At 36.5% G+C, this 72,089-nt stretch overlaps 1 protein-coding gene and 2 long non-coding RNA genes across 3 annotated transcripts; 2 read left to right on the top strand and 1 right to left on the bottom strand.

The window, feature by feature from the left end:
- Positions 1 to 44,811: 44,811 nt before the first annotated feature.
- On the top strand, positions 44,812 to 45,895 carry LOC141670411 (uncharacterized). The gene is made up of 3 exons (XR_012554536.1): positions 44,812 to 45,308; positions 45,644 to 45,750; positions 45,833 to 45,895. It is a non-coding gene; the product is annotated as an uncharacterized LOC141670411 (long non-coding RNA).
- Positions 45,896 to 46,010: 115 nt separating this feature from the next.
- Positions 46,011 to 46,944, top strand: LOC141671759 (uncharacterized). Its single transcript, XR_012555238.1, has 3 exons — positions 46,011 to 46,112; positions 46,574 to 46,717; positions 46,858 to 46,944. It is a non-coding gene; the product is annotated as an uncharacterized LOC141671759 (long non-coding RNA).
- Positions 46,945 to 63,765: 16,821 nt separating this feature from the next.
- LOC141673412 (uncharacterized) lies at positions 63,766 to 65,786 on the bottom strand. The gene is made up of 3 exons (XM_074480157.1): positions 65,611 to 65,786; positions 64,088 to 64,673; positions 63,766 to 63,771 (listed from the first exon to the last, which is right to left on the bottom strand). Exons 1-3 carry the CDS (start codon positions 65,784 to 65,786, stop codon positions 63,766 to 63,768), a joined length of 768 nt encoding a protein of 255 aa, XP_074336258.1.
- Positions 65,787 to 72,089: the final 6,303 nt, after the last annotated feature.

The following is a 72,089-nucleotide window of genomic DNA, read 5'->3' as shown; positions in this document are numbered from 1 at the left end:
ATCAATAAAGAATCTACCCCTTCCAGTGAAGGAAGCGAATGTTCAAGGCTGATCCACTTATGCTAGTTCAGGAATCTCTGGCCAGAGTGAATGAAATTAGAAAGGAGTTTCTAAATTGCATAGAACTACGCATAGTAAATGGTAAGCAAGTGATTGAATTAGATAGGCTTGACACGAGATCCATGCCTTGTATTTAATCGGAACATTGTAGGGTAGGAGTTTATTGTACGGTAACTATTCACTGACAGGTTCTTGGTATTCTAAGCAGTGAATTCATATTATCCGGATAGTCGCGATATGTTGAGAAGCATCACTCACGATGTAGAATAAATGTGATTAATTAATTAATCATATTTAATAAATTAGAGAATTTATATAAATATTGATAAAATAGTTTTATTATTATTTATTTCTACTACCGGCTTAATATTGAACCTACAGGGTCACACCATAAAAGAGAATGATTTTATGGGGGAGGAATTAATTAATAATGACTAAATAATTATTTATTTGTGAAATAAATAATTAATTGGCAAATTTAATAATTGATTAAATGAGATTTAATTGATTATAAATTTATTAAGAAAAGTTCTTAATATTATTAATTAAAGGATTTAATTTTTGGAAATTAAATCAAGAGAGAGAATTATTTCTAAAGTGTTTAGAAAAAGGATTAATGATTAGAAGGTGTTTTAATTATTAATGAGAATAATAAATGGGATAATAATAATAATATTTATGGGAAAATTTCAGCTGCAAATTTTGCCTATAAATACACTATTATAGACCCTAATTTTATTCTAACCAACCTCGAAACACAAAACCCAAAAAGTTTGGAAAACCGAATTCTCTCCACCTCCTTCCTCCTCCTTAACATCGTTTTCTTGGTCGATACCGGTGGAGTGCTTCACACTTGAGGAGCAACTGCTAAGGATCTCTGATCGTTGTCTCCGAATTATTTTAAAGGTTAGATTCAATCCCTCGAATTTTTATTCACGATTTATATGCTTTTATTTAGATTTTGTGTGTGTAAAAGTGTTTTGCCATGCCCCGCTGCGTTTAAAAATCCAACAATGGTATCAGAGCATAGGTTGTATGCATATAGATCTGTGGTAAAAATTTCAGAATTTTATGTGCTTGTATGAATTAATTATGATTTTTACAAGTTATATTATGGATTAATTTTGTCTGATAAGAAATCGTTTCTCAGAATAATTTTGAATGTTGATCTGGTTTCTACAAGTGTTGTAGATCGTCTGGGTATTTTTTTCATAATTTTAGGATGTATAGATTTTTTATTATGAATTTTTGAAGTTCTTATAATTAAAATTCGTAATTAAATAAGTAAATATATGTATATATAGTATATATATATTTGTATATACATCTACTGCATCTGCTGATGCTGCTGGACGGACAAAGAAAAGGACAGAGTTGACAGCACAGTACGGCGGCATAGTTTCCGAGAAAGAAAAAGACGCGGCTGCTGCAGAAGAAGAAGAAGAAAAAAAAAATATAGGGGTATAACGCATTCCGGGAATGCGTTACACACCTGTGGCGCATTCACGGAATGCGTTACACCCTTTAATGGCTTAAAAGGGGTGTAACGCATCACCGGAATGCGTTACAGGGCTTGTAACGCGTTCCTGTAATGCGTTACAGTCTGTTAATTTTAAAATTGACTTTCTGGGAGTTTCGTAACTCCGTTTTGGGCGTGCAATATACCGTTGGATTCGTTTTTCCGAGACGGATCTAATGGAGTGATCAATTTTAGATTATATAAAAGTTTTGAACTGTTTATATGTTCATGAAGTGTTTTAAAGTTGTTTTTGACTGTTTTAATTGCTTTTAAATGCTTCACGTGATACATAGAGATGTATAATGCTTAGACTAATGTGCTAGATGATTTAACATGCCTACCTTGATGTTTATTCATGTTGATATATGTGATATATGCTTAGTTTATCATGCGATGATAGATTTAGGTGAACTTAAATGAACATAAGGCGCTTGTTAGACAACCTAGTATAGTGAAATAGTTTCATAACCTTAATAACAATATTATGAATACAATCATGAGATTCTTGTGTTTGTGAAACACGTAATTGAATATGAATTTTCGATATGAGAGAAAGGATGATTCTGTCAACAACAGATTTCTATCTGTAAGAAAGGGTTATTAAGTGACGCCTCTTGACAATGTTCCACCCGATCTGGGAATCATCTGATTATTGATTATTGATTTGAAATATTTAATTTGAAAGGAAGAATTTCTTTATAATGTGATTATGATTGTAACATAATATAATCCCTCTAAAATTAAATAATATCAAGTAGTAATTGGTCAATGATACAACGGGCTTGTGTCGGTCATAGCCTTCCAACATGATAGAAAAGTAGTTCTTATTTTTGAATCATTGTCGGTTCGTACTACAGCCGAGTGCTTTGATTTCGAAATAAGAAATACTTGTCTATTACATAGAGATGTGTACATTGAATAAGAATCTAAAGGTCGGTACGTGCTACAGCCATGGACCTTTGGGGACTGATTCAACTGTACGGAATGTTGGGTTAGACTTGATTTAGAATATTGAGTTTGTCGTGCTACAACCGAGACTCAATTATTCAAGAGGCTAAAGTTTGATTAGGGAATAACATGAGATGTAATTGACAAGAGTTGTCTGCCTATTGAACATTGCATGGCGGTTCGTGCTACAGCCGAGGTTGTGTAATGGAATGTAGGATCCCTATTCCCACTAGCATTATGAATGCTTAATTTTTCACGTAGGGGGTTGAATAAATTAGGAAAACTAGTGGGAGCCACTTATGAATAAAGACCCGATTCATATAGTGTTTTGAAATGAAATCGAATATTTGCTAAGTGTTGTTATGTGTTTATCATTTACAGATTTACTTTATACGTTATGTCTTCTGCACTATCACTCAGGAGCATACTAGATGCTCACAAATTGACTGGTCCTAATTATGCTGACTGGCTTCGAAACTTGAGAATTGTTCTCAGGATTGAGAAGCTGGAATACGTGATTGACTCACCTAAGCCTACTGAACCTGCTAGTGATGCACATAATGATGAACATGTTGTGTATCATAAGTGGATAGATGATGCAAATGTTGCTCAATGCATCATGCTAGCTTCCATGAACATTGAGCTACAGAAGCAACATGAGCATATGGATGCTCACACTATCCTAATGTATCTACAAGAGTTGTATGATGTAGCGGGGAGGATGGCTCGATATGAGATATTGAAGGAGCTGTTCGGTTGTAGGATGTCTGAGGGAACATCTGTGAATGACCATGTACTTAAGATGATCAATTTGATTGAACGTCTTGGATAACTTGGTTTTGCCATGGATGGGGAGCTGAGCTAAGACTTGGTCTTGCAATCACTTCCGAGTTCGTTCTCGCAGTTTGTTGTGAACTTTCACATGAATAAGTTGGATGTCAGCCTGCCTGAACTCCACAACATGTTGAAGACTGCGGAATCGAATTTTCCCCTAAGAAGAGTTCTGTTCTTCTAATTGGTGAAGGTTCCAATCCTAAGAAAAGGAAGAGGAACTCTTCCAAGAAGAAGAAAGTAGGTGAGAAAACGCCGGTTCCACCAAAAGCTGAAGACCCCGAGAGCAAAGTTGTTTGCTTTCACTGTAACAAGGCGGGGCACTGGAAGAGGAACTGCAAGGTTTACCTTGCAGAATTGAAGAAGAAGGGTAGTGAGACTACCGCTTCTGATTCAGGTATGTTCATGATAGAAGTGAATATGTCATTTCTACTTGGGTATTAAATACCGCCTGTGGTTCTCATATCTGTAATTTTTTACAGGGACCAAGGAGAACTAGGACTCTTGAGGAAGAGGAGGTGGTTCTACTGATGGGAAATGGAGCAAGAGTTGCTGCTGAAGATGTAGAATCATTTCATTTACATATGCCTACGGGCAAGACTATTGTTTGAAATAATTGTTATTTTGTTCCCTCGATTGTGAGGAATATTATTCCCATGTTAGACTTGGCTGGATTTTCATTTATTATTGAGAATAATGAATGTTCTATTCTTAGAGATAATATTCTTTATGGACGTGGTACTTTAAATAATGGTCTGTATATATGTGACATAATTTACTTCAGATTGAACAAACTAATAAAAGAAAAGGGATGATGAAAATCTCACTTTATAGTGGCACTGCAGTCTCCATTTAGTGGACATGGAGAGAGGGCTGCAGATTTGCTAGAAATGGTACACACAGATGTATGTGGACCAATGTCTACGCAAGCCATGGGTGGATTTTCATACTTCATTACTTTCATAGATGATAGATCTGGATTCGGATATGTGTTTGATGAAACACAAGTCTGAGGCCTTTGAAAGGTTCAAAGAATATAAGTATGAAGTGGAGAAACAAACCAAACATAATATTATAATTCTTTGATTAGATCGAGATGGTGAATACTTTAATGGAGTGATTCTAGATTATCTCAAAGTAAATGGTATAGTCTCCCAGTGGACTCCTCTAGATTGGTATCTGAAAGGAGAAATCGAACTTTGTTAGACATAGTTCGGTCCATGATGAGCTATGCAAATCTTCCAGTATTCCTATGGGGTTATGCATTGGAAACCTCAGCATATTTACTGAATAAGGTGCCTTCCAAATCTGTTCCTCAAACTTCATATGAGATATGGAAAGAAAGGAAACCGAGTCTTAAACACATTAAGATTTGGGGATGTCCAGCTTATGTCAAGAAAGTTGACCCAGATAAGATGGAATATTGATCTGTAAAATGTGGTTTTGTGGGATATCCTAAAGAGACTTTAGGTTATTACTTTTACACCGATCATCGGGTGTTTGTCTCCAGACATGCTACCTTCTTGGAAAAGGAGTTTATCCTCGAAGGAAACAGTGGGAGCAAAATTGAACTTGATGAAGTTCAAGAAGCACAAACTACTACGGATCAAGTGGAAACACCTGTTCTGACTGAACAACCTTTTGTGGAATAGCCCATTCATAGATCAGGGAGAGTGTCTCGCCAACCTGAGAGGTAATATGGCCTTGTCATTGAGAATGACAATGAGTTGTCGATCATTGAAGATGACGACCCTGTGACCTATAATGAGGCTATGAGTAGTGTTGACTCAGAGAAAAGGCATAGTGCCATGAAATCCAGAATGGAATCTATGTATACGGTATACAAAAGATAGATTATAGCAGATGGTCAGGTGGAGACCTTTAAGGCCAGGCTTTTGGGAAAAGGATTCAAACAAAGGCAATGAATTGACTTTGATGAAACCTTTTACCTGTAGCCCTATTAAAATCAGTTCGGATTTTGCTTGCGAATGCTGCTTACTACGACTATGAGATCTGGCAAATAACCAGATGGTTTTCTTTCCAAGGGAAATGAAAACCTAGTGTATAAGCTGCTGCGAACCATATGTGGTTTAAAGCAAGCTTCTCGAAAGATGGAACATTCGTTATGATGAGACAATCAAAGAGTTTGATTTTATCAAAAAAACGTAGATGAACCATGCGTCTACAAAAGGGTTAGTGGGAGGGCGGTAACATTTCTTGTATTGTATTGAATTAGAGTTGACACACATAACAACATAGCAGACCCACTCACAAAGCTACTTTATGAAAGTCACTTTGATCGTCATGAAGACAAGATGAGTATTAGATACCAGAGTGATTGACTTTAGTACAAGTGGGAGATTGAAAGGAATATGTCCTAAGTCCAATCATGTATGAGGATTTAGGAATAACTTTTATGTAATCTGTTTTGATTTCATTGATATTAATAAAAGACTTGTTTTGTTTTTATTACGGGCTTTATCTATTTAAGTGTTTAAATAAGATATACCATAGTTTAGAGTAAAGCTTTTTATGGATTATGATGAGATCATAATAGTGAGACCTAAAAAGATGATAACTCTAAACTTAAATAGTTCCTGGTCATAGGATTACTAACTGGTAATTAATAATCCGCAAAGATCGGTACATACTATGCTTGCTTCATTATGAAGGATGCCTGTTCTCATAGACATTTGTGTGGTGACACTATAGCTAGTATGTAGGTGCTTATTATAGAATAAGTTCACTGAACATGACTCGCACAGCTGAACAACTGATGGAGTTCACTCACGTGTCAGCAGTTGTTCACCTAGTGATAGTTGTACAAGTATCCTTAGACTTGAGGTCATCATAGTCATCTTGTGTACACTGAACTATGCTTTGGTTTAGTTCTTAGTCTCCAGGGACAATTATTAGGGCTCTTCTGGGTATAGGAATTTGTACACGAAGATAGTGTATGATCAATAAAGAATCTACCCCTTCCAGTGAAGGAAGCGAATGTTCAAGGCTGATCCACTTATGCTAGTTCAGGAATCTCTGGCCAGAGTGAATGAAATTAGAAAGGAGTTTCTAAATTGCATAGAACTACGCATAGTAAATGGTAAGCAAGTGATTGAATTAGATAGGCTTGACACGAGATCCATGCCTTGTATTTAATCGGAACATTGTAGGGTAGGAGTTTATTGTACGGTAACTATTCACTGACAGGTTCTTGGTATTCTAAGCAGTGAATTCATATTATCCGGATAGTCGCGATATGTTGAGAAGCATCACTCACGATGTAGAATAAATGTGATTAATCAATTAATCATATTTAATAAATTAGAGAATTTATATAAATATTGATAAAATAGTTTTATTATTATTTATTTCTACTACTGGCTTAATATTGAACCTACAGGGTCACACCATAAAAGAGAATGATTTTATGGGGGAGGAATTAATTAATAATGGCTAAATAATTATTTATTTGTGAAATAAATAATTAATTGGCAAATTTAATAATTGATTAAATGAGATTTAATTGATTATAAATTTATTAAGAAAAGTTCTTAATATTATTAATTAAAGGATTTAATTTTTGGAAATTAAATCAAGAGAGAGAATTATTTCTAAAGTGTTTAGAAAAAGGATTAATGATTAGAATGTGTTTTAATTATTAATGAGAATAATAAATGGGATAATAATAATAATATTTATGGGAAAATTTCAGCTGCAAATTTTGCCTATAAATACACTATTATAGACCCTAATTTTATTCTAACCAACCTCGAAACACAAAACCCAAAAAGTTTGGAAAACCGAATTCTCTCCACCTCCTTCCTCCTCCTTAACATCGTTTTCTTGGTCGATACCGGTGGAGTGCTTCACACTTAAGGATCAACTGCTAAGGATCTCTGATCGTTGTCTCCGAATTATTTTAAAGGTTAGATTCGATCCCTCGAATTTTTATTCACGATTTATATGCTTTTATTTGGATTTTGTGTGTATAAAAGTGTTTTGCCATGCCCCGCTGCGTTTAAAAATCCAACAATGGTATCAGAGCATAGGTTGTATGCATATAGATCTGTGGTAAAAATTTCAGAATTTTATGTGCTTGTATGAATTAATTATGATTTTTACAAGTTATATTATGGATTAATTTTGTCTGATGAGAAATCGTTTCTCAGAATAATTTTGAATGTTGATCTGGTTTCTACAAGTGTTGTAGATCGTCTGGGTATTTTTTTCATAATTTTAGGATGTATAGATTTTTTATTATCAATTTTTGAAGTTCTTATAATTAAAATTCATAATTAAATAAGTAAATATATGTATATATAGTATATATATATTTGTATATACATCTACTGCATCTGCTGATGCTGCTGCACGGACAAAGAAAAGGACAGAGTTGACAGCACAGTACGGCGACATAGTTTCCGAGAAAGAAAAAGACGCGGCTGCTGCAGAAGAAGAAGAAGAAGAAAAAAAATATAGGGGTGTAACGCATTCCGGGAATGCGTTACACACCTGTGGCGCATTCACGGAATGCGTTACACCCTTTAATGGCTTAAAAGGGGTGTAACGCATCACCGGAATGCGTTACAGGGCTTGTAACGCGTTCCTGTAATGCGTTACAGTCTGTTAATTTTAAAATTGACTTTCTGGGAGTTTCGTAACTCCGTTTTGGGCGTGCAATATACCGTTGGATTCGTTTTTCCGAGACGGATCTAATGGAGTGATCAATTTTAGATTATATAAAAGTTTTGAACTGTTTATATTTCCATGAAGTGTTTTAAAGTTGTTTTTGACTGTTTTAATTGCTTTTAAATGCTTCACGTGATACATAGAGATGTATAATGCTTAGACTAATGTGCTTGATGATTTAACATGCCTACCTTGATGTTTATTCATGTTGATATATGTGATATATGCTTAGTTTATCATGCGATGATAGATTTAGGTGAACTTAAATGAACATAAGGCGCTTGTTAGACAACCTAGTATAGTGAAATAGTTTCATAACCTTAATAACAATATTATGAATACAATCATGAGATTCTTGTGTTTGTGAAACACGTAATTGAATATGAATTTTCGATATGAGAGAAAGGATGATTCTGTCAACAACAGATTTCTATCTGTAAGAAAGGGTTATTAAGTGACGCCTCTTGACAATGTTCCACCCGATCTGGGAATCATCTGATTATTGATTATTGATTTGAAATATTTAATTTGAAAGGAAGAATTTCTTTATAATGTGATTATGATTGTAACATAATATAATCCCTCTAAAATTAAATAATATCAAGTAGTAATTGGCCAATGATATAACGGGCTTGTGTCGGTCATAGCCTTCCAACATGATAGAAAAGTAGTTCTTATTTTTGAATCATTGTCGGTTCGTACTACAGCCGAGTGCTTTGATTTCGAAATAAGAAATACTTGTCTATTACATAGAGATGTGTACATTGAATAAGAATCTAAAGGTCGGTACGTGCTACAGCCATGGACCTTTGGGGACTGATTCAACTGTACGGAATGTTGGGTTAGACTTGATTTAGAATATTGAGTTTGTCGTGCTACAACCGAGACTCAATTATTCAAGAGGCTAAAGTTTGATTAGGGAATAACATGAGATGTAATTGACAAGAGTTGTCTGCCTATTGAACATTGCATGGCAGTTCGTGCTACAGCCGGGGTTGTGTAATGGAATGTAGGATCCCTATTCCCACTAGCATTATGAATGCTTAATTTTTCACGTAGGGGGTTGAATAAATTAGGAAAACTAGTGGGAGCCACTTATGAATAAAGACCCGATTTATATAGTGTTTTGAAATGAAATCGAATATTTGCTAAGTGTTGTTATGTGTTTATCATTTACAGATTTACTTTATACGTTATGTCTTCTGCACTATCACTCGAGAGCATACTAGATGCTCACAAATTGACTGGTCCTAATTATGCTGACTGGCTTCGAAACTTGAGAATTGTTCTCAGGATTGAGAAGCTGGAATACGTGATTGACTCACCTAAGCCTACTGAACCTGCTAGTGATGCACATAATGATGAACATGTTGTGTATCGTAAGTGGATAGATGATGCAAATGTTGCTCAATGCATCATGCTAGCTTCCATGAACATTGAGCTACAGAAGCAACATGAGCATATGGATGCTCACACTATCCTAATGTATCTACAAGAGTTGTATGATGTAGCGGGGAGGATGGCTCGATATGAGATATTGAAGGAGCTGTTCGGTTGTAGGATGTCTGAGGGAACATCTGTGAATGACCATGTACTTAAGATGATCAATTTGATTGAACATCTTGGATAAATTGGTTTTGCCATGGATGGGGAGCTGAGCCAAGACTTGGTCTTGCAATCGCTTCCGAGTTCGTTCTCGCAGTTTGTTGTGAACTTTCACATGAATAAGTTGGATGTCAGCCTGCCTGAACTCCACAACATGTTGAAGACTGCGGAATCGAATTTTCCCCTAAGAAGAGTTCTGTTCTTCTAATTGGTGAAGGTTCGAATCCTAAGAAAAGGAATAGGAACTCTTCCAAGAAGAAGAAAGTAGGTGAGAAAACGCCGGTTCCACCAAAAGCTGAAGACCCCGAGAGCAAAGTTGTTTGCTTTCACTGTAACAAGGCGGGGCACTGGAAGAGGAACTGCAAGGTTTACCTTGCAGAATTGAAGAAGAAGGGTAGTGAGACTACCGCTTCTGATTCAGGTATGTTCATGATAGAAGTGAATATGTCATTTCTACTCGGGTATTAGATACCGCCTGTGGTTCTCATATCTGCAATTTGTTGCAGGGACCAAGGAGAACTAGGACTCTTGAGGAAGAGGAGGTGGTTCTACTGATGGGAAATGGAGCAAGAGTTGCTGCTGAAGATGTAGAATCATTTCATTTACATATGCCTACGGGCAAGACTATTGTTTGAAATAATTGTTATTTTATTTCCTCGATTGTGAGGAATATTATTCCCATGTTAGACTTGGCTGGATTTTCATTTATTATTGAGAATAATGAATGTTCTATTCTTAGAGATAATATTCTTCATGGACGTGGTACTTTAAATAATGGTCTGTATATATGTGACATAATTTACTTCAGATTAAACAAACTAATAAAAGAAAAGGGATGATGAAAATATCACTTTATAGTGGCACTGCAGTCTCCATTTAGTGGACATGGAGAGAGGGCTGCAGATTTGCTAGAAATGGTACACACAGATGTATGTGGACCAATGTCTACGCAAGCCATGGGTGGATTTTCATACTTCATTACTTTCATAGATGATAGATCTGGATTTGGATATGTGTTTGATGAAACACAAGTCTGAGGCCTTTGAAAGGTTCAAAGAATATAAGTATGAAGTGGAGAAACAAACCAAACATAGTATTATAATTCTTTGATTAGATCGAGATGGTGAATACTTTAATGGAGTGATTCAAGATTATCTCAAAGTAAATGGTATAGTCTCCCAGTGGACTCCTCTAGATTGGTATCTGAAAGGAGAAATCGAACTTTGTTAGACATAGTTCGGTCCATGATGAGCTATGCAAATCTTCCAGTATTCCTATGGGGTTATGCATTGGAAACCTCAGCATATTTACTGAATAAGGTGCCTTCCAAATCTGTTCCTCAAACTTCATATGAGATATGGAAAGAAAGGAAACCGAGTCTTAAACATGTTAAGATTTGGGGATGTCCAGCTTATGTCAAGAAAGTTGACCCAGATAAGATGGAATATTGATCTGTAAAATGTGGTTTTGTGGGATATCCTAAAGAGACTTTAGGGTATTACTTTTACACCGATCATCGGGTGTTTGTCTCCAGACATGCTACCTTCTTGGAAAAGGAGTTTATCCTCGAAGGAAACAATGGGAGCAAAATTGAACTTGATGAAGTTCAAGAAGCACAAACTACTACGGATCAAGTGGAAACACCTGTTCTGACTGAACAACCTTTTGTGGAATAGCCCATTCATAGATCAGGGAGAGTGTCTCGCCAACCTGAGAGGTAATATGGCCTTGTCATTGAGAATGACAATGAGTTGTCGATCATTGAAGATAACGACCCTATGACCTATAATGAGGCTATGAGTAGTGTTGACTCAGAGAAAAGGCATAGTGCCATGAAATCCAGAATGGAATCTATGTATACGGTATACAAAAGATAGATTATAGCAGATGGCCAGGTGGAGACCTTTAAGGCCAGGCTTTTGGGAAAAGGATTCAAACAAAGGCAATGAATTGACTTTGATGAAACCTTTTACCTGTAGCCCTGTTAAAATCAGTTCGAATTTTGCTTGCGAATGCTGCTTACTACGATTATGAGATCTGGCAAATAGCCAGATGGTTTTCTTTCCAAGGGAAATGAAAACCTAGTGTATAAGCTGCTGCGAACCATATGTGGTTTAAAGCAAGCTTCTCGAAAGATGGAACATTCGTTATGATGAGACAATCAAAGAGTTTGATTTTATCAAAAAAACGTAGATGAACCATGCGTCTACAAAAGGGTTAGTGGGAGCGCGGTAACATTTCTTGTATTGTATTGAATTAGAGTTGACACACATAACAAATAGCAGACCCACTCACAAAGCTACTTTATGAAAGTCACTTTGATCGTCATGAAGACAAGATGAGTATTAGATACCAGAGTGATTGGCTTTAGTACAAGTGGGAGATTGAAAGGAATATGTCCTAAGTCCAATCATGTATGAGGATTTAGGAATAACTTTTGTGTAATCTGTTTTGATTTCATTGATATTAATAAAAGACTTGTTTTGTTTTTATTACGGGCTTTATCTATTTAAGTGTTTAAATAAGATATACCATAGTTTAGAGTAAAGCTTTTTATGTATTATGATGAGATCATAATAGTGAGACCTAAAAAGATGATAACTCTAAACTTAAATAGTTCCTGGTCATAGGATTACTAACTGGTAATTAATAATCCGCAAAGATCGGTACATACTATGCTTGCTTCATTATGAAGGATGCCTGTTCTCATAGACATTTGTGTGGTGACACTATAGCTAGTATGTAGGTGCTTATTATAGAATAAGTTCACTGAACATGACTCGCACAGCTGAACAACTGATGGAGTTCACTCACGTGTCAGCAGTTGTTCACCTAGTGATAGTTGTACAAGTATCCTTAGACTTGAGGTCATCATAGTCATCTTGTGTACACTGAACTATGCTTTGGTTTAGTTCTTAGTCTCCAGGGACAATTATTAGGGCTCTTCTGGGTATAGGAATTTGTACACGAAGATAGTGTATGATCAATAAAGAATCTACCCCTTCCAGTGAAGGAAGCGAATGTTCAAGGCTGATCCACTTATGCTAGTTCAGGAATCTCTGGCCAGAGTGAATGAAATTAGAAAGGAGTTTCTAAATTGCATAGAACTACGCATAGTAAATGGTAAGCAAGTGATTGAATTAGATAGCTTGACACGAGATCCATGCCTTGTATTTAATCGGAACATTGTAGGGTAGGAGTTTATTGTACGGTAACTATTCACTGACAGGTTCTTGGTATTCTAAGCAGTGAATTCATATTATCCGGATAGTCGCGATATGTTGAGAAGCATCACTCACGATGTAGAATAAATGTGATTAATTAATTAATCATATTTAATAAATTAGAGAATTTATATAAATATTGATAAAATAGTTTTATTATTATTTATTTCTACTACCGGCTTAATATTGAACCTACAGGGTCACACCATAAAAGAGAATGATTTTATGGGGGAGGAATTAATTAACAATGGCTAAATAATTATTTATTTGTGAAATAAATAATTAATTGGCAAATTTAATAATTGATTAAATGAGATTTAATTGATTATAAATTTATTAAGAAAAGTTCTTAATATTATTAATTAAAGGATTTAATTTTTGGAAATTAAATCAAGAGAGAGAATTATTTCTAAAGTGTTTAGAAAAAGGATTAATGATTATAAGGTGTTTTAATTATTAATGAGAATAATAAATGGGATAATAATAATAATATTTATGGGAAAATTTCAGCTGCAAATTTTGCCTATAAATACACTATTATAGACCCTAATTTTATTCTAACCAACCTCGAAACACAAAACCCAAAAAGTTTGGAAAACCCAATTCTCTCCACCTCCTTCCTCCTCCTTAACATCGTTTTCTTGGTGGATACCGGTGGAGTGCTTCACACTTGAGGAGCAACTGCTAAGGATCTCTGATCGTTGTCTCCGAATTATTTTAAAGGTTAGATTCGATCCCTCGAATTTTTATTCACAATTTATATGCTTTTATTTGGATTTTGTATGTGTAAAAGTTTTTTGCAATGCCCCGCTGCGTTTAAAAATCCAACAGGTTTAAAGATGACTTTAGGGTCGATATTGCAAGTTTTGCCGTTTGTTTATCCATATAAGGATTTCTAGCATAAAGAGCTATATGTACTAATATAAAGTATGATTTGACTTCGAAAGGAGATAAGAATGTTTAAAAGACGATGGTCGAGTCTATAAAGGTGTAAAGGTTAAGAGTAAAATATATGACGTGTGATGCGCTATGTGCTTTTGTGTATAAGCTATACTCGTATATTCGAGTTCAGGGTATAATCGAGCTATCATATTGAGTGATCGTTCTGGGAATGAGAGTTGAGAAACTGATTAAGGTTTTGGTTTTATTGTAGATTCGGAGCGTGAGGGCATTCAGGCTAGGAAAGGAAAGGATATACTAGGTGGCAGTAGTTCAACCTTCTGGAAAGCAAATTCAGGCAAGTAACTCTGATTACTTGTGTAAAGGGTTATAAGGAAAATATTGTTCATACCATGTAGAGTATTGAACTGTTTAACTTGTGAAACCCTGATATTAATTTGAGACACCCTGCCTTTGATCTTGATAAACTGTTATTGATAAGTTTACTGATTCAACCCTTTTGATAATCTGTCCTTTCTGTTCAAGTTATTTATTAAGCCATGATTTGTATTGAACCCTATAATTATCCTTGTGAACCCTGTTTAAAGATACTTTCTTTCCTGATCACCCTATTGATCCCTAGACATATGTTGATCCTTTTAACTTAAATGCCTTGTTATCCTTGATACAGAATCCTTAAGAATTGTTCCTTGTTTATCCTTGGAATCATTCCCTGAACTTTGTTTTTCTTAAAATCTGACTTAATAATGAGTTTCAACTCGAAAGAGTCTGAATGATTTCATATTCTTGGTAATGATAAAATGGATTTTAGAATACCTATTTGTTTTTCCAACTCAAGATTTTCCAAACGAATTCCTGATGGATTGGATTGGGACGTAAGAGGCTAGTGGGACTAGTCCAGTCATGGTAAGAGGCTAGCGGGGCTAGTCCAACTTAAGGCTGAAATTATGTCGATTGGTACCTTAAAGACCGGAATGGAGGTCGGTACGGGCTGATCACCCGTATTATAATGAAATGGAAAGATAAAGTGATCCAATCAAGGGTTCTAAATGATTATTTAAAAGGGAACTGAAACTTCTTGTTCAGTAAATTGATTCTTGAAAATGAAAATGGTTTATATTGTTTTGAAAAGAGTTGATATGAAGCTTAAAGCTCGAGAACCCTAATTCTTAAATCTGTTGATTATATGATTGATTCCATATATTGAAATACTATTGCTTTCCTCTTTTTGAAAGATCTATTCTGATCCTTTAATGATTTGTGATGAATGTCGGCTTTCGACCTACGTTGAGCCTTGTTCCTTGAAAGCCCCATATTGTTCCTTCAAAACCTTTCCTTAACCCAAATGCCGGGAATCTGCCACCTAGAACAAATAAAGTAGAATACCCTGAGTTTGGTAAAGTATATTGTGATTTGATATCGTAGAACTGCTTTATAGTTACTTGCTGAGTTTTATACTCATATGTTTTGTTTTAATCTAACCATGGCAGTTAAGCAAGAAGATAGCCAGGCTTAGGCGCACTGCTCGTAAGAGCGTACCTGGTGCTCCCTACCGTGTTGAGGGCTTCGGGTTGCCAGAGCAGGTAGTGGTATTTTTGAGTGAGCACGCGCCTAGAAGGAAATGTTTAAAGATACAATGGGTTATCTGTCGGTTCCCAGCCAAAATTGATATTTTTTATTTAATAATATTTTTGGGATTGTAAGTTATATTTTTTGATTGGTAGTTGTAATCTTGTCTCATACTTTATCATGTTGATCCTGTTAGTAGTTAATCAGGGTTTATGCTTATTTAATTATTGGATTAAAGGTGTGTGAGTCCTCATTTCCTAACCCCGAGATTGAGGGCGTCACAGTTGGGCGTTGCTTTATTTTCCTCCTTCTGTGGTTGGTCTCCGCTGTCTCTTTCTCTCCATAACTCGTAAGTCTTCTTTCTTTTTATTTTCTTTCCTTTTTGATTTTTTCTTCTCGAACTTATTTTTCTTCAAGGTCTTGCATGCTTCGATTTTGTCTCTTTTTCCACAGTTTAGTGGTAGAGATCATGTTTTTTGGTTTGTTTTTGTGGTGGATACAATTATTTTGTGACTTGGTTCTTGTGTATGATTAAATCTGCAGATTTTGGACTACTTTTTGTTTGCTTTTGTTCCGATTTCTGGGTTTTTTGGGTTGTTTTTGATGTTCTTGGTGAAAATGTATGTAAGTATATGCAAGGAATATATGTTTTATTTTTTGATTCTTTGTAAAATTGTTTTGGGGTTAGGGTTTTGTTTCTGATCCGGGTTGGGGGTGCATAACCCGGATCTAGGTTAGCTCACATGGTTTAAAACTACATTTATGAAATTGAATATGTTTAGATCCAGGTTGTTCAGGTCCGAGTTATGCTCACAGACCCGGGTCTGGGCCCTTGGTTGCTTGATTGTGATCCGGGTTAGGATTGATTCTGGTGTTGCCTATTTGTTTGGGGACTTGTATTTGCTTGTTTGGTATAGATGATCTGAATCGTTGATGTTTGCCCGTGTTGGACTTGCATTAGCGGTCCGGATAAGTAGGTTATGGTAAAAGTAACATAATGTTCTTGATCCAGATCGCTTAGCAAAAGATTTAAAAAATCTAGGAGCCCAGACTAACTCACCTTGATTTTAATAGGTATATGGTACGGATCAAGCTACTTCTTAGAAGAGCTTTAAATTGCTACCCGGGTTTTTCCAGTGAGGAGAGTGATACTGATTCATCTGAGAGAACACATATCCGAATAGAGATGGGTAAAAAGGCCTCTACTTCCACTGAGATAATCACGAAGTTCCGGTATAAAAAGCTCCTGGAACACTCTGTCCCTTTTACTCCCGAGGGTTATTAGACCAATGTGAAGTACCATTTTGTCCTCAAGTCCCCAGAGATCGAAAACAGCGTTTATTATGGAAGGTTTAGGTACGACAGGCAGAGTGATGGTCACCCCGGGGTCTATAACCAAGAGGCGCTTGAGAAAGCCTTTTCCGAGTTTCTGTTGTGGATATATTGTAAACTTGATGATTTCATTAACAAAACACCTTGGTAGATTTTACTTAGTGAAAAATGTAGCACTCGACGGATAAGGATTATAGTCCCGATGGATGACTCAATGTAGTCCCGACGGATGATGATTTATTATCCATCGAGTGAGTAGCTTGTGTAATAATAAGTCTGTAGCACATTTCTACATACACATTGTTTAGATTCTGTAGTAGTACTCAAGTCATGTTGACTTTAATTAGATATGCAGAATAGGTTGATTAATTGTACATAGATGATGTCTTGTAATTCTGTATAAATGAAATGAAGTCAAGTGCCAGATTGCTACCCGACGGATAAACAACAATGCCACTCGACGGATGATCAACTAGGCAACCCGACGGATGATCATGAACCCGACGGATAAAGAATTCAAACATCTGTTGACAGTGACAACACAGTCACATGCGTCGAGTGTATGCAAATGGAATGTGGAAGCCTATTCAACTGGGTTTTAGAGAACAAAGAAGCATTGCCATTTCCATGCTATTATGAAGATATTCAAAGATCCTGGAATAGAGTAATGAAGCAGCATAGTTTTAGACTTGATAGGTTTTTTTTATTATCTTGTCTTATTACTTTGTAATCTTGGTCATATATAAACCAAGAAGTAGCAAATTGAACAACTAGAACACTAAGCAAGATTATTCTCAGAGAAATATTTGTAAGCTGTATTCTTGGCATTTCTCTGTAAACTTAGTTGTTCAAATTTGTAAGCAGCTGTGAGCTAATTGCTACACAGAGTTCTCTTGATATAATATATATCTCTTGTGGATACATTCAAATCCACTAGAAAGTTTTTAAAGACTTGTGTTTTTAATTACTTGTGTTTTGAATCAGTCCAAGATATTATTCTGCAATTTGCAAATAAATTCACACAGTTATATATTATTAAGATAGAACACTTTATATCTTTATGAAAAAGTTTCAAGAATTCCATTCAACCCCCTTCTGTAATTCTTGTTGCATTGTTAGGGACTAACAATTGGTATCAGAGCAAGCTCTTAATAAACAAAGAGTTTAAAGATCACAACAAAACAACAAGATGAACAAGAAGGATGTTGGAGTCAAGATTCCTTTTCTGGATAAAGACAATTTCCATCATTGGAAGGTAAAAATGCATCTTCATTTACTTTCTCAAGATGAGGACTATGTGGATTGCATAGAAAGAGGCCCTCATGTACCAATGAGAGCTGCAACTGGAAATGAGCCATCTGTCCCCAAGCCAAGGCATGAATGGTCTGATCCTAAAATTGAACAAGTCAGGAAAGATAAGAAGACTATGAATATCCTGTTCAATGGAGTTGATGGTGACATGCTTGACAACATCATCAATTGCAAAACTGCCAAGGAAGTTTGGGATACTATACAGATTATCTGTGATGGCACTGAGCAATTAAGGGAAAATAAGATGCAGCTACTTATTCAGCAATATGAGCATTTTCGTAGTGAAGAAAGTGAGTCTCTCACTGACATCTTTAGTAGGTTTCAAAAACTACTAAATGCTCTGAAGTTGCATGGAAGGGTCTATCAGACAAAAGACTCCAATCTTAAGTTCCTTAGATCTCTTCCAAAGGAATGGAAACCTATGACAGTCTCATTGAGAAACTCTCAAGATTACAAGGAGTTTACTTTGGAGAGACTGTATGGCATCCTGAAAACTTATGAGCTTGAAATAGAGAAAGATGAGAGGATGGAGAGAGGAAAGAAGAAAGGAGGATCCATTGCACTAGTTTCTGAGTTAGAGAAAGAGAAGGAGATGAAAATGGAAGCTATTGAATCAACTTCAAAGGTCTGTGAAAATAAGGACAAGGGGCTGATAGCAGAAAATGAAGATTCTTTGAGCCAAGATGACATGGAAGATATTGATGAACATCTAGCATTTATTTCCAGAAGATTTGCCAAGCTCAAGTTCAAGAAGAACTTTGGAGCAGCTAAGCCAAATAGAAATATGGTGGATAAATCAAAATTTAAGTGTTTCAAATGTGGCTTGGCAGGGCACTTTGCCAGTGAGTGTAGAAAGTCAGATTCTATCAAGAAAAAGTTTGAGCCTGTGGATTATAAACAGAAATACTTTGAATTGCTCAAACAAAAGGAAAGTGTTTTCATTACACAAGAAAATGACTGGGCAGCAGATGGTCTGGATGAAGATGAAGATGTCAGCTATGTCAATCTAGCCCTAATGGCCAGGTCTGATGAAACAGAGACAAGTTCTTTAAGTAATCAGGTAATCACAACTAACCTTGCACATTTATCTAAAGCTGAGTTTAATGATGCAATAAATGACATATCTACAGAATTATATCATTTGCGTATTACACTTAAGTCTCTTACTAAGGAAAATGCTAAAATCAAAGAAAACAATTTCTTTTTAAGTGAGAGGAATAATGTGCTAGAGTCTCAGTTTATTGAATTTGAAAAATTAAGAATTGAGTGTAAAATTGCTAAGGATGAATTAACTGAGTACTTGAAGAAAGAAGAGATCTTGAAGAAGCAGCTTGAACGATAACATGAGGTGATTAAGGCATGGAAAACATCTAGAGATGTTCATGCTCAAATCACCAAAGTTCAAGGTATTGAGTCCTTTTGTGATGCAGCCTGGAAGAAGAACAAGGAAAAGCTGGAATCCAATTTGGTGGAAGGATTGCTAACAGATGTAGACTCGACGGATGATGAGGGTCATCCGTCGGATAACAAAAAGGGTTATCCGTCGAGTGATATAAATCCTCATCCGTCGAATATGAGCAAGCCTGTCAGTAAAGCCAAACTTGTCAAGTTAAATGAGAAATATGGATCAGTTTCTAAGAACTTTGTTCTAGGAGAATCCAGTCAAGTGAAGAAGGAGAAAAAAGGCTAATGTTGGATATATGACTGTCAAGCAATTGAGCGACAGACTTGAAAAGATTGAGGTTAAAATATAGGCTAAAAGGAAAAATAATAGAAATGATAAAGTAGGAATTAACAAGCATAACAACTACACACCTGATAAATATGCTCCAAGAAAAATCTGTGTTAAGTATGGTAGTGTAAATCATTTGTCTGTTAATTGCAAAACTGCCATGCCTACTTCCATATCTGTGCCACCTCATTTTTCCAACATGAATGCCATGCCTTCTATGCCTATGAATGCTATGTCTACACAGAATATGAATGCACAGTTTGCTAATATGCCATTTGCACCTAATCCTTATTATGCTGCATTTAGTATGCCACAAATGCCATTTAGCATGCCTTACTGGAATAACATGTTTACTAATAGCATGCCATTCCCTGTTAATCAAAATATGCATGATAATTCTGCTGTAATGAATGGTTTCAAAGGTCCAACTCAAATGACTAAGGATGAATCTGATATCCCCAAGTCAAATGAGATCAAACCTAAGAAATAAAAAAAGAAAGCTAACAAGGCAGGACCCAAGGAAACTTGGGTACCAAAATCAACTTGATTTGATTTTGATGTGTGCAGGGAAACATAAAGAATCTATGGTACTTGGATAGTGGTTGTTCAAGACACATGACTGGTGATTCTACCCTGCTCACAGAGTTCAAGGAGAGAGTTGGCCCAAGTATTACTTTTGGAGATGACAGCAAGGGTTATACTGTGGGATATGAATTGATTTCAAAAGACAATGTCATCATTGAGGAGGTTGCCTTAGTGGATGGTCTCAAGCACAATTTGTTGAGTATCAGCCAACTTTGTGATAAAGGCAACTCAGTAACCTTCAATTCAGAAGCTTGTGTTGTGACTAACAAGAGGAGCAACAAAGTGGTTCTCACTGGTGTGAGAAAAGGAAATGTGTACCTAGCTGACTTCAACTCATCAAATGCAGAATCTGCTACTTGTCTTCTCAGCAAAGCAAGTCAGGATGAAAGTTGGTTATGGCACTAGAAGCTATCCCATCTAAACTTCAAGACCATGAATGAACTAGTAAAGAAAGAACTAGTTAGAGGCATTCCTCAAGTGGAGTTTTCTAAGGATGGATTGTGTGATGCCTGCCAAAAAGGAAAGCAGATCAAAGCATCATTCAAAAAGAAGCTTGATTCAACAATTGAAGAACCTTTGCAACTACTACACATGGATTTGTTTGGACCAGTCAATGTGTTGTCCATCTCAAGGAAAAAAATTTGCCTAGTAATTGTAGATGATTTCTCAAAGTTCTCTTGGACATATTTCCTAAAGTCTAAAGATGAGGCTAGTGAAATCATCATCAATCATATAAGGCAAGTCAATAATCATCCTGATTTCAAAGTTAGAAGAATCAGGAGTGATAATGGAACTGAGTTCAAGAATTCTGTCATGAGAGCATTTTGTGAAGAAAATGGGATTTTGCATGAGTTTTCAGCAGCAAGAACTCCATAACAAAATGGAGTAGTAGAAAGGAAGAACATATCACTTATTGAAGCTGCAAGGACAATGCTTGAAGAGTCTAAGTTACCAACATATTTCTGGGCTGAAGCTGTAAATACTGCATGCTACACTCAGAATATTTCTCTGGTTAATCAAGCAAAATGCATGACTCCCTATCAATTGTTCAAGAACAAGAAGCCAACTCTAAATTTTCTTCATGTCTTTGGCTACAAATGCTACATCTTGAGATATCAAACTGATCAGAATGGAAAGTTTGATGCTAAAGCAGATGAGGGAATGTTTGTTGGATATGTTGTTGGTAAAGAATATAGAGTCTACAATCTAAGATTAAACATTGTTCTGGAATCAATACATGTTGTGTTTGATGATAAAAAGATTGAAGGACTGCAAGATGGAGATTACCATGAGAGTCTCAAATTTGACAATGTGGAGATGGTTAGTGATGATAGTGATGATGAAAGTGATCAAGAAACATTATCAAAGGATAATTCAGAAAAATCTACTACCAATGAAGCATAAAATTCAACATCTGTCGAGTTTCAAAATGCTTCGTCCGTCGGGAGATAATCTGCTTTATCCGTCGGGCGACAACCAGCTTCATCCGTCGGTACTCAAAACTCACCATCCGTCGGGTCATCAAAAGAAGCTGGGAGTCAAAATAGATCACCTCCAGAAAGCTCTCCCTTCTCAAATCAAAGATCCATTAACTCAGGGGGAGTTTCTAATAATCAAAACTCAATCACACATCAAGACAACAATGAGACCTCTTCATCTAGAGCTAATCTACCTCAACAAAGGAAATGGACAAAGGATCACCCCTTTGAACTCATCATTCGTGATGTATCTTCTAGAGTTCAAACAAGGAGAGCAACTCAAGAAGAATGTCTATACAACAGCTTTCTTTCTAAGGAAGAACCAATGAAGGTAGAAGAAGCTTTGTTGGATCCTGATTGGATTTTAGCTATACAGGAGGAGCTAAACTAATTTGAGAGGAATAAAGTATGGAAGCTGATGCCCAAGCCTAAAGGAAAGAATCCAATTGACACCAAATGGGTATTCAGAAACAAGATGGATGAAAATGGCATAGTAGTCAGGAACAAAGCTAGATTGGTTGCTAAGGGATATTGTCAACAAGAAGGAATAGATTTTGATGAAACATTTACTCCTGTTGCAAGACTTGAAGCCATCAGAATCTTCTTAGCCTATGTAACCCATACCAATTTCAAAGTCTATCAAATGGATGTCAAAAGTGCCTTTCTGAATGGATATTTGGAGGAGGAAGTCTATGTCAGTCAGTCTCCTGGTTTTGAAGATCCAAACTTTCCAGAATATGTTTACTATCTTTTGAAAGCACTTTATGGACTGAAGCAAGCACCTAGAGCCTGGTATGACACTTTGTCAAAGTTTCTTTTAGAGAATCACTTCACTAGAGGTACTGTAGACAAAACTCTTTTCTTTTGAAATGTTAATGGCTCTAGTATACTTGTTCAAATTTATGTAGATGACATTATTTTTGGCTCTACAGATGAAAAACTTTGCAAAAAGTTTTCCAAATTGATGCAAAGTAAGTATGAAATGAGTATGATGGGAGAACTAACTTACTTTCTTGGTTTTCAAGTTAAGCAAGTTAGTGATGGAATATTCATTAATCAAACTAAATATATTTATGATCTTTTAAAGAAGTTTGATCTAATGGGTTGCACATCTGCAAAAACTCCCATGGCCACTGCAACTAAGCTTAAATTAAACACTACTGAAAAGTCAGTGGATATTTCAAGTTATAGGGGCATGGTTGGCTCACTTCTGTACTTAATAGCTAGTAGGCCAGATATAATGTTTGCTACATGTTCGTGTGCTAGATTTCAGGCTGATCCTAGAGAATCTCACTTAGTAGCTATTAAGAGAATTTTCAGATATCTCAAGGGAACACCAAAACTTGGCATTTGGTACCATAGAGATTCTGGTTTTGATCTAACTGGTTATTCAAATGCAGATTATGCAAGTTGTAGAATTGATAGAAAAAGTACAACAGGAACCTGTCAATTTCTAGGAAACAAGCTTGTGTCCTGCTTCAGTAAAAAGCAAAATTCAGTTTCTACTTCTACAGCTGAAGCTGAATATATTGCTACTGGCAGTTGCTGTGCATAAATTTTTTGGATGAAAAACCAATTGCTATACTATGGTCTGCAAGTGGAAAAAATTTCCATTTTCTGTGATAACACAAGTACAATTTCCATCACTGAAAATCCAGTGCAACATTCAAGAACAAAGCACATAGACATCAAGTACCACTTCATAAGGGAACATGTAATGAATGATACTGTGGAACTACATTTTGTTCCAAGTGAAAAGAAGCTTGCTGATATATTTACCAAGCCACTGGATGAATCCACCTTTTCAAGGTTGGTAAGTGATTTAGGTATGCTAAATTACTCTTAAATCTTTTCAGATAATTTGCAAGTTAAAATGCAGCCAGAAATTTAATTGATTTTTCAATCATAGATGAAATTTTGGCTAAGTCAAAATTTATATCTCGACAGATGATCACTATCCAGGGAATCTTTTATTATAATAGAAGCAGAAGTGATGTGGATTATTCAAGAATCGAAGTCGATTTGCTTTATAAAAAGAAGATATCAATGAACTTCTTTGAAATGGTTTCACGGGATTCAGCCAATAGTCTTGATCGTGAAATATCGTTGAAAAATAGGAATCCGTGTTAGCAAAGAATTTCCTACGATTATTTCTAGTATGGAATGAGTCAATCATCCATTTTGGTATCTTATTGAACAAAAACGGTGATATTGTTCCTCCATTGATCAAGAATTTTGATTTTTGGGAAGTATCATGATCATCGAGTTTGATCATCTGTTGGTACACATTTTATTAATAAAATCAATTACTTTTCTGGAATATCTTATGACTCGACGGATAACTGACTCGACGGATAACTGATTTATCCTCATCCGTCGAATTGTCTGAATCTTAGATGTTAATTCTCTGACCATTATCCATCGAGTATACTTACAGTTTATAAGTATAACACGATGAATAATTGAAGGAATTTTTACAGTTTATTTTTAAACGGCTATTTTGGGCAATTTTTATTGGTTACTTTATTTTACTTTATTATTTTTGACAGTTATTTTTGAGATAGTATAAAAGCTTAATTCATTTTCATTGCTTTTCTTTTATCATTCTCAAATCATCTGCTCTAAATTCTATCTTTCTCAAAAGCAACTATCATCTCTATCTCTGCAATTTCCACTCTCTAACAATGGCACCGGTAGTCAAGATCATGTCACAAACTGGATACATCTATGAGAAGAACAACTTCATGGCTCTAGTAAACAAGGGGATTCAACATTCAAGTGACTACCACAAAATGATGGATTTTGTGAAGAACTGCAAACTTAGATATGCAATGCTAGAATCACCCACCATCTTCTGTGAGGTTGTTGAAGAGATGTGGACAACTGCTACATACAACTCTACTGATAAGACCATCACACTCACCATTAAAGGTAAGGAATTCTGTATCAATAGTGATGTTATTAAAGCTTCAAAATTTTTGATAATATTGTGACCTCACCACACACAGATACTGATATTGTTAATATGCTTAATTCCATAAACTATACACTCTCTACTTCTAAGTTAAGTGATATTAGGAGGTTGGGTCTTAGGAAATAATAGAGTTTCATGTGTGATGTAGTTACCAAGGTCTTTTCTGGTAAAATCAGTAATTTTGATTCTGTCAATATTTCTATACTTAACATGCTTTACATGCTAGTTACAGATAAGTTCTTTAATTTTAGTGATCTTGTTTTGTTTGAGTTGGGGTTTAAATTAGGGGAGTTAAACAAGAGGGGTAAAAATGTTTACTATGCTAGATTTTTCATGATGCTAGCTAACCACCTCTCTGAGGAAATTGTGCTTGAGAACCCAAACAACAAATTAGATTGTTGGGTTCAAGAGAGAAGAATTATTGCAGATTTAAATAGGGCAAACCATCACAAGGAGGTGCCACTCTTCTATTTCCCTGTAATGGAAGCACCTCAGGTAAGTGAGGTAAGTTCATCTGTCTCTACTATTCCAACCTCACAAATTTCTTTGCAATCTAGTATAGCTATGACAACTGTGTCAATGACCCAACAATTGCCTACCCAAGCTGCCAATTCCAAAACTTCTAAATCCAAGTCAAAGAAAGCCCCCTCTGGTGTCTCTCAAAAGATGCTAGTTGCAAAATCCACCAAATCTAAAGAGGGGAGTGTGAAGGTGGGTAAGGTAGGTGAGGGACAGGGTGAACATCAAAGAAACCCTAAGGATAAGGTTGAACAGGTGAGTGTTGCCCAGCCAAGCCACACTGCAAATAAACTGTAGTGCTTAAAAAGGACAAAAGCTCATTTCTAGCTGCATCCTCCCAAAAGGATGTGGCTATTGAACAAAGCTCTCAGCCAAGAGCACAGGCCAAAAGGGTAAGGGACAGTAGCTCATCCCAAACTTATGCCAGAAAGAAGAAATCAAAAACTTTTGGGGATGCACAGGGTTCACACACTGTGCAAACTGGTGCTAAAGACACAGTCACTGCACCTTCTCAAATTCAGTTTGATGTGGCTCCAATAAATGTGGAGTCACAGCCAAAATCTTTAGTTATAGAAGCACCTCACACACCAAATTCTCCTACAAACTCTCTGGATGTGGATATGATCAACACATCAATTCCTGATTCCCCTTCTTTAACTCTGTTGGGGAAGCCAAAATCTAATGCAAGTGAGCATCATCTTTTAGATGATTTGTTGGCTCACTTGCCAATTCTTTTAGGAACTGTTGAAACATCTGTGCCCAAAATCTCATCAATCTGCACAGAGTCCACAATAGTTTCAATTCCAAGTTCAATCATTTTTACTCTCTCGATGGATATTGCTCATCCGTCGAGTAGTGACTGTATCCCGGCGGATAAGCTTAACAGCAGTTATCCGTCGGATAGTCAAACTGCTAACCCGACGGATATCCCCTATCCGTCGAGTGTCTCTGCACAGCTTAAAATTCCATCAATTATCTCAAGTGCAGAAGACTTAGTGGTAGTACAGTCACTCTTAGGATTGAGGGAAGAGAGTGTTATGAGTGAGAGTCTGGGCTGCTCCCAGGAAAAAGGAGAGAAAAAGAGTGAAAATATGTAATCCAGTTCTTCAGGATTGGAAAAAGAGAGTGTGTGGAGTCCCACCTTAGATGGTGAAGGTGAGGGTATGAGGGTGGGGAGACAAGGTGAGACCTTGATGCAATAAAAGAGAGATTATGAGAGAAATGCAGGTACAGGAGCTATAAGGATGGATGTCATTGCAAGTGAGTTAATGAATGTCCAGGATGCAGACAGGGAGGAACTATCTCAGCAACCTCAAGCTGTTATAGAATCCACCTCCCTTGATGCTGAGGCATTTACTCACCCTGTTCCAGCATATCAACTTCTAGCTGAACAGTGCAATGACAATGCAGAAATGATGCTTAACTTGGTGCACACCACACAGTCAATGCTAAGGGCTAAGGATGCCATCACAGCTTTTCCCTCTACAGCTGGTGATATTGATTATGAGACTGGCGGTTCAGAAGATTTCTTTGGAGGTGAAGGTGGAGATAGTGAAGAAGAGCCATTGGACATAGGGGGAGAAGTAGGTTCTAGTTCAAGATCAGGCATGCCATCATGGGCATTTTCAAAGCACTGTGATGAACACTACTTCAAGACAACCCTGATCCAACTCATAAATCAGACAAATTCTGCTCTTCAAACCACCACAAATGCCAACACCAAAAAGCTCCTTCAAGCACATCTTGCTTCTCTGCAACTACAACAAATTCAAGGCTTCCAACATGCTAGAGATGTCAACACCATCAAAGGAAATATTGATGAGATGAAGAAGGATATTTCTGACAAAATGGACTCTAAGCTTCCAGAAGCTACAATGCTTGATATTAAGAGACAGCTCAGGAAAAATTCTGATCTTGCCACAAAGATAGATGCCTTGGATACAAGGATGACAGCTATGGAAACATCTCTTACAGCAATTCATCTGCATCAAGCTCAACAGATAGACTTGCTTCATAAACTGGTGGCTGCACAAACCTCCTCTACTCAACTTGCTGATAACAAAAAGGGGGAGAAAGAGCATTCTAGGAGTAAGGGGGAGCAAAAAGTGCTCAACATTGAAGTTAGTAAAGTAATTGTGCCTGCAATTACTTTCACCAAGCCACCAGCCAAAGATAGCATTGATCTGATAAATGAAGCAACAACCAATTTAAGAGCAGCTGAAAAGGAACAGTTGAAACAAATCAACTTGGAGAAGATTGATGAGGACATTCAGAAGAAGTTTGGGCTAGCAAAGAAACCAGAAAAGTCATCCATTCATCACTTTCAAGTCAGGAAAATCTCTGTGAATGAAATGAGCATGAACTATCTGGAAAGGGGACAACCATCCTGCATCAAATCTCCAAAAGTGGAAATAATTCTGTAGCCTAGGGTGAACTATCCAAAATCATCATTAAAGAACCCTTTGGATACAGTGTATGAGACACCCAAGCCTGATGAGAAGAAACTGTTGTCAACGTCAATTGCCTTCTACAAGGATCCAGTTGATTCAGCCTTAAAAAAGAGAATTGCTAAAGTTTTCAGGAATGGGAAAGAAATTTGTGTGGTGGCTGGACATCCTCAATTTGCTCAAGCAAAGAGAGAAGAAAAGGCAAGATTGAGGCAAGAAAAGAAGCAAGCTATTCTAGATGTTAAAAAGGCAAAACAGAAGAAAGAGCAAGCTGTTATCTTGGCCAAGCTACAAGCTGTGAAACCAACACAATAAATTCATGCTCAGCCATCTGAAATCACTGAATCTCAAGATCCAAAGAAGCAAGTTGAACCACAATAGAAGAAACCTCAAAGATACAAGGAATTGGCCAAAAGAACCAAAAGGAAATTGGACTTTGTTGATAAGGAATTGGAGGATCAGTTTTCCAAGGAATCCACTCCAACTACAACTCAAGCATCAAAACCCTCTGTGGTATTTAAAGACATTAAAGTGGTGGATCCTTACAGGAACATTCATGGTGAACCTATTGTGCCTAAGGATGAACCAATAGACTGAGAGAGTTTACCAATTCCTGACTTCAATTTGCCAATCCTTAACAATCCAAAGAGAACAAAGTCAAGAGCAGTCAAGAAAGTGAAGTTGTTGTTGGATTTTAATCGCAGCGGAGGCATTGTAAAACACTTTTACACATATAAAATCAAAATAAAAGCATATAAATCGTGGTAAAAATATAGGGATCGATTACTAACCTTTAATAGCGATCCAAAAGCAATGATCGGAGATCCTTAGCAGCTGCTCCTCAAACGTGAAGCACTCCACCGGTATCCACCAAGAAAACGACGTTAAGGAGGAGGAGGTGGAGAGAATTAGGTTTTCTAAAAACTTTTTAGGTTCGGGTTAGAATAAAAATAGGGTTTATAATAGTATATTTATAGGCAAAATTTTCAGCTGAAATTTTCCCATAAAATATTATTATTATTAACCCACTTATTATTCTCATTAATAATTAAAACACCTTTTAATTATTAATCCTTTTTCTAAACACTTTAGAAATAATTCTCTCTCTTGATTTAATTTCCAAAATTAAATTCTTAATTAATAATATTAAGAACTTTTCTTAATTAATTTATAATCAATTAAATCTCATTTAATCAATTATTAAATTTGCCAATTAATTATTTATTTCATAAATAAATAATTATCAGCCATTATTAATTAATTTCTCCACCATTAAATCATTCTCTTTTTATGGTGTGACCCTGTAGGTTCAATATTAAGCCGGTAGTAGAAATAAATAATAATAAAACTATTTTATCATTATTTATATAAATTCTCTAATTTATTAAATATGATTAATTAATTAATCATATTTATTCTACATCGTGAGGGATACTTCTCAGCATATCGCGACTATCCGGATAATACAAATTCACTGCTTAGAATACCAAGAACCTATTCAGTGAATAGTTACCGTACAATAAACTCCTTCTACCCTACAATGTCCTGATTAAATACAAGGCATGGATCTTGTGTCAAGCCTATCTAATTTAATCATTTGCTTTCCCATTTACTATGCTCATTTCTATGTAAATTAGAAACTCCTTTCTAATTTCATTCACTCTGGCCAGAGATTCCTGAACTAGCATAAGTGGATCAGCCTTGAACATTCGCTTCCTTCAATGGAAGGGGTAGATCCTTTATTGATCATACACTATCTTCGTGTACAAATTCCTATACCTAGTAGAGCCCTAATAATTGTCCCTGGAGACTAAGAACTAAACCAAAGCATAGTTCAGTGTACACAAGATGACTATGATGACCTCAAGTCTAAGGATACTTGTACAACTATCACTATATGAACAACTGCTGACACGTGAGTGAACTCCATCAGTTGTTCAGCTGTGCGAGTCATGTTCAGTGAACTTATTCTATAATAAGCACCTACATACTAGCTATAGTGTCACCACACAAATATCTATGAGAACAGACATCCTTCAAAATGAAGCAAGCATAGTATGTACCGATCTTTGCGGATTATTAATTACCAGTTAGTAATCCTATGACCAGGAACTATTTAAGTTTAGAGTTATCATCTTTTAGGTCTCACTATTATGATCTCATCATAATCCATAAAAGCTTTACTCTAAACTATGGTATATCTTATTTAAACACTTAAATAGATAGAGCCTGTAATAAAAACAAAACAAGTCTTTTATTAATATCAATGAAATCAAAACAGATTACATAAAAAGTTATTCCTAAATCCTAATACATGATTGGACTTATGACATATTCCTTTCAATCTCCCACTTGTACTAAAGCCAATCACTCTGGTATCTAATACCCATCTTGTCTTTATGACGATCAAAGTGACTTTCATAAAGTAGCTTTGTGAGTGGGTCTGCTATGTTATTATGTGTGTCAACTCTAATTCAATACAAAATAAGAAATGTTATCGCGCTCCCACTAACCCTTTTGTAGACACATGGTTCATCTACGTTTTTCATAAAACCAAACTCTTTGATTGTCTCATCAAAATGGATGTTCCATCTACGAGAAGCTTGCTTTAAACCATATATGGTTCGCAGCAGCTTACACACTAGGTTTTCATTTCTCTTGGAAAGAAAACCATCTGGCTATTTTCCAGATCTCATAGTCGTAGTAAGCAGCAATCGCAAGCAAAATCCGAACTGATTTTAACAGGGCTACAGGTAAAAGTTTCATCAAAGTTAATCCATTGCCTTTGTTTGAATCCTTTTGCCACAAGCCTGGCCTTATAGGTCTCCACCTGGCCATCTGCTATAATCTATCTTTTGTATCCCGCATACATAGATTTCATTCCGGATTTTATGGCACTATGCCGTTTCTCTGAGTCAACACTACTCATAGCCTCATTATAGGTCACAGGATCGTCATCATTAATGATCGACAACTCATTGTCATTCTCAATGACAAGGCCATATTACCTCTCAGGTTGGCGAGACACTCTCCCTGACCTACGAATGGGCTGTTCCACAGAAGGTTGTTAAGTCAGAACAGGTGTTTCCACTTGATCCGTAGTAGTTTGTGCTTCTTGAACTTCATCAAGTTCAATTTTGCTCCCACTGTTTCCTTCAAGGATAAACTCCTTTTCAAGAAGGTAGCATGTCTGGAGACAAACACCTGATGATCGGTGTAAAAGTAATACCCTAAAGTCTCTTTAGGATATCCCACAAAACTACATTTTACAGATCGATATTCCAGCTTATCTGGGTCAACTTACTTGACATAAGCTGGACATCCCCAAATCTTAACGTGTTTAAGACCCAGTTTCCTTTCTTTCCATATCTCATACGGAGTTTGAGGAACAGATTTGGAAGGCACCTTATTCAGTAAATATGCTGAGGTTTCCAATGCATAACCCCATAGGAATACTGGAAGATTTGCATAGCTCATCATGGACCGAACTATGTCTAACAAAGTTCGATTTCTCCTTTCAGATACCAATCTGGAGGCGTCCACTGGGAGACTATACTATTTACTTTGAGATAATCCAGAAACTCTCTATTCAAGTATTCACCACCTCGATCTAATCGAAGAATTATAATACTATGTTTGGTTTATTTCTCCACTTCATACTTATACTCTTTGAACTTTTCAAAGGCTTCAGACTTGTGTTTCATCAAACACATATCCGAATCTAGATCTATTATCCATGAAAATAATGAAGTATGAAAATCCACCTATGGCTTGCGTAGACATTGGTCCACATACATCTGTGTGTACCATTCCTAGCAAATTTGCAGCCCTCTCTCCATGTCTACTAAATGGAGACTGCAGTGCCACAATGAAGTGAGATTTTCATCATCCCTTTTCTTTTATTAGTTTGTTCAATCTGAAGTAAATTATGTCACATTTATACAGACCAATATTTAAAGTACCACGTCCATAAAGAATATTATCTCTAAGAATAGAACATTCATTATTCTCAATAATAAATGAAAATCCAGCCAAGTCTAACATGGGAATAGAAATAATATTCCTCACAATCGAGGGAACAAAATAATAATTATTTAAAACAATAGTCTTGCCCGTAGGCATATGTAAATGAAATGATTCTTCATCTATGGCCGCAACCCTTGCTCCATTGCCCATACGTAGAATCACCTCATCTTTTTCAAGATTCCTACTTCCCTTTAGTCCTCGCAACGAATTGCAAATATGATAACCACAGGCGGTATCTAATACCCAAGTAGAAATTTGACCTAGTGACATATTAACTTCGATCATGAACATGCCTGAATCAGAAGCGGTAGTCTTACTACCCTTCCTCTTCTTCAATTCTGTAAGGTAAACCTCGCAGTTCCTCTTCCAGTGCCCCACCTTGTTACAGTGAAAGCAAACAACTTTGCTCTTGGGGTCTTCAGCTTTTGGTGGAACCGGCGTTTTCTCACCTACTTTCTTCTTCTTGGAAGGGTTCCTCTTCCTTTTCTTAGGATTGGAACCTTCACCAATTAGAAGAACAGAACTCTTCTTAGGGGGAAAATTCGATTCCGCAGTCTTCAACATGTTGTGGAGTTCAGGCAGGCTGACATCCAACTTATTCATGTGAAAGTTCACAACAAACGGCGAGAACGAACTCGGAAGCGATTGCAAGACCAAGTCTTGGCTCAGCTCCCCATCCATGGCAAAACCAAGCTGTCCAAGACGTTCAATCAAATTGATCATCTTAAGTACATGGTCATTCACAGATGATCCCTCAGACATTCTACAACCGAACAGCTCCTTCGATATCTCATATCGAGATGTCCTCCCTGCCACATCATACAGCTCTTGTAGATGCATGAGGATAGTGTGAGCATCCATATGCTCATGTTGCTTCTGTAGCTCAATGTTCATGGAAGCTAGCATGATGTATTGAGCAACATTTGCATCATCTACCCACTTACGATACACAACATGTTCATCATTATGTGCATCACTAGCAGGTTCAGTAGGCTTAGGTGAGTCAATCACGTATTCCAGCTTCTCAATCCTGAGAACAATTCTCAAGTTTCGAAGCCAGTCAGCATAATTAGGACCAGTCAACTTATGAGCATCTAGTATGCTCCTGAGTGATACTGCAGAAGACATAATGTATATTGTAAATCTGTAAATGATAAACACATAACAACACTTAGCAAATATTCGATTTCATTTTAAAACACTATATGAATCGGGTCTTTATTCATAAGTGGCTCCCACTAGTTTATCTAATTTATTCAACCCCCTATGTGAAAAATTAAGCATTCATAATGTTAGTGAGAATAGGGATCCTACATTCCATTACACAACCCCGGCTGTAGCACGAACCGCCATGTAATGTTCAATAGGCAGACAACTCTTGTCAATTATATCTTATGTTATTCCCTAATCAAACTTTAGCCTCTTGAATAATTGAGTCACGGCTGTGGCACGAAAAACTCAATATTCTAAGTCAAGTCTAACCCAACATTCCGTACAGTTGAATCAATCCCCAAAGGCCCACGGCTGTGGCACGTACCGACCTTTAGATTCTTATTCAATGTACACATCTGTATGTAATAGACAAGTATTTCTTATTTCGAAATCAAAGCCCTCAGCTGTAGCACGAACCGACAATGATTCAAAAATAAGAACTACTTTTCTATCATGTTGGAAGGCTATGACCGACACAAGCCCGTTGTGTCATTGGCCAATTACTACTTGATATTATTTAATTTTAGAGGGATTATATTACGTTACAATCATAATCATATTATAAAGAGATTCTTCCTTTTAAATTAAATATTTCAAATCAATAATCGATAATCAGATGATTCCCAGATCGGGTGGAGCATTGTCAAGAGGCGTCACTTAATAACCCTTTCTTACAGATAGAAATCTGTTGTTGATAGAATCATCCTTTCTCTCATATCGAAAATTCATATTCAATTACGTGTTTCATAAACATAAAAATCTCATGATTGTATTCATAATATTATTCTTAATGTTATGAAACAATTTCACTATACTAGATTGTCTAACAAGCGCCTTATGTTCATTTAAGTTCACCTAAATCTATCATCGCATGATAAACTAAGCATATATCACATATATAAACATGAATAAAAATCAAGGTAGGAATGTTACATCATCTAGCATATAGGTCTAAGCATTATACATCTCTATGTATCACATGCAGCATTTAAAATTAATTCAAACTATCAAAAACAGCTTTAAAACACTTCTGTTAGCTATAAACAGTTCGAAACAATTTCATAAAATATCATATAATATACCATTAGAAGCGTCTCGAAAAGACGAATCCAACGGCACCAAAATCACCCAATTCTGAGCTCCCACGCGCCCTCACCGCCAAAAGAAGCTTTCCCACGCGCCCCCATGCGCACACGCGCTGTCAGGCGCGTGTGTGACTGTCTTCCATGTGCCCCCACGCGCACACGCGTGTTACACGCCTAACCCCCTATGCTGACGTCAGCATGACGTCATCTGATGACGTCAGCATGACGTCATCTGATGACGTCAGCATGACGTCATCTGATGACGTCAGCATGACATCAGCACGACGTCATCAGCGCATGTCTACCACGCGCGTGTGGTCGACGCGCTGTCCTCCGTCCGGTTTTCAGTCAATCGCCGTTTTTTTTTCTTTCTTGGTCACCGTGCCGCCGTACTGTACTCTGTCTTCCGTTCCATCGCCTCAAACCAGCAACCAACAGCCAACAGTTGTATATTTACAGCCATATATATATACAACAGAATATATATATATATATACTTATTTAATTACGAATTTTAATTGCAACAACTTCAAAAGTTCATAATAAAAAATCTATACATCATAAAATTATGAAAAAAATATCCAGACGATCTACAACACTTGTAGAACCTTGATCAACATTCAAAGTTATTATGAGAAACGATTTCTCATCAGACAAAATTAATCCATAATATAACTTGTAAAAATCATAATTAATTCATACAAGCACATAAAATTCTGAAATTTTTACCACAGATCTATATGCATACAACCTAAGCTCTGATGCTATTGTTGGATTTTAATCGCAGCGGAGGCATGGTAAAACACTTTTACACATATAAAATCCAAATAAAAGCATATAAATCGTGGTAAAAATATAGGGATCGATTACTAACCTTTAATAGCGATCCAAAAGCAACGATCAGAGATCCTTAGTAGCTGCTCCTCAAACGTGAAGCACTCTACCTGTATCCACCGAGAAAACGACGTTAAGAAGGAGGAGGAGGTGGAGAGAATTAGGTTTTCTAAGAACTTTTTGGGTTCGGGTTAGAATAAAAATAGGGTTTATAATAGTATATTTATAGGAAAAATTTCCAGCTGAAATTTTCCCATAAAATATTATTATTATTAACCCATTTATTATTCTCATTAATAATTAAAACACCTTTTAATTATTAATCCTTTTTCTAAACACTTTAGAAATAATTCTCTCTCTTGATTTAATTTCCAAAATTAAATTCTTAATTAATAATATTAAGAACTTTTCTTAATTAATTTATAATCAATTAAATCTCATTTAATCAATTATTAAATTTGCCAATTAATTATTTATTTCATCAATAAATAATTATCAGCCATTATTAATTAATTTCTCCACCATTAAATCATTCTCTTTTTATGGTGTGACCCTGTAGGTTCAATATTAAGCCAGTAGTAGAAATAAATAATAATAAAACTATTTTATCATTATTTATATAAATTCTCTAATTTACTAAATATGATTAATTAATTAATCATATTTATTCTACATTGTGAGAGATACTTCTCAGCATATCGCGACTATCTGGATAATACGAATTCACTGCTTAGAATACCAAGAACCTATTCAGTGAATAATTACCGTACAATAAACTCCTTCTACCCTACAATGTCTTGATTAAATACAAGGTATGGATCTTGTGTCAAGCCTATCTAATTTAATCATTTGCTTTCCCATTTACTATGCTCAGTTCTATGTAAATTAGAAACTCCTTTCTAATTTCATTCACTCTGGCCAGAGATTCCTGAACTAGCATAAGTGGATCAGTCTTGAACATTCGCTTCCTTCACTGAAAGGGGTAGATCCTTTATTGATCATACACTATCTTCGTGTACAAATTCCTATACCCAGTAGAGCCCTAATAATTGTCCCTGGAGACTAAGAACTAAACCAAAACATAGTTCAGTGTACACAAGATGACTATGATGACCTCAAGTCTAAGGATACTTGTACAACTATCACTATGTGAACAACTGCTGACACGTGAGTGAACTCCATCAGTTGTTCAGCTGTGCGAGTCATGTTCAGTGAACTTATTCTATAATAAGCACCTACATACTAGCTATAGTGTCACCACACAAATATCTATGAGAACAGACATCCTTCAAAATGAAGCAAGCATAGTATGTACCGATCTTTGCGGATTATTAATTACCAGTTAGTAATCCTATGACCAGGAACTATTTAAGTTTAGAGTTATCATCTTTTAGGTCTCACTATTATGATCTCATCATAATCCATAAAAGCTTTACTCTAAACTATGGTATATCTTATTTAAACACTTAAATAGATAGAGCCCGTAATAAAAACAAAACAAGTCTTTTATTAATATCAATGAAATCAAAACAGATTACATAAAAAGTTATTCCTAAATCCTAATACATGATTGGACTTAGGACATATGCCTTTCAGTTGTCACCTCTCAAATCCAAATCTCTAACTAAAGCACAATCCAAAGTCAACAAAGGAGATTACATGTACTTGTGTGACATCAAGGAATTCTCTGATCTAAATCTCTATCTAGATGAACTAGAAGAAGTGAGAGGGATTGATGCCTACAGGAATCTACCTGAAAGGTTAGTTTTCAAGTACAAGGGAGGAAAGGAGATTCAATGGCCATTTCACAGCATCCTTCAAGAAAGCCAAGTTGTACGGATAAAGGTTTATTCATCATTCAAGAAGAACTTTGGATTCAATGTAACTGCAAGAAGACTGGTTCTAAAGAAGATTGAAGAACTGAGGAGTATTAGAGCTAAAGATGCACTCCCAAAGACTTTAACTATTCCTTACACAGGAAGTAGAGTGCATCGAAGGCCCTACTGGCTGATGGAGTTCATGGATGACAAAGGAGTTAGAAGATTTTTCAGATTAGAAGATCAATTTAGCATCTCTAGCAATGAGACTCTTTTGGAGATGCAAGAAAAGCTAAATCTCTCAGAATCTGATGAACTGGAATTCCACAGACAACTCCAAAATGAAATAGAAGAAAACAACAGAAAGCTTGGAAAGAGATCCAGACCTTCAAGGAATCAGATTAATCTGCTCAGGCTAGAGGAGCACCTTGAAAATGATCGTGAGCTAATCTTTGTACATTTAGTTAATTGAAGCACTTAACAGTTTTATCTACTTACTTTCAAAGTTGTATTTTTAGGGTTTTTTGTTATCATTAAGTTTCTCTTAATTTATGGCTACAATTCCAGTAGACATAAATTGGGGAAGATTGTTGTGGATATGTTGTGAACTTGATGATTTCATTAACAAAACACCTTGGTAGATTTTACTTAGTAAAAAATGTAGCACTCGACGGATAAGGATTATAATCCCGACGGATGACTCAATATAGTCCCGACGGATGATGATTTATTATCCATCGAGTGAGTAGCTTGTGTAACAATAAGTCTGTAGCACATTTCTGCATACACATTGTTTAGATTCTGTAGTAGTACTCAAGTCATGTTGACTTTAATTAGATATGCAGAATAGGTTGATTGATTGTACATAGATGATGTCTTGTAATTCTGTATAAATGAAATGAAGTCAAGTGCCAGATTGCTACCCGACGGATAAACAACAATGCCACTCGACGGATGATCAACTAGGCAACCCGACGGATGATCATGAACCCGACGGATAAAGAATTCAAACATCTGTTGACAGTGACAACACAGTCACATGCGTCGAGTGTATGCAAATGGAATGTGGAAGCCTATTCAACTGGGTTTTAGAGAACAAAGAAGCATTGCCATTTTCATGCTATTATGAAGATATTCAAAGATGCTGGAATAGAGTAATGAAGCAGCATAATTTTAGACTTGATAGGTTTTATTTTATTATCTTGTCTTATTACTTTGTAATCTTGGTCATATATAAACCAAGAAGTAGCAAATTAAACAACTAGAACACTAAGCAAGATTATTCTCAGAGAAACATTTGTAAGCTGTATTCTTAGCATTTCTCTGTAAACTTAGTTGTTCAAATTTGTAAGCAGCTGTGAGCTAATTGCTACACAGAGTTCTCTTGATATAATATATATCTTTGGTAGATACATTCAAATCCACCCGAAAGTTTTTAAAGACTTGTATTTTTAATTACTTGTGTTTTGATTCATTCCAAGATATTTTTCCGCAGTTTGCAAATCAATTCACACAGTTATATATTATTATGATAGAACACTTTATATCTTTGTGAAAAAGTTTCAAGAATTCCATTCAACCCCCCTTCTGTAATTCTTGTTGCATTATTTCCCATCAGCCGAGATCATTACCAACTGAAGGATCTCTATGCCGAGGCTGATCCGGCTGAGATGGATGAAGCTGTCCGAGCTGTGTTCCAGCTGACCCCTGATATTGAGTGGAGGTGGCCGGAACCCCATGAGAGGATTTACCATCGCCTGGAAGACGGATTTGTCCCGGTTTGGTTGGAGCACCTTAGATCCGGGTGGAGCCCCTGTTGCCATATGTTCATCAAGCACCTTTGCAAGCATGTGTACAAGATCGCTCTCATGTAGATCACCCCGAATGGGATTAAGTCTATGACCTGGTTCATAGCTTGCTATAACAAATCCGGGTTCCTGCCTACCCTGAAGCTGTACCACTAGATCTTCTATATCTCCAAGTGTATCTATAAGGCCTTTTATGAAATTAGGTTCCGGGCCTATGAGTGTGAGTATGGTTCGGGTAGAGCTAAGCCCGTGATGCATCAGACCTCTTTGAAGTACTGAAATGGGGAGATTATTATGCTGAAGGGGTTTGACCTGGCCTACCCGCCTTACTTTACAATGGAGGGTATCCAGACCAAGTTCGAGACTGCCATTCTAGAAGGGTAGGCTTTAACTCATATGAGGGCATTTTGCGACTCTCTCGGGTTCCAGCCAACCCGTGATACCTTTATGAATCGCAAGTTGCTTTTCAAACTCGGTTGTAAGTCTCCTACTAGTTCGTGTTATGTTATGTTTGATACTATTCCGAATCTTTCTTGCCTTGTATTTGTTTTGGTGCTTTATTTGAATATATGATATTGTTGATCTGGATTATTTGCTGTCTATCTGATCCGGATTGTCCACTACACATGCTGATCTGGATCATATCATTTCCTTGTTAAAATCTTTCCATAGAATTTGTTATTTGTTTGATCCGGATAATGTGTCATATACCATGTCTCGGATCATACCTGCTTTTTACTTGTAGGATTTATTTATGGAATTAGTTATTTAATTTGACTAGGATCGTCTCCCATGCACACTGTTGCGGATCTTTGCATCAATATATAGGTCTCTGATTTGTGCTTTTCTTATCTTTTTCCAGGCTTTCCGCATTTCAATCCTGCTTTTATTGGAATCATGTCTTCCTCTGCTTATGTTGCTGCTTTTAACACCCTGGGCTTGGCTTTCAAGACAACCAAAGGGGCCCTGGGACCAGGATCCGGGTCTGCTGATATCGAGGGTGGGGCCGTATCATCTGCTCCTCAAAATGTCCCTGATCCGGGCCACGAGCCTGGTGACTCTGAGCCTGCTATCTAGGATATCCTGGATGATGAGGATCCCCCAGGAAGAAAAGGAAGAGCGTCCCGGCCAAGCCTCCCCGGGGAAAAGCTGTTGTTTCCAGCTGGGTTTCCTGTGATTCGGAAGGGAAGGGCCCATATGGGAATCCGGTGAAGGTTGGTACTAAGCCCTTACCGAACTTGCTGGGTTTATGTCAGATATCTCTGCTGAAGAAGATTGGGATAAAGTGGAGGGTTCCGGGATGGCTGCTACTTTTAAAAGGGTTACCAGGCAATGGGGACAGGTAAATTTTGAAGTCTTTGGCTTTCTAACCGGATTGTATTTCTTTACTAAATCGTTTTTCCTTGTCTTCCTTCAAGTGGGGAGTGCCATAGTTATTTGCTCTGACATCGTTTTCACTGAGGTCTGGAAGGCCAACAACAAGGCTAGGGATGAGAAGGCGAGGGCTTATAACCTCAAGGATGAGTTGGATGAGTCCCGGGAGAGCTTCCAGATTGTGGAGTCCGGGTTAAAGGGACAACTGAAGGATGAGAAGGCCTAGGCTGACGGTCTCACCAAGGAGGTGGAGAAACTCAAGGCTGGCCTGTATGCAAAGGAGAACATAAGAAAAAAGGCCATCATTGCCGAGTTCAAAGCAAGTGATGAGTATGATTTTGAAGTTGCTCAAGCCGGGGTTCCTGAAGTTCGTAGGGCCTGGCTCGTGGCAGAATGGCATATCAAGATGGATCCCCCGACCAACTGGGAAAACTTCATTCAGGAGTTCCTAGCAGCCCAGGCAGCTGTTGAGCAGGGTCAAGGGGAGCCGGAACCCTACGATGGTCCCGGTCCCAGTTTCATCTAGATATTCCTCGGCTGTGCCGAGCTTTCCTGGCCTTGCCCATGTAATTTGCTGCTTTCTAGTACTTTGTTTATTTTTCATAATTTACTTCTGAATAATTTGTAGTATTTGAATTTGCCTGGATCGGTGGCCAATCCAGATTAAAGTTTTAAATGTGATGGTTTCTTGGTTAATTTGCTTGTTTAGGAAATATTTTAAGTAGCTTATTTATGCTTTTAATCCGGGTATGAAGGCCTACCCAGGTATGTTTGCTTTTTGGCTTGTTTAGTGCTTGGGAAACATTCAAAGTATAAAATAAAAGCCCCCATCCAGGGAGTGAGTCAATATCCGGGATGAAGGGGGTTTTTAATATTCACTTTGGATCCCGGAATAAATTCTACCCGGAATGATGGTTGGCATTTAGGGCTGCTTTGCATTTAGAAAATATTCTAAGTATAAATAGTGCTTTTGATCCGAGTAAGGCACCATATCGGGTCTTGTTTGCTTTTTAGTTTAGTTTGCACTTAGGAAATGTTCTAAGTAGATGGTTGCTGCCTCCCAATCGGGTATGGATTTATAGTCGATCTGGATCCGGGTATGAATCCTTACCTGGTTTATATAATGCTTGCTTTGTTCTGCTTCATGTAGTTAGAAAATGATCTAAGTACAAAGTAGTTGCTTTTGACCCGGTTTTGGGTACCTATCCGTGTTGTTGTTTGCTTTTAATGTTAGCTGTAATATCCGGGATATATCGTGTAATTATTTTTGCTATTATATAATTATTATGTGTGTTCAGTATCTATTCTGTGAGCTAATTGTTAAGTGTTATCTGTACTTGAATATTCAAAAATAATATTAATTGAGTATTTTAATTTTTATATGTCCAAAATAAAATATAGATAATTGTCATATCTTCCTAATTATTTTTATATTGGTTTATGGATTTATAAGAATCATATGAAATTTCTAAAATCTTTTTCTGGGTAATTAAAATCTATTTTATAAAAACGGGAACCAACCGACGTCACTCGTTATTACGTTTTTGAAACCCGAAACTCTTTCGAGAACTCCTTCCTAACCTAATTGTAATATTCCGAGCATATTCCATGTTTCGACTTTTTCGATCCGGCGTACGGTTTGTCCTGCGCGGGTCCCGGCGTAATATTTTCGATACAATATTCGTTTCGGTAAATCAATAAAACCCGTATTTTCGATAAACGGGAGCTTTTTATTAAACTATCCCAATTATCACTTCGTAATACGTGTAACCAGGCGCTGAGACCAAGACCGCAGTACAAATTGTACTGATTTCGATAATTATCCCGAAAACCGATACCGTTTGGATCAGTTTTTACAAATAAACGTACCGTTTTATATCCGGAATGATCCAACGGGATACTAATTTTCCGTAATTATAAATAGCCTTTTACCGTATTTTATTTTGTATCAAAATCATTTGCAGACAGATAATTATATAATTTTCAGAGAAAAGCCCTAATTACATAAACTGTTCTAAGAATCAAACAGCAAAACGAAGGCGTTACCGATCTCTGTTTTCAAAGCTTGAGTAACCAAAACGAAGGATTTGAAGTGTTCTATCAGATTCTGAGCTTTGTTTCACTGCAGAAATCAAGGTTATTTTTCTAAAAATTTATTTATTTTCGAATTTATTTTATTAAAAATATGAATTTTTGTTCGGATGATTGTTAGTATGATTTGATGATTGCATGTTGTAGAGCTTGTTTTCCTGATGATTTTCATATGTCATACGTCTGATTTGGAGTTCAATAACATGCTCAAAAGTGGGTTTAATTTTCGAATTTCAAAATTAGGGTTTATAACCCGTATGAATGTTCTTAATTGAAATTTGGGGGTTTCTTATTCTGTGATAGATTGATGTTGTGTTATAGTGGGTTGTATTCTCTGTGAAATTTGCAATCTAGTCGTATAAGTTTCATGAACCAACGAGGTCTGTAGAGAAGGGAGTTGTGTTTTGAAGTTTTCCGATGTTCGCCGGAAACTGGAAAACTTCACACTACTAGAAAAAGTAGAATAGACATCGCCTCTTTTACATCGGTTGCTTATTTCACCGATGTAAAAAGTATTTTAGACATCGGTTTTGAGCAAGCGATGTCTTTTGTGCTTATAAACATCAGTTTATTAGAAGAACCGATGTTAAATGTTTGTTAAAAAAAAATCAGCAGCGCGCCTTCCCCATTCCCCTAGCCAAAATTTCATTCCCTCTTAAATTTCCCCCGTTTTGCCTTAGATTATTTTCAACTCTTCCCCCTCTTTTAACTTTATCCTCAAATATACATTTAAAAAAAACACAAAATCAAAAATCAAAAATCAAAGCTATCACAACTCTCTCTCTGACGGAAGAACATCTCCCTCTCTCCCCATCACTCTTACTTCCCCTCTCCACCAATCTTTCTGAACTCTCAACGCAGAAGCCTAAATTCAAAACCTAACTTTCCAAATTGAAACCAAGAACTCACAATTAAGATCCCTAATTTGAATTATGTCTTTCAATTACATGAACCCTAACTCTTGTTTTCAATAAATCGTTCGATTTGTGTTAACTAGGTGCAGATGAAGTTCCAATCGGCATATATATGTTGTTATTTATCCTTATGCCGCTCGAATTAGTAAGTGGTTTTTAAATTTCAATTTTAGCTTTTTAACAGATTTGTTGTTGTTTTCAGTTATATAAATAACTGATTGTATCTCTTTTTCTTTTATTTTTATTTTTACACATTTGTTTTAGTTTTTTTGTTGTGTTTTTATTTTTTATTGGATGTGAATTACAAAGAACTAGTAGTGCTCATGGTGATTACTGTGAAGAAAGCCCGTTGCCTGTTATCCGGGACGCGTTACCTTCAATTACGGTCGTCGGAGGACAGGGTAGTCCTCTTTTCTCCTTGTTTTTTAGCTCTGTCCATAACATTATCGTTATATTCAAGACGAATCTGTGAGCTATGATAAGTAAGGTTTTTCGATTAATGCTGAAGATGTTCCATATGATATCAAATCAGTTTGGTGACTGCTTGTCATATTTAACTGCAGAAAATCCATCTGCTATGGGGAGATGATGACAAGATTTTTAACTCCGAAATTGCTGAAAGCATCAAGCAGTAAGTTCTCATTACCTCTACCAACATATTTAAATAGTGTTTACTTTGAAGTTTGGACTCTCCTTTATTCTAGTTAATTTTCTTGGTAATCATATTTTTTAACATTTTTACAGCAGAGCCATGCTAATATTACTTTTCCGTAATAATTTAGTTATAATATCAGTAAAAGATTATAGTTAAAATAAATATGTTGGGATACAACTGCAGGAAGTTAGGCGACAAGGCTACTCTGGAATTTGTAAAAGAGGCAGGACACCTTGTTCAAAATGATCAGGGTGCAGAGTATAACAATCGCGTCAAGAAAATACTTTCTTCCTTGCACAAAGGTTAAGATATAGGAATGATCAATGACTCCACTTTCATTAAACATCTGTTAGTGATATTATTTTGATTTTGTTTGTGCTTAAGTTGTTGCTGTATGATGTTATATTGTATAGACTCAACCTGCTTTTAGAAATTATATGCAGTTTATTTACATCTTATTTGTTGATGGGTAATTTTTTTTAATTTTTGATATTATTGTTAATTTTTTTGTTACTGTATTTATCTTGTACTTTGCCCAAGAAAAACTATTTATATCTATATTTCTAGGCTATTTAGCGGAAGCATAAAGCTGATGATGTTTAGTTTTATTTACGGAAGAAGTTGATTCTTACCCTTTATCCCCTCTATTATTTGTAAATGTTTTTTTTTAATTCTAAATTTTGATCAAACATTGTAGTACTCTTTACCTCTCCTATGATATATATCATTTAAGTATGTTAATTGAGTTATTACAGGAGTGGAGGATATTGATCTATGCAGAGTGTGTTAGGACCTGATCAGGCCTGATCATGGGGCTAAAGATATCGAAATAGAGGAGAAATCGAGGTTCTCCAGGTGTGTTTTCTCAGGGAATTTTAAAAGGTTTTCATCTGGCTACAAATATAATTCTCGATGAATATCATGAGCGCATTTATTCCACCAAGATAAGAATATATTCTGCGAAGTTTGTTAGGAATTGGGTTCTGAAAGTTGAACAGTTGATTATGCTGCTTGAAAACAAAAATGTGGTAGAAAATGAGTTGAGATCTTCTTTTGTAAACAATATTTTAATGAGGAGATTTTGCTAAGGAATGCTTCAAAAAACTCACCGATTTATGTAATTACAAGATTAAATCATTACCTTGTCTCGATTGACTTTATGACACAATCTTGTTGATATGATGTGCAGAGAGTATATAGAGTTGCATATTAAAATATTACACATCTTAGTTTGTCGTATTGTAGTTCTATAAAGGTATGCCATAATAAGCACTTAGCTACTGAGCTATCTCTTGAACATAATGAAGGTTGATTTGCAGTTGTGTGGATTAGATACCACAAACAGCCATTTGACATTTAATTGAAATTAGTTGTTTTATTGGCATAGCTTAAATAAATTACTGGAATATGCAAGAAGCTCTGTTATTTTTTACAAGGACTATGGGTTCCAAAAAGTTCATTGTTAGAACTTCAAGGGCTTGATGCTTTAGTTAGGGATTACACCCTGTATTTGTTTAGCAAGAGTCACTGCATTAGTACAAGTGATTTACAAAAAATAGTAAATTAAAAAATGCCATAGTTTAGAGAAATTGCAGAAGTTGCTTCCTGCAGCTATCATGATTCCCGAAAGCAGGCTCGAGCATTTAGTCGAACAAGCTCTTGATGTGCAAAGAGATGCTTGTGTGTTTCACAATACTTTGAACAGTGAACTGTCATTGTATACAGACCATCAGTGTGGAAGAGATCAGATTCCTTCAAAGACATTATAGGTTAGAAATGTGATTTTAATATTCCTGTGTATTTATTTTGCTTCAGAGTAGCTATCTTTTGTTATGCAAAAGTTGATACAAGTTAGATTTATGCAAGTTATGCTTACATCTCAAATGGGATGCACTATCATTACAATACTTTTGATTTTATCAACTAAAAGGGCTCTCTATTACTTAAAATATATCTTCCAAGTTTTATGTGTTGTAGTTAATTTCCTTAGTTGAAGTTTATCATTACCATCTATATACCCTGCGCAGTGTTACAGAACCCTCTAAATACACTACCTTGTTTTTGTAATGATTAAGTTTCCAGTTTGAGTTGTTTAATTTGTTAGATCAGACATTACAAGAACACAAGGATGAAGTTTGGTTTCTGCAATTTTCTCATAATGGCAAACATTTGGCATCTTCCTCCAAAGACCAGACTGCTCTTCTGTGGGAGGTATTTACAACTTCCTACTTTTTAACATTTTTTGTGTTTTTGTTAGGGATATTTCATACTCTCTGTTTATGCATATCTATAGTGCTGGTCGGTACTTAATATAGACATATATTCTGTGGGAAATATTTGCACTAGTGAAGACCCTTCAGTTTTTATTGGTGAGGTAAATAATCTTGCTGCAAGCACTAGAAATAATCCCTTACTGATTTAGCGGACAAAAATTCTGACGTAAGTTAATACATCACATCAAAAATATGGATGCAGGGTGCTTACGGCGGTCAAGTTTATGTAGTCAAGTGGCGTGGTACAGAAGTTGCTGCGAAAACCATTAGATCCTCGATTGCATCCAATCAAATGGTGAGGTAAGTACTGATACAATACGAAAAGGTTTGTCGATTATTGTGAATTGTTATGTACATAAGCGCACCGAACCTGCTAGAATTCGTCATTTATTTACATTTCTTGGTCTGTCGATTTGTACCACTAATCTCCTGTGTTCTCTTGATTAACAAAAAGAATAAAACAAAAAAAGAGTATACTCTGTTTGAAACAGCATTACCTACAAAGGGTGTTGGCCTAGAGTCTTTAGCAATCCCTCACAGTAATGTTTACAAATATCATCCCAAAACTTCACTTTTTCCAGAAAAGTACATTTTTGTCGGATAAAAATAAAATATGACTATTGAAAGGCACTTTCAAATGTCCTACTGAATCATAGCCTAAATTTAGAAGAGTACTTCTCCAGAGGTTAAATGTGGACTTGCTAAACATTTTAATTAACTCCAAATATGCTATATGTTAGGACATTTTTTAATGCTTGCAGATGCTGCTGGATCTCATGGATGAAGCATATACTGGATCTGTAGGCGATGGATGTACTAATTATGAGTCCGAGGATAGCAATACGATGGCTTTCGGGGATCAACTATTTATTATGATTTTAAAGGATGAGAACGACGGTCTTGCAGTAAGTGCTACTTGATAATGGTTCCATTTTACTATGTCAGAGTAGGTTTTTTAAACCTCTTTCCTACATATGCTTGGAATAAACTATAATATGATTATTCACTGCTTTGTTTAATTGGCTGCTTTGTTTGATATTTCCAGGCGATATTAACATTAGATGAATAGATTTTTGACCTTGACATGCCTAGAAAAATAACACTCTAGGGAAGACAGATGCTCATATTTTTAGTACTCAACGACCCAACTCAGCTGCATGGATACTTGAAGAACCAGTGACCAGAATATATTCGTTTGAGCAATGTATGGATAATATTTCGTTTGAGCAATGTATGAATGATATTATAGGGGTAGCTATGAGAATTATAAGTTTTTAGTTTTTTCATTGTTGTAAGACTTGATTGGTTTGATTTGGTAATGATAATTGGAGTTTGATTTTAATAGTTTCTTCTTTTGATAATTTTTTTGGTATCTATATTTTTAAAATGGGCAACATGATTTATTTCAATGAAAAATGATGTTAATTTAACATAATAACATCAGTTCTAATTGACCATTGACATCGATAAAAACTGATGTTAAATACTACAGCAAAAGAAATCTTAAAACAAAAAAACTGATGTTATTAAGCATCATAGACATCAGTTTGCTACCAATAGACATCGGTTACCAATGAAGAACCGATGTCAAAGGTATCGTCAACATCGGTTTTTGATGAAAACTGTTGTTACTGGTACTAGTAACATCAGTTTATTATTTAAATTGAAAGATTTTGCTTAACTTGTATATATTTAAATTGATAAAAATATCATATTATGATGATATATGAAGATTAGATATGCATGGGAAATTTAATATTAAGATACAGAAATCGGTTTTAAACATGGAACTGATGTTATATGCTCTATTTAACATCAGTTTAAAACCGATGTTAAATGGGGGGTCTTTAACATCACCCACGAAGACATCGGATTTTTACATACATAGACATCGGTTTTTAACCGATATCTATTGACGTTTTTCTAGTAGTGTCACGGCCAAATTCCGGCCAACTCAGGATTTGTTAGGATGAATTGATTGCATGGTTGTGTTCCTGGTGTTGTGTAGATGTGATCTGGAGGTGTTGGTGGGGTGAGGACGCCGGGAACGTGTACTCCGGCGAACCCGACTGTTTTCCGGCGAAGGGCTGGAAAATTACAGTTTAGTACCCCAACTTTTGAAAACGATGCAGTTAGGTCCCTGAAGTTTCCAGACTTTGCAAATTTAGGATTTCTGTTTATAAAATGTTTAAAAATCATATTACCTATTTATTTTTATTATAAAAATTCATTTTTAAATTCTAAAAATTCTAAAAATTATTATTTTAATTCTGAAAATTATTTTTAATTCACAAATAAATCTAAATTAATTAGTTAATTAATTTCAGTTAATTGATAATTGATTAATTGGTCAATTAATTCGAAGATTAATTGATTAATTGATTTAATTAATTATTAATTGATTTTAATTAATTATTTAATTAGATTTAATTATTTAAAAATGATTTAAAAATTCTGAAAAATAGTTTCGAGCTTTAAAATATTATTCTAAATTATTTCCAAGGCTCGAGAATTATTCCAAAATTATTTCGGAGCCAGAATGGGCCAACCGAACCCTGTTTATTAACCAGAAATTGATCCAACGACCCGTTTTAATTTCAAAAAATGTTTTAAAAATCATTTTAAATACCAGAAAGCCTATTTATGACCCGAGACTTCTTTATAAATGATATATCATTGATTACGTGATGTATTATGTGCTATATGTGACTTGTTAATTGACTATCGGTCTATATATTCGGTGTTTACTTGATTATTTGATAACTTTCAATCCGTTAATCGGATTTGGGTAAAACGAAGGGTAGATAGAAGTATGTGTTGAATAGAATTCTATGAGTAAATTATTGATAGATGCTTATGATATGTGAGCAGAAGAGGCAAGACGTAAGAAAGGGAAACAGATAGTTGAAGAGTAAGACGGTTGTGATTGGAAATGAGTGCAGTGTAGTAAGCTAATATCAGGCAAGTGTTCTAAACTTTCTCGAGATATTGTAGTACTTGATAATCCTGTGATATTGCAAGTGCTTTGAAGCACAGAAACCTAAATCCTGATTTCAGTTATTATTCTTGAGCCATGAATCATATTCTTTCTAATCCATTGATTATTGTATACCCAAACAAGAATCACAAATCTACGATACTACTCCACAAATACATACAAACTAAATACCAAACACTGAAATGAACTATTATATACTCAACCCATGGTATCTTATACTTGGAAAGACCAAATCCTTGAAACCTTGAAATGTTGATTCCTTTGTTATCCAATTCTTTCATTACCCAGCATCCAAGCTTTTAAATTGCCTTATTGATCCTTACAAGGATTGAAACCCTTTCATTGTTGAACATTTATTGTTGTTAATGATTTCGGTTATTGTTTATTATTGCATATTCTGTTATTATGTTATAATTGGATTGTTTTTATAAAATTATGGACCAGATTCGTGGTCAGACCATATAATGGTCAAGTTAGGCCAATGTGAGCCTTGGATCCAGTAGTTAGAGCAATGCTGTGTGCCTTGCTCGGGGTTAGTGCGTGACTGATCAGCAGCCTAACCTTGGTTTTTAAATTAAAAGTATAATATCCAATTCTAAATCATAATCCATTGTTCACTTGATATCATAACCATATTCATCTGATGATCATTATTCTCAGTTTTGTCATTGTGACTTGCTAAGGCTAGTTAGCTCATTTGTGCGATGTTGTTTATATTCTTTCCGGTTAAAAAGGAACCAATTGGTAAAGAGGATCCCCAGTCCAGTGCGAGAGCTAGGGGTTCAGGTTGAGAAAGTGGAGCTAGTAGGCTTCTTTTGGAATAATTTAAGTTTGTAAAAGTTTGTAATAATGTTTAATACTCAGTTTGAGTTTGAAATAGTTGGGATTTGAACGGTTTGTAATATATTAGTGTGTTTGGTTTGTGTGCATACTTTAACCTGTTGCGGTCCGTGGTGGTTGGTAAGTAGGGTCACTGCATATATTATTATTATCTTTATTATTGTTATAAACAGGTTATAATTAAGGTGTGTGTGTGGACCCCAAACTTCTGACCCGGGTTTGGAGGGCGCCACAGGTTTGGTATCAGAGCTACAGGTTATAAGTCACTGACACAAGCCTAGGTTGATGGGAATGGGTAGAGGGATAGGATTAGAAGTAAGGTATAGAATGATAGAATATCGAGAGGTTGAGTGTTATGGTATAACCGGTTTTAGTATAGTTTGCGTCGTGATACGAGATTCTTATATTACGATATGATTTCAGATAGCAGAGATGGCCGACTCTTTTATTCCTGTATCAGCTGATCACTCAGAGCCTTCAGTTGGAGCACCAGCATCAGATCCACGTCCTGTGATTCCACCAGCATTGGCTATTCTACCTCCACCGGTGTTGCAGCCCGTACCATTGCAGGCTATTCCACCTCCAGGTATGAGGCCACCTGTCAGAGGACCCCCACCTGCTGATTCAGGCTTTACTAGTCATTCAGTCACAGGAGTACCTTTCCAGTTCTCTTCCTATCCTGTCCCATATCATCAGTTTGAGGCTTGCCTTATGGAGCAGCGATTCCTACAGGGTCAGATCCAGGAGTTATTGCATATCATGCGTACCAGAGAGATGGGGAGTGGTGAGAGGCGACTTAGGGAGAGGCTCCAGGCGTTTCGTAGAGCAGCTGCTGTGAGGATTGCTGAGGCTACACATGAGGACATCACCCCTGATTTCCTAGTGGAGTGGGCTAAGTGGGTTCTAGAGGAGCTTGAGGAGATAGGAGGTCCATATTTGCCATGAGCCAGAGATTCTGAGATGGAGATGCTGAATAATATTATTATGGTTATGTAGTATGGACAGTAGTGTGTAGTGTATATCAGTAGACTTTTGAGTTGTATTTATAGACTAGCGATGTTGACTAGTGAGTAGGTTATTGTACCCTTTTTGCTTTTACTTTCGAAGCGTCTTTACGCTTGTACTACCTAAAACTTTTGATCTATATATCAGTACCTTTTCCTTTCTAACACTGTCATTTACTTTATCGCACCTGTTTTACTTTACCTTATTTATTGCCCCAGTATACCCTGTGATACCATGTACCCTGTTTTCCATAATTGTTTATATTCTGTAAAGAAGCATGCAATTTACTTAGTTACAACTGTTTTCAAAAAGAGATATTTCTATTTTACAAAACTTTTCTTTTATACAAAGATTTGATTCAAAAGCTAAATAAATTGATTGATTCTTTACAGAAAATGCCTCCCAGAAGAAATACCCGCACCAACACCCAGAATGAAGAAACCAACAACAATAACAATAACAACCAAGATGAGACAAACCAGAATGTGAACCCAGGACCCATGGACCCATCAATAGCCCAGATTCTTCAAATCATGGCCCAACAAACAGTTCACCTGGCACAACAACAGCAAAGACAGACCAATCCCCAGGTAATTTTCAAAACTTTTCAGGCAGTAAACCCACCAGAATTCAAGGGTTCCTTAGAGCCAATTGAAGCAAATGTGTGGTTAAAGGAAATAGAGAAGGCATTTGCCTTGGTAAAAGTGAAAGAGGAGCAGAAGGTTGAATTTGCAAGTTACTATCTGAAGAATGAGGCCACCTATTGGTAGGAAATGGTGAAGACATTGGAAAGCATAGATGTTATTACTTGGGAAAGGTTTAAGGAATTGTTTTTAGAAAAGTATTTTCCTCAGTTTGTTCAGGATCAAATGGCGCTGAAGTTTTTAAAATTAAAGCAAGGGAACATGTCGGTAACAGATTATGAGGGGAAGTTTGAGGAATTGTCAAGGTATGTGTCGTCGTATGTTGATACTGATAGAAAGAAAGCTAAGAGATTCCAGCAAGGCTTGAAGCCATGGATCAGAGGGAAGGTAGCTATTTTTGAATTGGATACCTATGCCGGGGTTGTACAGAAAGCTATAATCGCAGAGACAGAGAGTGAGATGTTCCAGAAAGAAAAGGAAAGCAAGAAAAGGAAAGTTAAGGGAAGTGAAGGTCAGTCACAAACAGGGAAGTTTCCAAATTTTAAGAAGAGCAAGTTTCAGCCAGGGAGAAATTTTAATTTCAGGAGACAAAATGCAGGAGACGGAGGCCAGGGCAATCGTCCAGCTAATGTGAATCAGCAGAATCAGTTAAGATTAACTTTTCCAGATTGTCAAGTATGTGGAAAGAAGCATGGAGGAGTTTGTAACAAGTTGAATGTGGTATGTTTTAAATGCAACCAGAAAGGGCACTACTCGAGGGAGTGCCGAAATCAGCCAGCAAGAGAGCCAGCGAATAAGGATCAGCCTATCCGGAATCCAGCAGTGAAGGTTCCAGCCATTGGACTTACATGCTTTAAATGTGGGAAGCCAGGATATATGGCCAGGGATTGCAAGACACCAGCCCTAGTCAGTAATGCATTAAGGATTATGGGATCTACCCCAACAGTGAATGAGACTCCGAGGGCTAGAGTTTTTAACATGTCGGTGAAGGATGCGATCCAGGATACGGATGTCATGGCAGGTACGCTTAATGTGAATTCTTTATGTGCCAAAGTGTTAATAGATTCGGGAGCAACTCGATCATTTGTTTCACAAGATTTTGTTAGTAAGTTAAATTGTCCAGTTGAGTGTTTAAATGAAATAATGACGGTGGAATTAGCAAATCAAGAACGTGTAACTATTAACCAAGTTTGTGGGAATTGTGAGATTGAGATTTCTGGTAGTAAATTTTGTGTAGATTTGATACTGTTTAAGTTAGGAGAATTTGACGTTATATTAGGGATGGATTGGTTATCTAAGCATGATGCCCAGATAGATTGTCGAAATAAGAAAGTAATGGTGAAAACGCCAGATGAAAGAATAGTAACATTCAAAGGTCAGAAACAAGTAAAGAAGTTCTTAACGATGATTCAAGCCAAGAAGTTACTACGACAAGGATGTGAGCATTTCGTAGCATATGTGATCGACAGAAGTCAGAAGCCAGCAAAACTTGAAAATATTCCAGTTGTGATGGAATTTCCAGACGTATTTCCCGACGAGTTACCAGGACTTCCTCCAGATAGAGAAATTAAATTTGCAATCGACCTAGCACCTGGAACCGAACCAGTATCTAAGGCCCCGTATAGAATGGCGCCCGTTGAGATGAAAGAATTAGCAAAACAATTGCAAGAGCTGTTAGAGAAAGGAGTAATTAGACCCAGCGTATCCCCGTGGGGTGCACCGGTATTATTTGTCAAGAAGAAGGATGGAAGCATGAGACTGTGCATCGACTATAGGGAGCTCAACAAATTGACGATTAAGAATAAGTATCTGTTACCCAGAATTGATGATTTGTTTGACCAATTGAAGGGAGCCAAGTATTTCTCCAAAATCGATTTAAGATCGGGATATCATCAACTGAAAATCAAACCAGAAGATATACCAAAGACAGCTTTCAGAACAAGGTATGGACATTACAAGTTTTTAGTGATGTCTTTTGGATTGACCAACGCCCCAGCAGCGTTTATGGACCTGATGAACAGAATTTTCAAGGAATATTTGGACAAGTTCGTTATAGTATTTATAGACGATATTTTGATCTATTCAAAGACGGAGGAGGATCATGCGGAACATTTAAGGACAGCTTTGGAGATTTTAAGGAAAAAGAAGTTATATGCTAAATTGTCGAAGTGTGAGTTTTGGCTACAGGAAGTTCAGTTCTTAGGACACATAGTCAGTAACGAAGGGATCAAAGTGGACCCGGCAAAGATCGAGGCAATTACGAATTGGGAAAGACCGAGAACACCCACTGAGGTAAGAAGTTTATTGGGATTGGCAGGATATTATCGACGATTCGTTCAGAATTTCTCAAGAATTGCAACACCATTGACAAAGCTTACACGAAAGAATGAAAAGTTTATATGGAATGACAAGTGCAAAGGAAGTTTTCAGGAATTGAAGTGGAGATTAATCACAGCACCTGTTTTGTCACTTCCAGACGATCAAGGGAATTTCGTAATTTATAGCGATGCTTCTTACAAAGGATTAGGATGTGTTCTTATGCAGCACGACAAGGTGATTGCGTATGCGTCAAGGCAATTGAAACCACACGAACAGAAGTACCCTACTCATGATTTGGAGTTAGCAGCTATAGTTTTCGCTTTGAAGATTTGGAGACATTATTTGTATGGAGAAAAATGTGAGATTTTCACGGATCACAAAAGTTTGAAATATATATTTACCCAGAAGGAACTTAATATGAGACAAAGGAGATGGTTAGAATTGATTAAGGATTATGATTGCTCGATTAATTATCATCCCGGTAAGGCGAACGTTGTAGCAGATGCGTTAAGTCGGAAGGAAAAGTTAAATATATTATCCGTACCTGAAGAGATATATAAAGAATTTCAAAAATTAGAATTTGAGATTAGAATTTGCAAGCCTAAGGAAGCAAAAGTGTACGGTATGATTTTCCAACCGGAGTTATTGGAGAAAATAAAGAAATGCCAGAAAGAGGTAATGGATCAAGATATAAATAGTTTGGTAGGTGAGGAATTATGCACGCAACAAGATGATCAAGGTATTCTTAGGTTTTCCTCAAGAATTTGGATTCCACCAGTGACGGAGCTGAAAAATGAAATTTTACAAGAGGCACATAGTTCAAGATATTCCATCCATCCAGGGAGTACCAAAATGTACAGAGATTTAAAGAAGAATTATTGGTGGCCAGATATGAAGAGGGAAATTGCGGAATGGATTAACAAATGCTATACCTGTCAGAGAGTTAAAGTAGAGCATCAGAGACCAAGCGGATTGCTATAGCCATTGGAGATTCCAGAATGGAAGTGGGAACATATTACCATGGATTTCATAGTTGGATTACCAAGGACAAGGACTAATTATGATGCCATTTGGGTTATAGTAGATAGACTTACCAAGTCAGCTCATTTTCTGCCTATAAATGAAAGATTTTCGCTCGACAAGTTAGTTCATATGTACTTGAAAGAAATTGTAGTTCATCATGGAGTTCCAGTGTCTATTGTATCTGATCGAGATCCAAGATTTAATTCAAGATTTTGGAAGAGTTTTCAAGAATGTTTGGGAACAAAACTGAATATGAGTACAGCCTATCACCCCTAAACGGATGGCCAAAGTGAAAGAACGATCCAGACAATCGAGGACATGCTACGTGTTTGTGCTATTGATTTCAAAGGAAGTTGGGACGAGCATTTACCCCTGGTAGAGTTTGCTTATAACAACAGTTATCACGCCAGTATTGGGATGCCACCTTATGAAGCCCTTTATGGACGCAAGTGTAGATCTCCAATATATTGGGATGAAGTAGGAGAACGCAAAATACTCGGACCTGAATTGGTGCAGCAGACAAAGGAAGTTGTTGAAATTATCCAGAAAAGATTAATAGCCGCACAAGATCGTCAAAGGAAATATGCAGACCAGTCAAGAAAAGACATGGAATTTGAAGAAGGAAGCTTGGTATTATTGAAAGTATCACCGTGGAAAGGACTAACGAGGTTTGGGAAGAAAGCGAAGTTAAACCCAAGATGGAAGAAAGCGAAGCTAAACCCAAGATATGTCGGACCTTTTGAAATCCTAAAGCGTATTGGCAAGGTAGCTTACGAGTTGGCGTTACCTCCGCACATGGAGCACATTCACAATGTTTTTCACATATCAATGCTTAAGAAATATAATCCAGACTCCAGGCATATAATAGAATATGAGCCAATAGAACTTCAAGCAGATTTATATTATATAGAGAGTCCGATAGAGATTCTAGAGGAAAGAGAGAAAGTATTGAGAAATAAAATGGTAAAGTTAGTAAGAGTATTGTGGAGAAACCCAAAGGTTGAAGAGTCAACATGGGAGTTAGAAAGTGATATGAGAAAAAAGTACCCTCATTTGTTTTCTTAGAGATTCTGAGGACAGAATCCTTTTAAGGGGGGAAGGATGTAATATCCGGGATATATCGTGTAATTATTTTTGCTATTATATAATTATTATGTGTGTTCAGTATCTATTCTGTGAGCTAATTGTTAAGTGTTATCTGTACTTGAATATTCAAAAATAATATTAATTGAGTATTTTAATTTTTATATGTCCAAAATAAAATATAGATAATTGTCATATCTTCCTAATTATTTTTATGTTGGTTTATTGATTTATAAGAATCATATGAAATTTCTAAAATCTTTTTTCGAGTAATTAAAATCTATTTTATAAAAACGGGAACCAACCGACGTCACTCGTTATTATGTTTTTGGAACCCGAAACTCTTTCGAGAACAACTTCCTAACCTAATTGTAATATTCCGAGCATATTCCATGTTTCGACTTTTTCGATCCGGCGTACGGTTTGTCCTGCGCGGGTCCCGGCGCAACATTTTCGATACAATATTCGTTTCGGTAAATCAATAAAACCCGTATTTTCGATAAACGGGAGCTTTTTATTAAACTATCCCAATTATTACTTCGTAATATGTGTAATCAGGCGCTGAGACCAAGACCGCAATACAAATTGTACTAATTTGGATAATTATCCCGAAAACCGATACCGTTTGGATCAGTTTTTACAAATAAATGTACCATTTTATATCCGGAATGATCCAACGGGATACTAATTTTCCGTAATTATAAATAGCCTTTTACCGTATTTTATTTCGTATCAAAATCATTTGCAGACAGATAATTATATAATTTTCAGAGAAAAGCCCTAATTACATAAACTGTTCTAAGAATCAAACAGCAAAACAAAGGCGTTACTGATATTTGTTTTCAAAGCTTGAGTAACCAAAACGAAGGATTTGAAGTGTTCTATCAGATTCTGAGCTTTGTTTCACTGCAGAAATCAAGGTTATTTTTCTAAAAATTTATTTATTTTCGAATTTATTTTATTAAAAATATGAATTTTTGTTCGGATGATTGTTTGTATGATTTGATGATTGCATGTTGTAGAGCTTGTTTTCCTGATGATTTTCATATGCCATACGTCTGATTTGGAGTTCAATAACATGCTCAAAAGTGGGTTTAATTTTCGAATTTCAAAATTAGGGTTTATAACCCGTATGAATGTTCTTAATTGAAATTTGGGGGTTTCTTATTCTGTGATAGATTGATGTTGTGTTATAGTGGGTTGTATTCTCTGTGAAATTTGCAATCTAGTCGTATAAGTTTCATGAACCAACGAGGTCTGTAGAGAAGGGAGTTGTATTTTGAAGTTTTCCGATGTTCGCCGGAAACTGGAAAACTTCACGGCCAAATTTCGGCCAACTCAGGGATTGTTAGGATGAATTGATTGCATGGTTGTGTTCCTGGTGTTGTGTAGATGTGATCTGGAGGTGTTGGTGGGGTGAGGACGCCGGGAACGTGTTCTCCGGCGAACCCGACTGTTTTCCGGCGAAGGGCTGGAAAATTACAGTTTAGTACCCCAACTTTTGAAAACGATGCAGTTAGGTCCCTGAAATTTCCAGACTATGCAAATTTAGGATTCCTGTTTATAAAATGTTTAAAAATCATATTTCCTATTTATTTTTATTATAAAAATTCATTTTTAAATTCTGAAAATTCTAAAAATTATTATTTTAATTCTGAAAATTATTTTTAATTCACAAATAAATCTAAATTAATTAGTTAATTAATTTCAGTTAATTTATAATTGATTAATTGGTCAATTAATTTGAAGATTAATTGATTAATTGATTTAATTAATTATTAATTGATTTTAATTAATTATTTAATTAGGTTTAATTATTTAAAAATGGTTTAAAAATTCTGAAAAATAGTTTCGAGCTTTAAAATATTATTCTAAATTATTTCCAAGGCTCGAGAATTATTCTAAAATTATTTCGGAGCTAGAATGGGCCAACCGAACCCTGTTTATTAAACCCGAAATTGATCCAACGACCCGTTTTAATTTCGAAAAATATTTTAAAAATCATTTTAAATACCAGAAAGCCTATTTATGACCCGAGACTTCTTTATAAATAATATATCATTGATTACGTGATGTATTATGTGCTATATGTGACTTGTTAATTGAGCATCGGTCTATATATTCGGTGTTTACTTGATTATTGCATAACTTTCAATCCGTTAATCGGATTTGGGTAAAACGAAGGGTTGATAGAAGTATGTGTTGAATAGAATTTCATGAGTAAATTATTGATAGATGCTTATGATATGTGAGCAGAAGAGGCAAGACGTAAGAAAGGGAAACAGATAGTTGAAGAGTAAGATGGTTGTGATTGGAAACGAGTGCAGTGTAGTAAGCTAATATCAGGCAAGTGTTCTAAACTTTCTCGAGATATTGTAGTACTTGATAATCCTGTGATATTGCAAGTGCTTTGAAGCACAGAAACCTAAATCCTGATTTCAGTTATTATTCTTGAGCCATGAATCATATTATTTCTAATCCATTAATTATTGTATACCCAAACAAGAATCACAAATCTACGATACTACTCCACAAATACATACAAACTAAATACCAAACACTGAAATGAACTATTATATACTCAACCCATGGTATCTTATACTTGGAAAGACCAAATCCTTGAAACCTTGAAATGTTGATTCCTTTGTTATCCAATTCTTTCATTACCCAGCATCCAAGCTTTTAAATTGCCTTATTGATCCTTACAAGGATTGAAACCCTTTCATTGTTGAACATTTATTGTTGTTAATGATTTCGGTTATTGTTTATTATTGCATATTCTGTTATTATGTTAGAATTGGATTGTTTTTATAAAATTGTGGACCAGATTCGTGGTCAGACCATATAATGGTCAAGTTAGGCCAATGTGAGCCTTGGATCCAGTAGTTAGAGCAATGCTGTGTGCCTTGCTCGGGGTTAGTGCGTGACTGATCAGCAGCCTAACCTTGGTTTTTAAATTAAAAGTATAATATCCAATTCTAAATCATAATCCATTGTTCACTTGATATCATAACCATATTCATCTGATGATCATTATTCTCAGTTTTGTCATTGTGACTTGCTGAGCTAGTTAGCTCATTTGTGCGATGTTGTTTATATTCTTTCCAGTTAAAAAGGAACCAATTGGTAAAGAGGATCCCCAGTCCAGCGCGAGAGCTAGGGGTTCAGGTTGAGAAAGTGGAGCTAGTAGGCTTCTTTTGGAATAATTTAAGTTTGTAAAAGTTTGTAATAATGTTTAATACTCAGTTTGAGTTTGAAATAGTTGGGATTTGAACGGTTTGTAATATATTAGTGTGTTTGGTTTGTGTGCATACTTTAACCTGATGCGGTCCGTGATGGTTGGTAAGTAGGGTCACTGCATATATTATTATTATCTTTATTATTGTTATAAACAGGTTATAATTAAGGTGTGTGTGTGGACCCCAAACTTCTGACCCGGGTTTGGAGGGCGCCACATTAGCTTTCGATCCAGGTATGACACCATATCAGATTTGATGTTTGCTTTGTGATGCTTTATGTATTTAGAAAATGGTCTAAGTACATAGTAGTTGCTTTCAACCCGGATTTGGATACCTATCCATGTTGTTGTTTGCTTTTAATGTTAGCTTTTGATCCGGCCATGACACCATATCTGGATTGATGTTTGCTTTGTGCCTCTTTATGTACTTAGAAAATGGTCTAAGTACATAGTAGTTGCTTTCAACCCGGATTTAGATACCTATTCGGGTTGTTTGCTTTTAATGTTAGCTTTTGATCCGGGTATGACACCATATCCGTATTGATATTTGCTTTGTGCTACTTTATGTACTTAGAAAATGATCTAAGTACATAGTAGTTGCTTTCAACCCGGATTTGGATACCTATCCGAGTTGTTGTTTTCTTTTAATGTTGGCTTCCAATCCAGGTATGGCACCATATCCGGATTGATGTTTGCTTTGTGCTGCTTTATGTACTTAGAAAATGATCTAAGTACATAGTAGTTGCTTTTAACCTGGATTTGGATACCTATCCGGGTTGTTGTTTGCTTTTAATATTGGCTTCCTATCCAGGTATGGCACCATATCCAGATTAATTTTTGCTTGTAATGTTTGTTTTCAACCCGGGTGTGATTGCTTATCCGGGTTGAAGTATGCTTTGCTTGCAGTAATTGTTAAAATGAGAACTGACTTAAAAAGGAAAGTTCTTTTCATTGATTTGAAATTTTCTTCATTGATTTTTATCAGCTATAGCAAAGAAAGAAACTTTATAGATGCAAAATGTTGAATCATAGATTGGTTGCTTTCCATAGGTTACAAGTTTTTGGTTGCTTTTTCAACTAATAGAATTTTTTGAGCCTGATTTCATGCCATGTGTTCGGGATCTCTGTAATAACCCAAAAAATCTGGACTTTTTGTAACCCTTATGAATAGTGATTTTGCTGATTATGCTGAAATTTTCATGCCACACTATGTAGAGGTTCTTTTATTGTTATTCTGAGATCTTATTAGTACTATATATGGTATATAAGTGTATGTAAAGGTCGTCAGAATCCAAATTCGAACACTTTGAATTTTCCCGAAAATCCACCAGATACAAAAAGAATTGAGTATAAGGTAACATGATAAAAAGGATTTAAATTCAAGGATTATAAGAGAGGATCATAAAAGGAATATAATGTATTGAGAAAAGTTAAGGGAACCCAAGTAATAAGATCCCGGGTATGATCCCTTAAACGATAAACGAGAACAAAAGTTAAGCGAACCATATAACAGATCAGCGATCATTAGCCAAGTAATTAGGAGTTAATCAAGGAGGTTAGTGGGTGATGATGTCATCACACCAACAAGAGGAAAACAAATGTAACAAGATGACATAAGTGGATGACATAAGCATGACAAAATGGGAAGGATTTGTTGGTTGATTGTAAGACACACAATTTTTACCATGGTAACAATTTAATTAACAACAAAAGGAAGCAACCAAGCCAAAACAATTCATAACACAAAAACACAAGTTGACTTTTCATTTCCAAGCAAGAAGCTCTCGGCTTCTTCTCTTTTCCAAGAAGAAAAAAAAATCCAAATTCAAGTTCCAAGCTTTGATAATTTATGAGGTAATTATCCAAGGTTCCTTAAGCATAGATATAGCTATCCTATGAATCTAAGCTTCCATTTCCTTCACAATCTCTTCCAATAATTCATGGAAGAAGAGGGTGAATAGTGTTTTCAAGATCTTAAAAATTTTGATCTTGTGTTTTTGTTTAGATATAGCTTTGGTAAGGATTTTCAAGGGTGATTCCAAGCTCCTTAGTTACGTTTACTCACCAAGGAAGGTATAATCTCATACCCTAGCCCCACTTTTGTATATTTAGAGTTTTTATGATTGATATGATTCATGAGAAGCATTATTCTTGTATACTTAGAGTGTGGTTGGATTTGTAATGAGTTTGAAGTTATAAATCTTGATTATTGGTTAATGAACTTAAGTATAACTTTTAGTTCATGATTGAGAGTAGTATAAATTGGAAATCTTGAGATGTTGGGGCTGTTGTAGTAAAATATGGATGGATTTTGGTTGTAGTAATGATTGAGGGTTGATTGTGGATTGATTTGGAGTGGTATAAATTTGGTAATCGCGTAAACATAGCCGTCGTAATGCCCGATTTACCTTAGACTGCTTTTGTTCTTAACATCAGGACCCGTGAACTCACTGTTAGGTTTTGACCATTACCATTATTAGATAGTTCATGTTACGAGCTTCGTTTTGATATGTGGTTTGCTTGAATCCGATATACGGTTTAGGAGAAATGACCGTTTTAAGTAACGATATTTCGCGAAGGAACCATTACCCCTCGCCTTACTTTGAAACCTTGGTTAAGGCCCTTAAATGACTAATTGGGGTATGAAGCAATTATGTAAAGTGGATTAGGCAGTTGGTAGGGTACTCGCGAAGAATCGCCTTAGAATTCTTAATGGTTAATTTATAAAAAATGGTGGAGCCGAGGGTACTCGAGTGACTTAAGTGAATCGTTATGCGCAAAAATGAACGTTAGGGTCTAATTGGTTAAAGTATAGATTCTTAAGCGACTTTGGTTTAATTCCAACTTATATGATGTTTATAGGTTACCAGACTCGTCCCAGGCCTTTTATCACCCCCAGTCGCTCAGGCAAGTTTTCTACCCGTTATACTGTTGTTATGATGTATATATGTATATGCATTATCTTATGATAGATGCATGATGGTTATTAGCAAATTTTGCGATATATTGGAGCATGCTGATATGGTTTATATGCATGCCTGTTTCGTAATCTTGATATCTAATTGTTGATTCAAATGCTTATAAGTTACATAATACCTATGCTAGAGATAAGCAGTAGTTGCGTATACCCTTGGTATAGGGGACCCAAAGGTGAACATTTTCTAAACCGGGAGACGATGTTCCTGAGTATATTATATATATATATATATATTTATATATATATATATATATATATAAATAGTTTTCAAAACTAGTATTCGAATAAGGTTTATTCGATAACTTTATTTTACTTAATGAATATTATTTTGAATATTCATTCGAGGACTTATGACTCCACTTATTTTATTTAATGAATATTGTTTTGAATATTCATTCGAGGACTTATGACTCCGCTTATTTTATTAAATAATATTCTTTATTTTATTAAAGAATAATGTTTCGATAATCAAACTTATTTTCGATTACTCAAATAAAGATCGTACTTTCGTATAAGTATATCTTTGGTTAATTATTATTCATTTCAAGTATAAGTTTTAAAACTTCTACTTCAATTATTTTTATAAAGATTATCCTTTATGGGAATATTATTTAAATAATAATATTCAGATATTTTCTAATATATCGGGACTGATTTATTTCATTAAATTAGCATTACTCCAAACATTCTTAAAATTGTTTTCGAGTCTTCAAAATGATTTTTAAAGTTAGAGCGGATCCCAAAACTCATTTTTTTATATTTAAGACCCTCCTTTCGAAGGGGATTTAAATACTCGCTCAAAACCTGAGGGATCCGGCTCTGTGGCGTATTTTATATTTGCAACAAGGTTGCTGTTTTGATAAAAGAGTTTTTGATTACTTACCCAACACTCGGGAAGTAAAATTCTTGGAACAAGTTTATCCATTAACAGGCACCGCCTGGGAAATATCATTGAGCTTTCCTTTTCAACTAGATACGACTTCTTGGTGGAGCCGTATCAACAAGTTTCTACTTGGGGAAAGGGGGGACGAGCTTTACGTTTCAGAGTCATGGATTTCATCTGAATTAGGAGTGGCGTAAGTGGTCGAGTGGCACCGGCCCGACCTTATTATATTGGCCCAAATGGCCTGGAAGTTCCGCTAAGATGGTCCATTCCTTAAGAGTCCAGGGTTCGGTTGACAAGTAAATCCGACTGTTCTCCTCTACATGTAGAAAATGGTGGGGTTGCACTACTGCGACTGATCATCATAAGTGGTCTTCCTGGCGCGACAAACTCCCGTAATGAGTTCATCATCCAGTTGAATATTTCTGCAACACTACCTGGAGCATTTTGATCGAAAGGCTACGGATGGGTGATTGCCGAAGCATTGACAGGGTCAAACAGTTATAATGGTGTTTCCATCAAATGAAGTATCTCGTAACTTCATTTCCTTTAAACAATATTTCAAAGATTGAATCTAGTCAAGTCTTATATTGTAGTCTCATTTATATAATGAACCTTCGAAAACTTACTATACTTTGAACAGTGGTAGTTCAAGTAGATTTCTAAAATGGTATAAGTATAGTGAAGTAATTGGTAACTTCATCTTCCTTTAAGCTTATATCCAGTAAGTAATTACCTTACACTTGATAAAGGTTTCCAGTAAGTTATCCATTTAGATACTTGTATTATTGTTTACACTATATATTATCTTGCGAGCTGTAATGCTCACTCTTGCTTTATTTCTTCATCACACAACAAAAGTTAGGAAAGATGGCCAGACTCAAGCAGACCCAGCGCAAGCGCGTGGGAAGCGTCCCACATTTTTCCGTTGATACCGTAGCTGCTATAGCTGCAGAGGTAGATCTATTTGTAGATCAGGCATTCGACTTTTGGGAATCAATTATGTATAATTATAACTTGTGGCAGATAATGGCAATTAACTGTAAACTTATCAAGTAATCATTTTGGGTTGTAATAACTTTTAAATTATGGATTCAAGGACTTGTACTTATTTCAATTTTATCTCTGAGACTGTAACGTGTTGTGGTGTATGTTAGTGTAGGGTCACAGCATGAGGATATTTATTATTAATTAAGTTAAGTGATATTTGTGGAAAGAAAGACCATGACGACCCGGATCCCCGACCCCGGATCTGGGGGTGTTACAATCTCGGATTCATCCATGTTCATCAACTTGTAGGTCCCTGGCCTTAATACCTCTTTGATCTTGTAAGGGCCCTCCCATTTGGGCATTAGCTTTCCAATATTGGTGGAATCTGAGGCTTCTGTATCTTGAAGTACCAGGTCTCTAACTTGAAAGTTCTTGACCCTGGACTTCTTGCTGAAGTGCTCCTCGGTTTTCTCCTTGTATTTTTCCATCCTTGCTATAGCCTGGTCTCGGACCTCATCAATTAGCTCAATATCTGTTCTGAGCCCCTCCTCATTGGCTATTTCATCAAAGTTAATTGCTCGGTGAGAGGGGGATCCTACTTCAATAGGTAGCATTGCTTCTGTTCCGTAAGCTAGCTTGAATGGTATTTCTCCTGTGCTTGTCCGAGGACTGGTCCTGTAGGCCCATAACATATTAGGCAATTCTTCTGGCCACTTGGTTTTACTTTCTCTAAGCCTCTTCTCGATGCCCTGGACAAGGATCCGGTTTGTTACTTCCACTTGTCCATTGCCTTGAGGGTAGGCTACTGATGATTTCCTATGCTTGATGCCCCGCTCTTGGAGATAGGATTTGAACTTTGACCTAATAAATTGGGGTCCATTATATGATATCAGGACTCTTGGGATTCCGAACCTCATCAAGATATTATCCATGAATTTTATACAATCCTGCTGGTTTATGATTCTCATTGCCTTTGCCTCTACCCACTTGGTTATGTAATCGATTGAGACTAGTAGGTATCATAGGTCCCCCTAGCTCGGGGGAAAGGCCCCATGATATATATTCCCCAAATAGTGAAATATATTGGAGATAGGGCTGATGAGGATAGGACTGGGCTTAACCGGGATACATTGTTGAAGATTTGGCATTGCTTACATTTTTTCACAAAGTCGTTTGCATCTTTGTGGATTGTTGGCCAGTAGTCACCCTGCCTTATTATCTTGTGAGCCAGGGCCTTTGTCGACATATGATCTCAGCACATCCCTTCGTGGACTTCCAGTAAACAATATTCTGCCTCCGCTGGGTGAATGCATTTCAGGATAGGTGATGAGAAGGTCCGGCGATAGAGATTCCTTCTTCAAGGAAAAATTTTGCTGCCTTAGCTTTTAATCTTTGAGCCTTCCCTTTGTCTTCTGGAAGTTCTCCCTTCTCCAAGTAGTTGATGAACGGAGTCATCCAATTGGGGTTGTTGTCTATCTCCATGACATCCTCAGATTCTATACTTGGCTTTTGTAATTCCTCAAAGTAGACAGAGCAATCTAGGTCTAATGAGTTTTGAACCAGTTTGGAAAGTGTATCGGCCTCTGAATTCTCTTCTCGGCAGATTTGTAAGACTTGACTTTGTGGTATTGAGGTAAGGTAGCTTTGGACCAGAGCCTGGTACTTGTCTAGAAATGGATCATTTGCTATATACTCGCCATTTATTTGCTTGACTACAATCTGGGAGTCACTATAGATGTTGAGTTCCTAGATCCTGAGGATCCTGGCTAGCTTTAATCCTGCTATTAGAGCTTCATACTCTGCCTGGTTGTTTGTCGCTGAGAATCCGAAGGAGATAGCAGTTTGAATTGTAAAACCATCTGGGCTCTTTAGGATGAGCCCTGCTCTTGACCTCTTGTTTGTTGAAGATCCATCAACCTTAAGAGCCCAAGCTCCCGGGTTATGATCAATACTCGTCTCTGGGTCAATGCTCATGGGCCTAGGCTCGTCGTTTGGAAAGTTATATTATATGATGAAGTCAGCAAGTGCCTGGGCTTTGATAACAGTTCTTGGGATGAAACTCAAGTTGAAATGACTTAGCTCGACTACACAGTTTACCAGCCTTCCTGAGACGTCTGGCTTGTGTATTATCTTTCTCAAGGGTCGATTAGTTACAACCCAGATCTCTCTTCCCTGGAAGTAATGTCTGAGTTTTCTGGATGCCATAACCAAGGCAAAGGCAAACTTTCCTAGTCTTGGGTATCGAGTCTCCGCATCTTTTAGTACTTGGCTTACATAGTAAACTGGTTGCTGTTTTCCATTCTCTTCCCTGATCAGTGCTGCTCCAACTACCAGGTCTCCTGCTGATAAGTAGAGGAATAAGGGCTCCCCGGGTTGGGCTTTTGTTAGGATTGGTGGCTGGGAGAGATATCTTTTGATTCCTTCAAAAGTGCTTTGGCATTCCGGGTTCCAATTGACTTCCCTCTTGTTGGTTGCTCCTTTCAATAGGTCAAAGAAAGGTAGGCATCTCTCAGCTAGCTTTGAGATGAATCTTCTAAGTGCCGCCAGGGACCCTGCTAGTTTCTTAACATCTTTCTGGGTCCTAGGAGGCTTCATCTCCTGGATTGCTTTTATCTTCTCTAGGTTGGCTTCAATTCCCCGATTGCTGATCATGAATCCTAGGAATTTTCCTGCCCCCACTCCAAATGTGCATTTTTCCAGATTTAACTTTAGTGAGTATTTCCTTGAGTTGTCAAAACATTCTCTTAGATCTTCGATGTGACCTGGGTTTTTGTTGACTATGCAATCATGTCGTTAACATAGGATTCTAAATTTCTTCCAAGCTGGGTCTTGAAGAATTTATTCATTGTTCTCTGGTAGGTTGAGCCTGTATTCGTCAATCTGAAAGGCAGCATGATATAGGTATATACTGCCCTATGGGTGATGAATGCTGTCTTCTGGATGTATTTCAGACTCATCTTGATCTGGTTGTACCCCGAGAAGGCGTCCATAAAACTTAGCATTACGTGCCCAGATGTGGCGTCTATCAATTGATCAACATTTGGGAGGGGGTAGGGGTCCTTTGGGCATGCACTATTCAAGTCGGTGTAGTCAACATATATTCTCCATTTTCCATTTTCTTTCTTCACCATTACCACATTAGCCAACCATTCCTGGTATTTGACTTCGCTTATGATCCCAGCTTTGAGTAGTTTCTCAACTTCTTCATCTATTACTTTCTGCCTCTCCGGGGAAAAATTTCTTCTCTTTTGCTTAACTGGTTTCCTGTCTGGGGTTGACATCCAAGCTATGCATTGCTATGGATCATGCAGCCCAGGCATGTCTCTCGGGCTCCAGGCGAATATATCATCGTACCTTCGGAGCAATGACACCAGGTCTTTTATGAAGATAGTTTCTAGTCTGGATCCTATTTTTACCTTCTTAGAAGGATCGCTTTCATCGATCATAATTGTTTCTATTTTTACTGCAGCTTCGACCTTTGCTTGATCCCAAATTTGATACCAATTGATGGATCTGGGTTTTTGAATTCTTGTTCATATAGGTTTGACCCTGGGTTGTCATCTTCTCTTGGTTTCTTTCCTTTACTTCATTTATTTCGGGGCTGGTTGTTTACGTAGTAGGATTGCCCTGGGTGAGAGTGGTGTTTGATTCAACCTCTACTATGGCTTGGTTGCTTTCTTGGTCTTACGACCCTGGCTTGGTTGTTTTTGGATCCATGTTGGATTCTATGACTTGTACTTCTTTTCTCGTGTCATCCCTTGAGGGTGGGCGGTGTTTCTTAGTACTCTGTTGTTTTCGAAGTACTGCGGCCTTCCTCTTATTGTCTTGGTGAGTTTTAGCCATAACCAGGGCCTGGCTATAACATCTTTCCGCAACTTCATAGTCTCCTTTAACTTCTCCTATCCCCGTTGGAGTTGAGAATTTGATTTTCAGGTGTGATATTGAGGTGATTGCTTGTATTCTGGTTTGGGCTGAGCGATCAATTATTCCGTAGTAGGATGAGGGAGTGTTGATTACATAGAATTTATCACACGGGTGACCTGGTTTGGAGCTGATCTGAATATCACTAGTAGGTATAGGGTTCACTGGATTGGGACCAATTTATTCCCGAACCCATATAGGGGATTCTCCCGGCATTCATTTGAGCGTACACTCCCTAGTTTTATGTGATCCACAGTATACTTGAATAGGATGTTAACCGAGGAGCCATTATCTATCAGCATCCTCCTCACCTCATTGTCAAAGATATCCAGTATGACCACCAAAGCTTCATTGTGATTAGGATTGACCCCTTCATAATCCTTGCCGCTGAATAAAATTATCATCTCCGGGTAGGATTGGATAGAGAATACTTCATCTCCCGAGTCCGGGCTTCAGGGAGGTGAGTGAGAACCTCATAGGACTACACTCACTACATTCTTCCTTTTTCTTAATCTTTCTTCTTTATAGTGGGTATCCCTGGAGACGTACTGATTTAGGTTACCCTTCTTGACTTGGTCTTCGATGAAGTATTTGAGAGATAGAGAATTCTCAGTTTTGTGCCCATGTGTTTCATGATAATCGCATTGTCTATTGTAAGGCCGGCTCTCCCGGGGAGTCTACCTGGGGATTTGGGGGGTAATATAATGGCTTGCCTTTGTTTTCTTTTAATATTTCCTCCCTTGTTCTATACAGTGGGGTCCAATCTGGCTCTTGCCTAGGCTCTCTGGCTTGCCTAGTTGGCCCGGGGTCACTTTAAGATTCTGTCTTAGGACCAAGTCTCTGAAATATTGGAGTGTTTTGAACCACATTGGTCTGTTAGCTTTATTGGCTCTGCTTGAACTTTTTGTCTTGATGGTAACCCCCTTTCGGCCGGTCATCAGAGTTGTTGCTCCTGGATCCCCCTTCCGGCCATCCTCATTGCCTGGAGCACATCTGTTTCTCTGATGAATTTGGATTTGATGGACCTGGGTACTAGCGGAGGGTCTACCAACCGTACTCTTTCCTGCTCTTGCCGTTATCTCAAGTGTACAAACAACAATTGACCAATATTTGAAGCTAAAAATGTAGATCTAAGGTTGCTTTTTGAAGATAACAAAAAAATTTCAAAACAACACTAAGCAAACTTTCTGGGTTTCTCTAACACTATTATTGAAAAAGTGTAGCAGGGTTTAAAACATGAAGACAATATTCAAGCTAAAGCAGATCGGGGTTTGAAAATAACCAAGACTATCTATAGCACACACAAACGTGGCTTAAAAATAAACAAAATGGGCTCACATAAATGGGGCCTAAAATAACGAGCACACACAAACGTGGCTTAAATAAACAACATTCATGGTTAAGAGAGGGTATGGTTGCTTGTGTTCTTACAGGTTAGAGATATGTACTCTTAAAAGAGTTTGTTGATGAAGGCGAATCCAGGGGCACCGAGACCCAAGGATGGAGAGCCCCTCCTTCTAGCGCCAAGTGATAACTCCGGTGAGCGGGGCGGCTCCGTCCGACATCGTTCCTGGACCTTCTTGTGGTGAATGAGGTGTAGCTGCTGTGGGGTGTCTACAAAACAACACCGGAGGGGGGTTTGAACCCCGCGGTGCCTCCGGTGTGAGAGTAAGAGCTTGTTCGGGGAAGATGAAGATAGATAAACAAGGGGTGGTTGTGTGTGTATATGTTGGTGTGTAAGAGAGTGTGTGTTGAAAAGTGTCTAACCCCTAAACCCTTCATCCTTGGGGTTTATATAGCCCAAAGGTAGGGTTTAGAGGTTGGTACCTTTAGATCAGGGTTGTCCGTTGTTGGAGGCGGAGGATGCCTAACTTGGGTAGATTGCATACATGTGTCTAGAAAAGGAAACCCTCTGGGATGCATCAAAGGCATGCTGACACGTGTATTGCTTGTCTGAGATGTTAGTTGTTGATAGCTGTTATCGTCACGTGCCCACGCACCCCTCCTTGGTGGGTTTTGGGGTGTGCATGTGGTTGTTGGGACCCTCTCGGGTCTGACCTACCTGGGAGGTAATTCTGGCTGGGAGGTGATCCTGCTCCTGGGTCCTGGGTTACCCCCCCTGAGCCTAGGTCTCTCCCCTTGAATTCTATAGGTGTGGGGGGTCTTTGTCCATCTGTTGAGCCTGTCTCACCCTAGATCTGGGTTGGGACCTAGCCGGGTTAATTATACCCTATCAACGAGTATATTCGACTCGACTCATTTAAATTTGGCTCTATATATCAACTTGCGAGTAAGCCAAACTAGCCTCGTTTACAACTAGACTCGTTTAAGTTAACTCAAATTTTGGTCGGAAATTAGAGTTGAAGTACGAGCTAGAAGCCTAGAACATTACGTGACATAAATTGCTAGCTGTGATGTATTATATAATATTGTTTTTACAATCTTATAGATAAACGGAAACATAATCTGTTGGGCGGATAGAGTATTTTAAATATTAAGTTTTACTAGCTTAAATCTTGTGCGATACATGAGTTCCGTTAATATTTAAATGAATTTTAAATTTTATTTATTTAAATTATATATTAATTATTTATATAAATATATAATAATTATTGATTTATAATAAAAATAATAAAATAATTAGGAAGGAGATGTAATCGTAATTTAGTACGATAAGATTTGATCGTTGTTTAGAGGGATAAGAAGACTAAGTAATCTAGCAATTTAGTAGTTTAACATGTTTATAACACTATTAATATTTATTTTTAATAATTAAAATAGGAGAATAATTGTTGTACAAAAATATACCTCATTTTTCATTCCGATTATTATATTATAGTATAGATTGATAGGGCAGGCAGATCATGACATTTTTCCTAAAAATAAATCTCCATAGCTTTAGAAATATATATTTCAAAAAATTTATTGGTATCTTCTGCGAGATTCGCCCCTTTTCGGCTGCTGGACTTCTAACATAACCACATCCAATTTACCTGCCCTTATCTCTAATGGGATGCCAACCTAATTTGTTAATATTTTCATAAGTACAAATATATTATTTCTCTTCTTTTAAAAGTGATTTTTGCTCCCTTGTTAACAAATTTTGTTCTAGACGGTTGACACTCAATATTTCCAATAGTAAAACTAAATATAATTATATATATATTTAATTATTTAGATATTGTAATATATTTTTTGATCTATGAGGAGTACCAAAACTTTACAATTTTAATTGGCATTTTCACTTCAATGGACATCTAACAAACTTGACAACTTTAATTGACATTTCTGTCACTTTAATAGACATCTAACAAATGTTAGGAGACACGTCATGTTATGCGGCACTTCCCCGCTCTTTTTTTTACATCCATTGGGCTCCTAGTTACTAAATTTTTTGTTTATAGTTGAGCTATAAGTTTGTTAATTACAAAAACTTTCAGCTATAAAATCTCTCTCCCTCTCTCCGCAGTGTGCACCTGTGTATCCATAAAAGATGTAAATACATTTTTGTAAAGCATAATGTAATGTAACATGTAATCAAGGATTTATAACTCAAAATGAAAATAGAAATAGATAAACAATATTAAACTGTGAAGCACAGGAACCCTACTGATGAAGACAGGATAAACACAAAGAACCAAATGGTGCAATTGACTCTTTAAGTCCTCTAACAGATCATGGGAAGAAGTTCATTGTAATGTTCAAGCAGCCATGAAGAATAAGACAATAAGGGACTTTAAGCATCAGTTACATGAATTGATTTCAAGTACTATAGATCAAGGGTTCAGTGAAAGAAGCAATGGATAAACATCAATCTGTATCAGCTCAGAAACTCAAGTCAAATTGAATTGGGATTCTCATAATGCTAGTTGTTTGTGAACCAGACCAGTGCACCAAACATCAGTATTCAAGAAGGAATTTTGATTCAGTTACAGAAGAAAATATTGATACAATGAAGAATGATTTGGCAAAAGCAAGAATACTCTAAGTCATAATAGTCTTCTATACTTGATTCTATGTGCATGGTGTTAAAGTTGAATCAGGCACATAGACTAAGTAAAAAAGACGTGATGATTATATAACTCTTCATGCTACCTGCTTATTATAAAATTTTGATTTTTGTAAAACGTAATTTTACTGCTAACCATTTGCTTTGTGGAAGAAAGGCGTGTTCTTGTCCCCATCTTGCAGCCATTGAATTTTTGATTCTTTTGCTTCTTACAAGTTTCTTTCTGTTGAAGCCTGGAAGACAATGTTATTCTCCTTTTAACCTTATTCTTAGTGCTTCCTAAAATAATTTGCGTACTATATAGGATGAGATCTCTGTATTCCAGTAAGTCGGACTAGATTTTTTTA

The sequence above is a fragment of the Apium graveolens genome, chromosome 7 (genome assembly GCF_009905375.1).
Source record: "Apium graveolens cultivar Ventura chromosome 7, ASM990537v1, whole genome shotgun sequence".
NCBI classification, from domain to species: Eukaryota; Viridiplantae; Streptophyta; class Magnoliopsida; order Apiales; family Apiaceae; genus Apium; species Apium graveolens.
Note: the sequence above shows the minus strand (reverse complement) of the source record. Positions and strands in the feature narration are given on the sequence as shown.

Coding starts and splice junctions, on each gene's coding strand:
- LOC141673412 (XM_074480157.1), bottom strand. CDS start 65,786: ATGAGCATTGACCCAGAGACGAGTATTGATCATAACCCGGGAGCTTGG. Junction 64,674..65,610: donor GCGACAAACAACCAGGCAGA/GTATGAAGCTCT, acceptor CCAATTTATTAG/GTCAAAGTTCAAATCCTATC.